General features: G+C 46.7%; 2 protein-coding genes across 7 annotated transcripts in view; one reads left to right on the top strand and one right to left on the bottom strand.

Annotated features, from left to right (window-relative positions):
* Positions 1 to 4,241: 4,241 nt before the first annotated feature.
* On the bottom strand, positions 4,242 to 39,737 carry CSNK1A1 (casein kinase 1 alpha 1). Of its 4 annotated transcripts, none has more exons than XM_063349601.1 (11): positions 39,133 to 39,737; positions 38,215 to 38,321; positions 25,670 to 25,796; positions 23,775 to 23,873; positions 21,277 to 21,360; positions 17,791 to 17,930; positions 14,458 to 14,536; positions 13,392 to 13,466; positions 12,061 to 12,167; positions 11,001 to 11,149; positions 4,242 to 5,758 (listed from the first exon to the last, which is right to left on the bottom strand). In XM_063349601.1, exons 1-11 carry the CDS (start codon positions 39,253 to 39,255, stop codon positions 5,751 to 5,753), a joined length of 1,098 nt encoding a protein of 365 aa, XP_063205671.1. In that variant the 5' UTR covers positions 39,256 to 39,737; the 3' UTR covers positions 4,242 to 5,750. The 4 variants fall into 4 exon arrangements, with proteins under 4 accessions (XP_063205671.1, XP_063205673.1, XP_063205674.1 ...); XM_063349603.1 differs by having other exon boundaries at positions 11,037 to 11,149; XM_063349604.1 differs by lacking the exon at positions 21,277 to 21,360 and having other exon boundaries at positions 39,133 to 39,736.
* A 19,714-nt stretch (positions 39,738 to 59,451) lies between these two features.
* ARHGEF37 (Rho guanine nucleotide exchange factor 37) overlaps positions 59,452 to 64,891 on the top strand; it is a 13,786-nt gene continuing 8,346 nt past the window's right edge. The window contains exons 1-5 of one of the 3 annotated variants that reach the window (XM_063349198.1): positions 59,452 to 59,473; positions 62,200 to 62,417; positions 62,831 to 62,954; positions 63,355 to 63,502; positions 64,367 to 64,566. In XM_063349198.1, the coding sequence (XP_063205268.1) occupies positions 62,214 to 62,417; positions 62,831 to 62,954; positions 63,355 to 63,502; positions 64,367 to 64,566 (676 nt within the window). In that variant the 5' untranslated portion in view covers positions 59,452 to 59,473; positions 62,200 to 62,213. Of the gene's footprint in view, positions 59,474 to 59,541; positions 59,647 to 59,848; positions 60,126 to 62,199; positions 62,418 to 62,830; positions 62,955 to 63,354; positions 63,503 to 64,366; positions 64,567 to 64,891 lie in introns of those variants that run through there. The other 2 variants (XM_063349196.1, XM_063349197.1) reach the window with 2 other exon arrangements.

Genomic DNA, 64,891 nt, shown 5'->3' with positions numbered 1-64,891 from the left:
AAGCTCAGCACAAGTCAGAGCTGTGCCGGGGGGAAGCCTTCAGCACACAAGAATTCATCTATTTGCTGCCTAAGTAATTTTTCTCAGCTCAAAGGACTTGCACCAGTTTCCAGCTTTACCTCTCTGCTCCTCCCCACTGCCTGACTGTGCCTGCCCTACGCCGAGGCAGGCAAACGCTTCCTTGCTCCTCTGCCTGACCTGGGCAAAGCCCTACCTACAAGGTGGAACCAGATGAGGAGCAGGCAAGTCCTATCAGCAGAGGCCAGCCACCTTAGTCCAGCTGCAGCCTGGCAATGAGAAACTGCTGTTGAACACCAGACCCAGCTGCAAGCCCCAAGCTGGTCCATCAGCCCACAGTACCTACATGGGGACAACAGGATTTGTGAAACATTAGTCCTTGTAGTCATATAGAGATGGGCTCAAGGATCTTTACAATTACCCACGCTGCCAAAAAGCAGAGTTACCAGTTGGTGTACAAAAACCACGAGAGAATTGTATGCGGCAGCAAGGGCGAGGCAGACAGGCATCAGGGTAAGCTATGCCAATGAGACCAGCCTTAAACCCTGGGGGCTCTCAGCTAAACACATCTGATGGTCTCATTTGGAAAAGTCCCACCGCACTGCTTTGGCATCGGCATGTGCCACAGCAACACATGAGGACTCATCCAGGGTGCGAGGAAGAGGAACAAATCTTGCCTTTCCCATGCCCCTGGTCTGATGGACCATGAGGTCCCACAAAGCACAGCTGAGTCATGGAAGTCCCATTGCCCCACCTCTGCAAGTTATCTGAACTGTGCCGAGTCAAGCACCTGCCCTGCGTATTTACAGGGCTGTTAATGATAAAGCCCAGATTTATCATCACATACAGGGGCTCGGTCTGCAACAAGGAAAGCTCAAAAGCCAGTCTACCCTGAATGACAGCATGTACACTCCTTCAAAGCCTTCCAGTGATCTCAAATTGCTTTCATTCGAAAAAAAAAGTTCAAAGTCCATCATTTGCAAAGCAGCTCAAGGCTCACTATTATTTCAAGGGTGGAGGAGAGCAGGCAGCAGCACGGGGAGCTGTCAGCCTGCTCTTTGGGACACACCAGTGCACAGAGCAGCTCCGAAAGAGCTTCTCCGCCAGCTACGCGTATTGATGCTATCCTTCAAACTCAGAGAGGGAAAGAAATGAAATTAAGACCAGCTGTGTTTACAAAAAAACAATCCACATTACCAACAGGAACAAAAGGCTCCCTGGGAGGGGAGGGAAAACAGAACAGTTAGGACTAAGTGGGCTCAGGTACTTCCAAAGGCAGCCCCAGACAACAAAATGCCAAGCTCTTCTCTGAAAAAAGGAGCGCCTTCCTCTGAAAAAGAGAGCTACAACACCTTTGTAGTCATTTTATGGACAAAAATACTTAAAAACCTCATCACTCGAGCCTGATGTGAGAATACTCCCCAGCTCCTCCCTGTTTCCAGCTATCTGAATTCAGCACTACCAACAGTCACGTCTAAGAACATCTCACACGATGCGAGAAGTAAAGTTAGCATCTTAAATATTTCACACCTTTAGTACTGAGCTTTGTAAAGCATCTGAGTGCACTGTGGTTCCTTTAAAAACAAGGACAAAGCCTTCCTTTAACACAGCACCTTTCCTTCATGGCTACCGACAGCACAGTCCTGGGTCGATTTTGAAAAGCTCCGTTAACATGGCTGACAACGACGAACGTCTTTGTGTCCTAGCACACCAGTAGATCGCAATTCTTTGCAAACAGACCTGGTACCACCCTCCCCCTTCCTGTTTAGCCCTGGATAACAAGGATTACATTAAAGAGCCATTTCCACATTAGAACATGCCATAAACGCAGTCCTTCCACTCGGGGCCAATTAGGAGGGTGGGCATTTCCTCTGCGTCGTCCCTCGCCTCATGTTTCCAGAGGCATTAGCACTCAGAGCAGACAGCTCTTCCTCCCAGCCCACTTTTCATCTGGAGCCTGCCATGCTCATGAACTTGCATTATGACATCAAGCTGATATGAAATCATGATGATTTCACTGCAATTATGTAAGGAGCAGATGGGCTGACGGAGCTGGCTAAGCAACAAATCTTCTAAATTGGAGAATGCTGTCAAGAGAAATTAAAGCCTTATGCAAAAAAACAGCCGACTCGGGATCACAGAAAAATTCCAGCTGGAAGGGACTGCAGGGAGGCATCTAGCCCAAGCTCCTGCTGGAAGCAGCGCAGCTATGACCCAGGCACCATCACCTCTGCTGCAGCCCACTTCCAAGAAAAGCACGGCACACAAAGCATGGACAAGTTCCTGCAAATTGTAAGCAACGCACCTGAAAAAGCCAACTGAGAGAACAGGCAGAACAATGCAACAGCAGAACAAGTCAACACAGAAGCTTGAAAAATATCCCCCGTGCAGATACAATTCAACAGAAATCAGCAAGAAAAATATCAGGCTGGCACACACCAGACTTGACACATCTACCAGAAACATACCTAAGCTTTCAGAGACTGAGTGTTTCAACACAGCCAGGGCTTGAATTCACCACTTATTACCAATGCCAACACCACACAGAACAGCAGGCCAGACAGTGAGAGCGATGTTACTAATGTAACTAATAACCAAAACCTAGAGCAGTCTGCCCTTTTTTCAGAGCCTTTATGGGAGAAAAGAAAAAGACTCAGTTGCTTGTAACAAATGGCTTAAATAGGTTACAAATAATGAACCAGTATGCTGCATATGAGCACTCCATGCTCCAAATTAAGGGAGCTTTTAAAAGATGGCCTTAGCACGCCTCTCAGAGTTGCTATAAGGAGGTTAATAAATTGCTTTGAAGTGCTGTAGCACAGCTTAGATGACTAAGAACCTGTTGTCACAGTCTAATGTCATTACCTGAATTCTAGCACTTACCAGGGAACTTGAGGTTGTAGTTCTTGCACTTTATGGCCCCTGTTATAACTACTTATAAAGGGCTGGGATTGCTTGCTTGCAGAAGTTTTTGACTTTTCATCAGGACAGTAGATAAGAGTAAGCCTCCCAACACAAAACCTATGCAGAGCTGCAACCACAAGTCAAGATCCACATAGTTTTTAATGTTTTCGGTTTTAAGTCTTTGTTACAAACCAAATAGATTATACAGCAAATGAGTGTTCAGTATCACAGCATCTCTTTAAGGAAGGTTGCCGTCTTGTTCATTGTTCAGCATGTCTGGTGCAGGCTGGTTTTCTGCAAAGCAGCATGACACAGCTGACTTTAAGCTCACACTTCTGTGCAGAAGTAAATTCTATTAACACACCATGTCTGAAAGACTACCTGGACTCCATGCTCCTCAGCAGGACAAGGCCTGCAGTTTTAAGAACTACAAACCAATGCATTTTGACACTCTAAGCGTATGAACTATTCTTGCTTACAGTGCTCATCAAGGGCAGTTTTGTTTCTAAACTTTGACAACCCTCCTCAAAGTCACAAGTAAATTTAATGGACAGAGGAAATAATTTCTTCTTCTGAAACCAAATTACTTCCTCCGACTTTCAAATACCTCATATCAAAGCAAGAAAAGCGGTGCCAAAACAATTCCAAGCAGCTACCCTGAAAACAGCTGCCAAGAAGGCATTTCATTGCATTCGTTGCTTCTTCCCCTTCTGCCAATGCATGTTGTCAGATGCATTACCTAGACAGTAAAAATCATATGTAAGGACATAACATAGTATTCTAGATACCAGTTCTTAGAAACATACCCGTTTTCCTATGAGGCATTGCTTGTAAAGCATCCTTATTCGGATAGGGCAATACTCAGAGCCTAGGAAAAACATCCTAGCCAGAAGAACGAGCTACATTTCTTCTTCCACCTTCCAGGTAACAGAGAGACCGCTCTGACTCAGAAGTTTCCAAATGTGCACCGATATCTCTGTGAAGCCCGGCAGACTTTTTGCCTCCCTGTACGCCCAGATTATCTCTACAAATGTTTATTAGCACACAATGTTCTCCAGCTAAAGTTTAACATCTTCTCAGAGCAGATCCTCCTCGTAAAGGGAGTATGCATAGTGACCGCGCAAGAGCGCGGCCTTGATCCAGATTACCACTCCGTGATGACAGAGAGTGCACAGTGTAAGTATTAAGATCTTGAAGAAATGGTTTTCAAAATGAAAGACCTTTTCAAACAGTAAAAATATGAACAGTGAGCAGGAACTCTGCTACATGCATAGAAACTGTCTAAAAAGCTAACATACAAACAACATTTACACAATAGGCATCTGGCAGCATTTTCAGACATTTTTTTAATTTATTCTGACATGCTATAAAGGAATAAATTACACTGTTAAAGAATTACCAGCAATAAAAGTATTTCTTTCTTTCAGCTGGGCTAGAATAGGAGTGAGAAGGAAGACAGCCTGGGGCAGTAACCAATGTGAACTCTGCATGGTGCGAGGCTGTCCCCTAGAACAAGAGTAAATCTGGTCATATCCACTTCACAAGAACTTGAAAGAAAATGCCTTGGTTTAAAACCATCCAAATACTCCATTCAAATTTCTCTCAAAACTAGCAATCGCAAGTCAGTCCAGCCGATGCATGACATGGCAACGCTCGGAAGCTGCCAGTACCGGGTCTGCAAAAGATGCCATTTTGTTTTTAAAAAATCCAATCTTAGTATAGAGGGCTGGTCTCAAACAACAAGTTATAAAAATGCAAGACTGCCCCTTCCCCCTCAAGGAAAAAATACAAAATTTATTTAAAAACAAAATGAGGCAGAGTTACAACACTAAATCTAAAATGATTTAGAAAGAAATATGACTTCTTTTGCTTAACAAATGGCCTTAAAACTTGCTTTAAAAACAGGGTGATGTAGATTTAAACTGAATTAACAAGGCAAATAAAAAAAATCTCATTTCCTTACAGAAACAGTTTTTAGCTTTTAATGAACTTGTAAACAAAAAAGCTCCCGCTTCAAAATAAAAACAAAATAAAAGATCATATAGATGTTTACAGTGATTACATTTATCTAAGCAACTTACATACAGGTTCAGTTGTAAGATGTTAACTAAATTTTGTGACAAATATGCTGTTTTTCCTTTTATACCAAGAACATTATAGAGTTAATGCAGAGTCCTAAAGATTATCTAGTAGTCGCTAAGTTTCTCTTAAGTCTTCACTTTAGATGCTGTTATTTCTAGCACAGGTAAGCAGGCAGAGTCTTTCATACGCTTAAAAACTGGAATCTTTGGTTACTACCATGTCAGCTGGCTTGGTATGTTGCACATAGAAGCCAACAACTTTAAGAATGTTTTAAGTGTACAACTTTCAAAACCCAGGGAGGAATAACCAGAAAAGAGTGCACAATTGTGAGCATTTACAATTATCACAACTGTTGCCGAAGACTGTTCATGCCATTCTTCCAAAACAATGAGATCTCATAAGCAGTGTAGTTCAAAGTAAAAAGGTAACAAAAATTGGCATATGCACAATTTTCTCCACTTGTGTGTCAACCATTAGGTAACTTTTCCACTTGAAAAAAATGCAATAGAAAACTGGACACCATGTTTCACTATCTCAGTAATATTCACAATTACAGCTGCTACAACTCAAAGTGCAGCATCATTGACACTGCCCAGAGCCAGTTTATACTGATATTAAGTTCTTTACACCAAGTAAATGGTTGCCCACAGCCACTGGCAAGTGTACGTATGAACTAAAATTTCTAGGATTTGGGGAGTGACAAGTCCTGCTCCGATCTGCTCTGCTTTGTCCCATCCTCGCCATGCTCAGAAACCTGCAAGATAAACACAAGGGCAACTTACTGATACAGGATGAAAATGAGAAACAGCCTTCACAGTAGGAGAATTAAGTAGCAGTTATGGTCATTCAAAGGGGAAAATGCTGCTCCGTCTCAGAACTGCACACTTCCTAGGGTCCATTTCCAAAGCTAACCAGCATTTGCCACCACACTTTAGCTCAAACACACACCTCTCACTCATACCTACTGCTGCGCTGGAAAACAGGCCTATGCACCAGCTGGATGCTGCATTCCTTAAATAGGAATTCAGATCAACAGTTTGAAAACAAGATGTGTTATTGCCACTAGGAAGCAGGATGTAATTTCATAGGATTGTTTTCTACTTGTCTGCAATGTCTCATGTTTATATCCTTGAATGTCAAACTGTCATCTGACTGCAGTGGTGCTCTTCAGAGACGCAGTACAGCAGTGTCACACAGACAGAAGAGGAACAGGAATAACTTACCTTACAGTAACTGGTGTTCACTACGTGCTCACACGTACAATGCTCTGGGCAACCAGAACAGAAGCAAGAACCTTTGACAGTAACTAGGAACCCAGCATACCTTCTGTCCTTGGAAGGACAAGGGAAACCACATGTGACAGGGGAGGTGGGGAGTCAGGGACAATTCTTTTAAAGTTCTGGACTCCAAATGACACGTTCAAGACATTATGGAAAAGGGAGAGTAAAGGAATACATACAGAGATCTCAAAGAACCAGTTACTGCAAGCTAAGCCAGTCTTCATGTGACTGCTTGTATACTCACTCCTGGTGACTCAGGTAGTAGCACTGTGCTTTAAAGAGGTAACAGGAGTCTCAACCAAAGACTACTTTGCCAAGCAAGTTTCCGTTCTGGATGACCTCCAAACAGTATGGTATTCTGTTGATGCATGAATTCATCTGAGCAACAGCTGCGTTTTTGCAACAGAAACCTCTTCAGAGTGAAATACAGACAAAGCTGACCTCAGCTATAGCTTGTGCTGTCATCCAGAGAGAAGCAAGTGCAAACAAGTCTTAAACACAGCCTGACATACAATCAAAAATGTATCTGGATAGTACCCAGAAGACAGCTTTAACTCTTCCAAAACAGGCTACAGGTAAGAAGATTCACTAGCTTTGTTTGAACCCAATCTTAATGCACTGAAGGACAATTCTCTTTATCCAGCACTAGCCATTCTAAAAAACCAAATCCTGCCCCAGAACTAAGACAGTCTTTCCCACTTGAGCGCAAGTTCTCACAGAAACCCCAGTGAATCCTTAGTTCCACTGGCACAAAATTGTTTGTAACCCTTACTTGATGCATACAACCAAAAGTTACGCTGTTTTTCCATTTAGCATGTGCAGCAGTGGACATTGATTCATTAGTTGAACCACTTTCTCCACCAAAGCAGCCCAAACTAAGTCAACAAAGGAGGAGTGTGCTCCCAGTGCGGAAAGAAACAGATCAACCCATTGCTTTAGAAGCCCGGATGTTTCAAATGAAAATGGGATCCTGAACCTGAGGACAAAGGACATGCTAACAAATTATATGCTGCTATTTGTTAGAATACCTCAAATCCAAGGTATTATGGGCAAGAGAATGCCCAACTCTACAGAGAACAATAGGGAACTGGATTCAATCCACAAATCCCTTTCAAGCCCTGTTAAGACTACACAGAAGTGTTCCCAACCATAGCTGTCAAATGAGATGTTGAGACATTCATGTAGCACACAAGACTTTGGCAGTATGAAGAACATGCTGAGGAGTTTTTGCTGGCATTTCTCTAACACATCTTCACTATATACAGGGCCAGCTCAAATCTGCACATTCATCACTCCTTGCCCCTCCAGGGTGTAACCCAAAACTTTGATAATCTCTATGCTACGTGAGGGATACTCAAATTGCTTTATTACTACTATAGCTGCAGATCTGATCAATGGGGGAAAAGTAACTGTACAGTCAAACTCTAAGAAACTCCTCTACTTGAGAAGTGTTCAAAGTTTTTCCTCTATGAAGTAGCTGCAGAGACAAGCAGTGAAAAGCATTTAGCTGTCAATTGGCTAAATCTCAAGTAGTGAACTAATAGCCTGTTCTGAGAAATGCTGCCACAACTACAGGTGTCTGGTGAATGCTAATGGGATTGCTGACAGGCTCACAAAACTTGACACTGAAGTGAATTAAAAACCATCTCTCACAAATGGAACGGATAGATTTTATCCTGGAGACTGACTGCATGAGTCAGTTTTATGACTGAGGGAAGCTGACTGTAAGCATTGTTACAAATCACACCTGAACAACTGCTGCACTGTCAAGAGATCGAGAGCTAAACTTCCCAGAGTCAGCAGAGAAGCTCTGTCTGTTGAAACCGTTCATCTCTCCCAAGTTCAAAACCAGCTGATCTTGTTACAAAAGACACTGCACAGGGTTCCAGAGAGGGACAGGAAAAAAAAGTAAATGAGAAAAAGAGACCATTGACAGAACAGGCTATCCTGGAATCAAACACAATATTCAGCCTGAATAACCTATAGGACTCAGTGAGATAGTTTAATATGGATCCGAGTTAAAGCAGCCAGGAATATCTATAAATAAGCACACTGTCCAAATAATCTGAGTCATGTTAAGTCTCTGGACATTATTTGAAAGAATTGAGACTTCACACACCCCCTGCCCCACTCCCAAGAGGCACATCTTCAATAGTACTTGCACTTTATACAGTATACTGTAAGATTTTAACCAATAAGTGCACCTGAAAATCGCTATTTGCAGTACTCTCATTAAACTGGATATTGTTACCAGACTGGTACCATTTGATGCCATGAAGCCTTTCAAGCCACTTCAGCACAGGCTTTGCTACAGCAACTACACAAGAATTTAACTGAACGCTGAAAAAAAATAAACCAGGTATTTCATTGATCTTCAACGCGACAGCAACATATAAGCCATAGAACCTCCTGCTTGAGCTTTCCTGGTTCAGAAAATCTTCATTTTAACAGGCAATATTTCTCATAAAAAGGCATGTATTATTTTAGAAATCTGGAATCTTTGCTGTGATGAAGAGACTAAGCTATTTTAGCAAGCTGGGGAAGTCTTCAGATGTTTGACAAGCACTACTTTAATGCTGTGCTGACATTACAGCTTGATCAATCCAAAGGTCACAAGTCTTTTCTTCATGATGCAGGGAGGAAAGCAGGCAGTCATTCCCCTAGAAGGCTGTTACTCTGTGCAAGAGCCAATGAAAGTCTGCTAGAAAAACAGCAACTTTTCCACAGCTATAGTGATGCGCCTCGTTACTAGAGGACGGTGCGACGAGGAAGGTCATCAAGAAGCAGAAATGGTCTATAAGGTTTAACTGCAAGACAGCCTCCCTGTTACTCATGCTTGTCAGTCAGCCACAGCTTTGCATTCTGCCACTAAATCATCACTAGAAAGCAGAGGCATATAATTGTTATGACGACCTTTTCTTCACTTAATGGTATATAGCACTTGGTCAGAGACCACCTAAGCCAGGAGTGGCACATTAAACCTACTTCACCAGCAGAACAATATTTCAAGTGCATACAACTTGATTTTCAGGGCAGTGTTGTTTACAGATCATCAGCTGTTGCATGGTCTTTGCTTTAAACACGAACCATTGTGAAGAATCCACATTTTTGCTCAAGTTATTTCCTCCTGCTCTAACAGCCAACCTCTCCACACCCTGACAATGGGCTGGATTCAGTAATGAGTTCTGAACTCCAATCAGAGCTTCTGTATTTCAGGAAGCAATCCGAGCCTGGGTGCATAATCACTGAGTCTGCTACATACTGGTGTTACAGCTGAAGGAACTGGTTTACAGCTTTCAGTGTTGTAACACCCATTGGCTCCAGCCAAACAAGTTGGACTCTCTGTGCCACAAATAATCTGACATTTAATGGCATCCTATGGAAACTGTTTTTCTTCAAGAAACCGTTTCAGATTGAGTCTTGGAAAGACTAGCAGGTATTTTACTTCACCCAGAGAAATGAAGTGTTATATTTTTAGATCACTATTTTGACTAAAGCCACCTGGTTATGTTTGCATGCTGCCACAATACGTGAAAAACAATGTTTTGGTAAGTTTACTGTAAACACTTCTGCATTTCTTTGACTTCCAAGTCTGCCATGTTAACTTAATATATAATTTTATACATATAAAAATGATAGTCAAGACAAGAATGTACTGAAGAGTAGCAAGCAGCAGTAATACCTCAATAGGCTACCTCAATAGCAGTAACTTAAATCAGGTTCTCTGCTCTCACTGGAACAACCTCATTAGCTTCAACTTTATCCACAGCTCATCTTGGAGAACCAGTTTTATTACAAGACTGGCTGTAATAGTCACCAGCTGTAGCAGTTTCATTCCAGCAACTTACCAGACTAACACTGGCAGATTTACATCACAATTTTTAAAAAACTTCATGAATGCGTTAAAAAAATTGTATTTGCCTTTTCAGAGCGCAGTTTTCAGTTTTTACACAATTACATCTTGAACATTTCACAACATTTCCCTTTGAAACCATAACCTAGAAACATTAAAAATAGTGAAGAAACCTGAAGCCCCACCCCCGAGCATCTACATACTTCAGAAAATTGTGACTTGGCAGTCCACGGCAGTTCAGGGTTACTCTTGAGATTTAGGCAAGACATTTTGAGTTCACTGGTCCTTTAACTCTGGACCAAATGTCTCAATGTAAACCTACTGCAGGAAGCCAGATCATTCACCATTTTCTGTTTCCAATGTTTGAGGCATACAGAAGCAAACCCACAGCACTATACCAGCTGGAACAGAGTAGAACCCAAAGTCTCTAGATCCTTGCCTAGTTAATGAGAATTATCCCTTAAGAAGTGTTAGGTCTAGGATTTTGGATTGTATTATATATTTATACATATATAAATATATGTATCATATATGTATATATATAAATAAAAATAAATAAAAATGTCACATTCCCAACACCAAGTCAGTTTCTTGTTTTTGGAAAGTGGTTAATGCGGGAGCAAAAGATGCAGTGGTTAAAATGACCCAACATCCCCAGAAGAAATGACATGAAGAACAAGGACATTTTGGTATAAAGTTAGTAGTCAAATTCTCCAAGGACGTCTCTTTTTTTTTGCTTTTTAAATTAACAGCCAAATGTATTTTTTAAACCACCTCCTTGATCTAACACTTAAATTGCTGACATTGTCCAAATTAGTGTAATTTTTTTTTCCTGTAACGTCACTTGGTTCTTGGCTACTAACCTTTCATGTTACTCTTGGATTTGTCAGTTTGCTTGCCTGTGGGGGTTTGGGCCTGCTGCCCCTGCCCACTGGAAGAGGCTGCCTGCTGTGCTGCTTTCTGCTTTAACATTGTCCAGTCGAATGTGTAGTCATATTGGTGGTTCAAGGTCCTAGAAAAGAGTAAAATACTTTACTGTAACAGATCATAACTTCCTTATTGCTAATACCAAGCTTTTGCTGAAAACCCAGAACTAGAGGTCTTTTTCTAAGCTGCTTTGGAGATTACGAATGGTATATAAATGCCAAGTATTAGTAACTTAAAGGGATTCTTGAAACAAGCCCAAATACGATCAAGCAGTGTTTTCTTCACTGGTTACACGAAAGTCTGCATTTGTAGAAGAAGCAGCACTTGTCACAACCTGGCTTATCCATTTGTCTGCACTGAGGTTTCTCAGTTGTTTTGTTGGGGTTTTTTTGTTTGGTTTTTTTTGTTTTGTTGTTTGTTTTTAATTTATATAGTTTTAAGTAGACACTGCAGTATTGTAGTAATATCTAGTAAAAGTCACTTTGGTTTCCAGAAACCTGCAGGGAGACTCTTGAGAGATCAGTCCCAGCTCTTCTTTTGACAGATGCTGTTCACTCCACAAGGCCGAGTTTATGTTCTGGTTTCTCTAACAAGCTCAACATAACATCACTATTCCCCTCCACTGAAATCCATCTCCTGGGCACCACTGCTAGTCCCATCACCAATCTCCAACATAAAAAGCTTCAAATGCTTCTACTGAGCGGTCAATTTCTTAAGCTATTTGCAAGAGAACTTGAAGCATGGGCTCAGCCCTCTAGCATTAGTGGTTAGATCACACCATTCAAAAAGAGAATCTTTTCCCTCATGTTTAGTGTTGAAGAATATTTTTCAGGTCCTTTAAACAGCTTGTCAAACTCTGAAATGGAAAGAAAGTCCCAGAACTCCTCCCTACACCACACACATATGAAGCAGCTTTCTGCAGTGCAAGTCCTACAGAGCAGTTACCAACTGGTAAAGCACAGACAAATTTCTGTACTTTTCCACTTTGAGACTGACCTGAAAAGAATACGGAATAATTGCCTCAGATACATGTAATCTGGTGCCTCTTCAAAGCGCAGGCCACGACAGTAGTTCAGATACATGGCAAATTCTGCAGGGAATCCCTGTAAATCAACAGTGTTAATCAAGCCATGGCTTGCAGCAAAAAGCTTCTAACAACCCTACAAAAAGCTGTATTTCTGTCTACTACAGCAGAGAAAAACTGGCTGATGATTCATGTATGTAAATTCCACTTTGCCTCTAGTTATTCATTTATTCTGTATTTCAGAAAGTGGATTTGATCAGCAAGTTACCAGGTACACACTCCTTCCCCAGAATTGTTAGCTGATGCATGTTTTGCAGTTGCAAGTCCTCTGCTACCAAAACCTTCAATACGCAACATAAAGCAGTTCATTCATCCTAATTAAACCTAGTTCTTATTAACTAGGTCTCTGGAATAAGTAGTAATTGTCTCTTAAAAAATTCCACTCACGTTTCCTTGATAATCTACCTGAGCATACTAGAGGCAAGGTCAGTTACCAGTTAAGTGTGAAGACTTAAACCATGAAGATTTCTTTCAGACTCCCTGCTTCACATATTTATACATTTAACACTATATTAAAGCCTACGTGTAAATAGCATACAGCATAGTGCTGTACAAGAAAGAAAACATGGGGTGTAACAGTTCAGTAGCTTGGAAGATGTTGTCAGACTGTAAGGGTATATAAATGTGCGTGACTAGGAAGTGCAATCCCTGCTGCTGCTGTTTCACATGCAAAAACTACCACATGTTCTCAAGGACCTTTGTTAACAAGTACATGGCTGCCACAGTTCAAAAGAAATCTTAAGACCCAAAGGATAGCATCGGAGAACATCATTCTGTGTCATGGCTTCAAAGATCACTTGACATCCAATTCCACTACAGCCTCTATCTGAAATACGGATGACAATCTGAACAATCCTGAAGAGGCAGAAACAAGTATATATGGGCAAGCTATACAGCTCTACCTTAGTTTTATTTATCCAAGAGGGCACATGTAGAACTTTCACTGTAGCAGTTGAAGAAATGAACAAGCCTCACTTAAGAGAGCTGGAGAGCTTGCACAGCCAACAGTTCCCAAAAAACTAGGATGGTGGTGGCACAAACTACACCAAGAAACAGGAGCAAATGCCTGCCCAGTTACACACACAGTCGTGTTGGGTGGCCAAACAGAAGGCACCCATGACTGCCAGAGAAGTATTATGCAGCAGCAAATGCCATGTGAGACTATCTAATATATTGGCTCTAGTTTTAAAAAACAAGAAAAGAACTTCCATTTCACAGTATGACATCATTTGGAAACTCTTACCTTACACAAAACCTCAACAGGAGTGGACATTTTCTTTTCACTAATCTTTTCATACTTTTGCTTCTTTGTTGCAGCCTGTGGAACATGTAGGTCATAATATAAGAGATATTGTGCAACACTGGATTAACAAGGACAGTAGCAAAAAAAATGACAAAAATCCTTTGGTCAACCATAAGTATTTTATGTGAAATCTCCAAGTCCCACACACTTATTGCAAACAGAATGAAGGTCAATCTGGTATTAAGATTTGGACACAGTTTAATACCATTTGTTGCAGTCTAATGCTTCCATCACATGGCACAGCTCATGTAGTTCTAGCTGCTGCTTTTGTCCATTAAACAGACCAGACTTGCTTTCCATTTGCCAAAGTTCTATTAATTCCCACTCAGTACCCCATTCAAGGGCTGCCTGCGTGTTTCAGTAAGCAGCCATTACATTCATTTGCAGCTGAAGAGTTCTAGTGTTTCACAAGCTGCTTGTCTTTTTAGAAAACTTGCAGCTGCAATATCATTTGAGTTACACAATTCTCACGTGGAGGAAGAAAAACCATTAAAACATGAGAACAAATCACTGAAGTCTATATAACAGAAATATTTGCCATACTTGTACTTGGCTACCATACATGATAACACTTGCAAGTCTGTTGCAGCTAATAATTATTCAGTCATACCATAAACTGGACTGAAAATACCACTAAAGCTGAACTTGCTAGGCAAGAGATTATTTCCATGCTCTCTACAGCAATTCAAAAAGCCACTAAATGTTATTTTCTACTTCCCAGAGAGGGCCTCATCCTACAACAGGACAATAATAATTTGCAAAGATGATGTAAGCTATTGTTTAGCATAATTTTTAAGACAGTCAAACAATACACATTTTGCCTGCTGCACAAGAAGCAGAAAGAACTTTTCTTCTACATTCTATAAATATCATTGGCTCGGGAAAAGCCGCTTTGTGTAACTGAAGCTAACCATTATATACAACCACCTAATCCAGACCTGCAGGCAGAGCATGATACCCAAAAATAAGAAAAGGAAGGGTGGGGGGGGAAGGCAACATAACCTACCTTTAACCCTTGCCAAGGCAGACTGGTTCTGTTAAAGTACATCAATACATATCCTAGAGACTCCATGTCATCCCGACGACTGGATAAAGAGTAAGAACACAATGAATTACAAACTTTGGGATTTCGTACTTTATTTCAAGTAGCACAAGCATTCCAAAATTTTAAAAAAAAAGAATAATTAAGGCATAAAACCTAAGCTTTGTTGCAAAGGACGGTCTCTTTCTAATACAGCTAAGACATCTAGGTTTTCAGGATTCCACTGGCAGACATGTAACAAGTCTTCACAAGCAGGAAGCTGATCCTATTCATTTTTCAAGCAAGGAATAGTCAGTAGGTATTTTTGTGGTAAGTTTCCATCTGCAGTTACATTAGAATAATTTGGGAAACAAAAACTTTGGAAAATAAAAAAGGAAACATTAATAACCTGGATAGAAACTAAAGCTTTACCTGCAGGAACCATGGAATGCATTGTGAAAGAGGTACATGACATCAGCCTTAACTTCATTAAGGAAGATATTTCCCTGAACCTTGCCTCAGTCTGGGACCAATACCGAACATCTTGCCCCAAAAGGGCTAACTCCTTTCTTTCCTCACTTCTGTCAAAAAAACCCAAATTGCCTCCATGGTTTTTAAAAGACATGCAATATTTAGAGAGGTGCATGCATCAGAGGTGCCTCTGCCTTCTTCTGAAGAAGCCTGTTTGAAGGCAGCCAGAGAACTCCAAAGTTAACTATCCATAGACTTCACTGAGAATTTGCACTCAAGCTCTCACGCAAAGGGCTTAAAATGTTTTCTGTACTACATATGCTCCAGACCCACACTTTAGCCACACAAACACTATCATACTTTGCAACACAGCTTTCATGATTACTAAGGCTAGTACAGTTCCCTGAAGTGGAAAAAAACGCTCCATGATTTTATTCCTCTTGGCAAAGTTGCCTCTTCCCAGCTGTGGTAGAATCAGATTTTTTTTCCTCTGACTGCCCCTCTGCAGCTGACATCTATTTAACACGAGACAGAACAATGCAAGTTATTTTTCTCCTCCCAGCTCCCTTATCAAGAGAGCCCGACAGGTATTACCGCTGCTTTGCCACCCAGGCAGATCTGCAAGAGAAGTATTTAAATGGTGGCAAGAAAGACTACACACATACTACCCCAACAAGGGAGTAGAAGGCTAAGAGCAGTACTGCAAAGAGGATTGTACATATGGGTGAGGGTAAAACAACTCCCTTTAAGTGAGAACAATCTGTAAGAATCTGGCCAGAGCTACCTCCAGATCTTGGTACCACAGGAAAGAAGTTGTAGGTGATGTTTATGTTACAGCCAACCCAAAATAACCACTAATATTCACCACAATGGCCTGTTTGTCACTCCCTCAACTCATGTTAAAGCCCTCTGACACTTTGGGGAACCAGTTCAGGGATCTATCCCAGAAGAAAATCAGCTTGGCTCCCTAAATCACTTCACCACAAAGACAGAAAAGCAGTTGCTGTGCTGAGGGGTCAGGGAAGACTGGTTCACTCTTGACAGCAGCTAGCTCCAAAGTCATCTCAGCTCTAACATGAAACCACAGCCAAAGACAAAGGGATGAAAAATGAGACTAAGACCACAAACTCCAGCCTGCAAAACTTGCTAATTCTATTAAAATTACAGATTTCAATCATCAAGAGGATTCAGTGAATGGTATGGGGCCATGACATAAAATTATATTCTCTGAGAAGGCAGTGGTAAATTCAGAAGCAATAAAGGGATTAATAGTTTCCATCCCCCATCCATTTTGTTGTTTTAATGTTTAATTTCATTATTTTTGTAGTAGGAAACATTTGGTTCTGTAAATCTGTAATGGATATATTACATTTTAACATATACTGATGAAAGCAATTTTCAGGATTTGGAAAACATGACAATACTCTCCACTACTAAAACAAGGAATGGATAACATTGCAAACAGCTCCTTGAGAACAGCTGTCACTACACATAGGAAAACCTGTTCTGTAACAGTTAAAATACAGCACTAACAGTTGAAATATTCTGCCAGCAGCTTCAGGACTGATTTCTCTCGATTACAGGAATATATTACTTGTTTGCCTCACTGTTGGCTTGACCTAGGCAGTTGAATAGCTTTTAGCATGCACCAAGCTACATTATTATATTAGAATTCCCAGTACCAGCAGATACAGTACAAGACCACCGACTAAATTCAAAATCAGTAGTCCTTTGCAGTTCCCTCCCTGGACTGTGAGGTGTTAGCACAGCTATTCCCTTACAAGAACGGCTTAGGTTCTATGAGATGTACTTACTTCAGAAATGGCACCTGTCATTTACCCTACTTGACCCACATGTCAAGTAGGCTTAAATAATGACACTGACAGACATTAAAATACACTTAAGGAACCTTAAGGAAATTAAAGCTAAGAGAAAACATGGAGCATGTGAAAGAAAAATATTTGTAAGTTACATGTTCTGTTGAAATTGACCACTAGAAATTCTGTCATTCCCACCTTGATTAAATTGAAGGTCAGAAGCATAAACATTCATGGAAGTTTTAACTTTAAGTGACCTCAGCATCATGTGGTAAAGCCACATTACACTTACACATTACAACATCTAGGCATATAGGCAAAGAGACACATCACTTCATATCTCGTGAGTACCTAACACACACTTCCAAACAACTTAAAGTGTTATCTCCACTGGACCACTGCTAAGGTACTATAGTAGCAATATGCTTTTGATCCAGATGTCAAAAATGTGTTTATATGTTCAAACATATATAAATATACACACACACAGACAAAATTATGGTTCTGTATACCAGAAACTAAAATACAGTGGGAGTGTAGAAGATGATCTTCAAGTCTTGCTTGCAGGAAAAAAGGATAAACAGTAGTTTACTAACTTGAAGGGGGAGTGAAAAAACAGGACACAGACCCCAGCTTTAGAATACCCTCTCCGGCTAAAGAATTATATCTCAAGCCAGTCAGCAGTGGCACCAACACGTAACAACACAATCAGGAAAGTGCACCATTTTATTTGTGAAGATCCTCTAACAGATCCACATGACAGCATAGCTTATCCTTTAAAAAAACCAAAACAGTATACACAGAACATCCACTTCATGCCTGCAAGACTTAGACTCTCTTTAAGAAGCAAATTAAGTGCTTGCATTCCCCCCCCGACTCATCCAACTCTTGCATAGGCAGACAAAAGAAAAGCACTTGCAAAGGGATATATGCACTTACTCATATAAAATTAGTTCAGACACTTCAGAAGCGTACAACTAAGATCATCTTGCAGCCTCCAAAAGCACAGCAGTAATTTCCTTGAACTCACCTCTGCTCAATGCCAAGATGTGCATTGATACTGGCATATCGAGCTGTGCCAGTGAGATTTTTGTCTTCTCTGTATGGTATATGTTGCCTTGTCCTGTTGTCCCGGTACTTTTTGGCCAAACCAAAGTCAATAAGGAATAACTTAAAGAAAAATGAAAACAGATTACATTGCTATACAATGCAAAGAATCCCCAATCTCTTTCTCTAGGCATTAGCTACGTTTTAAGACAACCACACAATGTAACAGCCTACAGTTAAAAGGAAGCAAAGTAACAGTGCAGAGTCGCAACTAGCTTTAACTAGCCACTTCAAAAACTTAATAGTGAATTAGTTCAAGCCTTTTCTCAATCCAGTGGACTAGATTAGACTGTGCTACTCAGCATCCGTAGCTTAGTTCTACAACTATTTTATGTTACTATTGCAGTTTGTATCACATTAGCTCAATAGCTACAGTGCACAATTTAGAAAGGAAACTAGTATGTGCGGGAGCACACTTCACAAAAACCCACTCACACTAGAGCAGTTTACACATACAGATAGTTAATGGCAGCTCAGCAGCTTAATGCAAATGATGCACATCCTGTAATCTTCTCTATGTCTCATAAAGAACACTGGCCATTCTGCAGAGCATGAGGCCAAAACCTTCAACAGCAAACAAGACATCTTGCTTTCAATCATATGTTCATTTTAAGACTACCAGAACACTATCACAGCAGCATGACACGCTTGCTGACGATATTAATACAGCCAGGAAGCTACAGACTCATACACGGAATCCAATTTAGGTTTCTAATAACCAAGCTTGACCAATGATATGGTATTTAGCAACAACTGAGTGCGTGCAATTAGTGTGCTAACAGCCAGCCTATCTACAAAGGTTAATACAGACTGTACCTTCTTGTGACAAGATTTCAGGACTAGGCAAAAAAAACTGAGGCAGAAGTACATAAGGAACATTGCAAATTCTAGCAATCAGTCTTCAAGGTACAAATCATCAGGCTGACCTCCTGACTCAAGCTATAGGATCACTGACTACAACCCCTACGGATTAATGAATACTGCAAAAGTAACTTGAGTGGGGAAGGAGATGACGGAAAGAACACATAAGGTTCAAGAAATTCTCAGTAAAAACCTATTCAGTAAAGGTGACTCCAGAACAGAAGATGCAGCTTTAAAAGCAAACAAGTACTGGAGACTGATATGCAGGTATACCTGCATCCAAGACTGAAACAAAGGGTCACTCTGGCACACTGGAAGTGCTGTGAATTATAAACTGACAATTGACACAGAAGTATCAAAGATGCTGAAAGACTGGAAGTTTCTGAATTGCACAGTAGGGAAGTTTTAGAATTCTAAAGATTTTCTAACTATTATGTAGTCTAGACAGGAAAAAGCAAAACGAAAAACCCCTTAAGCTATTGATGTTGGAATAGAAAACCTTGAGTTGAAGTCTTGCCATGATTTATATGCAACCACAGAGCACAGCAGTTCTACGTTTGCTGTCCTAGGGAAAGTCACCCTGAAAGTCCAGAATGCTTTGAACAAGGGGAGGTAAATCCAAAGCCTGTATGTCAGCTACACTGGTCAGACAGTTCAGGAAAGTGGGGGTCTTGTCTTTGTTGCACCCACCACAGCTACCACTAGAGGTAGTTATTCACATATGAGCATGGACATGTTCTTCAGCTACCAGGAAATAAGGATTTTTATACTAAACTCCTAAAGCAGACAGTACAAAGCTTCTATGCGATTACTATACTGCAAATGCAACTTTCCTAGAAGCAAAGCTTGCACTCAAATGCAATCCCTTATTTTCTGATTAAAGCTCTCTGATCTGATGACAGCCTCTGATGTATAGTTTGCAACAGCTACTTTTGCAGGGCCTTTGCCCATTGTTTTAAGCAAAATACTATGCCTTGAGAAGGATGGAAAACCAAACACTATACACATCAGGCAGGAATATTTTCACTGCGCATTTAGTTACTAGCACTTTAAACAATTCAAAGTTTTCATATGCTTTCTGTAATCCTGGGGATCTTGCCGTTAATTAATGGTATGAAGGGACAAAGTCACAGTTCATGGATCAAAGCAGTTAACACTGGGAGTGTGCCTCTAATACATAAATAGCTAGCATCTAGCTCTGTTTAGCATCAACTTGGTAAGGCTACTTTCTTCGAAAGACTTCTAAAAGTAAATGATGCTCTGCCTCTTCCACAGCTGCTACAAGCTTTTGATATTAGATTTGAACAAGGCAACTCTGCACTCCCTCAAGAGCTACGGGTAGAACCTCTTAAAAAAAAAAATCAATTCCACAACACAGACCCATTTTACACTAGTCAAGTACCTGGATGTTATTTTACAGCACTGATTTCTCCAGGGAAGCTTATTCTGATCGCTCGTTTAAGCTCATTCAGTATTTCCTATTCTAGACCATTAGAAGGCAAAGGAGTACGCCCATCATGCAAGGAGTTAAGCTGGAAGACACAGACTGATTTGGATGAGCACAGAACGTACTAACGCCAGCCAGCAGGAACACAGACGTATTCCCACAGATAACCTCATACCACCTTAATTCTGTTTGTTGCACAATCAGCAGGAAACTGGAGAAGTAGGGCAAGATTTTTGCCAAGAGCAACTAGAGAAGCAGATCAAAGCCTCTGCCTCAACTGATAAGAAAGTTTTAGGAGACAAGAGAAGCCTGTCAGCTTGCGTACAGCAGCTAGCTGCCTGGGATTTAATACATGAAGACTATCATAGAAAGCTACGGACTGATTCTATGGCCAAACTCCTGAGCTGATTCATATTCAGCAATTTCCAGCTGTCCTGCTATGAACTGGCATATGTCTTCATTTCCCTCCAATTCATCTCCTCTTTAAGAGTCAGGAGGACTACATTTAACACTGCAAGATAAGCTCATGCTTCTCCGAGACACAGCTTGTCAGGAGTAATTTCATTTTGTAAGCACAATAGATGAAAATATTTGAGTCCTCATTACATATTTGGAAAGATTTTTGAACAAAAACCATTAGGCAAGGAATCTGGCTGAAGCGATAACAGAACTTCTCCCCGTGTATTCAAAGACACCGTAGGAACCCTACAGGAAGGCAAGCAGACAGCCCTATGCCGAAACCCTCTTATTTCACTGGGGAGGCATGTCTATCCTTCAACACATTCAACAGATAGCCTTTGAGTTTTACAGGACTAAAGTAAAACCTGCTTCTGCATCTGAAATCAAGCACGTACATTTACCCCTTTTTAATATCCAGTTTAGAAATAATTCCACAATTTAAACAAGCGCCACAGGGAAACATCTTAGTAATGTTACATGTTTGCCAAGTATGTCTGAATAATGCCAACATAAGAGGTGCTTTTGCAAGGTCTACATTCTCCAGAAAAAAAAAAAAAAAACAAAACAAAACCAAAACAAAACCGAAACAAAAATAAAGCACATGAATTTGGGGTTGAGGTTGGAATAGGAGACAGTTCAGACCTGGTTTAATCCTGAGAAAGATGGGTCCTGAGAAGTACTAACAGTCATGCTTCTTTTCCTCTTCCCCACTGGAGATTCTAAACACTGAACAAACAATAGAGGGTGGCAGTGCATCAAACAGTATTGCTTACATTGCAACAATGGCCGGCGCAGACAGGCAACACCGAGGCGTTCAAGAAAGAACAGGGTAGCCAAATGCCATCCTTCTTCCACCAAGCACTGTAGTTTTCAAAAAACTATGTATGATCATTTTTTTTTATTTTTTTTTTTTTTAAGGAGAAAATTTGAAAGACGTGACAAGGTAAATTTCAACTGTGAGCCGCTCCAAAATGGCACTGCCTTGACCAGGGATAGCAATGGTGACATTTGGCTCTATTAAAAAAGGAAATTGAAGTTTTGCTTACAAAAGCATCCTTTGGTTCCACAAACTGCCCTTCCCCCAAAAGACATTTAGAAAAAGTAAATCTTCAGTAAGGAAGAGGTAGAAGGCATTTAGTCACCTTAAAGTTTACTTTCATAAGCATGCAGGGCTTATTTCTAGCAGAGCTGAAAATTCGTCTTTTAAGGTGGGAGCAAAATTTCTCCCAATGACCAAATTAAAATTTGAAAAAAATCAGTTTAGTTTTAATATAACTGACAGGAAGCTACTGGAACAAGATTACCATGCTATTCTAGTCTTTGTGGCTGATTTTCTTTAAACTGTGTATAGTCATCTCTAGAAAACCCCAAAACTACCCTTAGTTACAAAAAGAAACAAAGTAAATACTGTATGGTGGCAAGTGTTCCCTAGACAAAGCACTTTGTTCCAAACTGAAGCAATCCATTCCTCATTTTGCTTATGTAAACTTATTGATTCGTACTTCTGCAAAGAACTACCTCCCTAACCTCTAAAACCCTGCAACAGTAACGAAGCCCATACCCACAGACAGTGTTTACCACTATAATATTGTGTGGCTCCCTAACTAGTCCATTAATGGGGAAAAAATATATTGGTTTACAGGGAATTTTTTCATTTCAGATGATGCAAGTCTAATGTGTTTCTCCACTGAAGTACAGCAGCATTTTCTAGGCCATTAATCCACATCAAGATGAAAGAGTGCAGCAATGCTAACCTAGCATGACTGCGCAAAAGTCTAGAAAAATGGCCCAAAAAGAACAATTGGAAATCAGAAACTAAAACTAGGGAAAAAATAATAATTGAAGTGTTCAAGTTTACTCTAAGTCATGCCAGAAAATTAAGGAGCCTAACTGCTCAACACAGCAGAGAAAAAAACAGAGCTCTACAGAGTGAAAGTATGAAACTTGGGAACAAGCAAAGTTTAACAGCAACAGGATTACATAAAGACTGCCTTTCAGCTGGACTTACAAGCTTTTCCAACAATGGTTGGATCTAAACATTCAGTGCACTGCACCTCTTCAGACAAGAGCTGTTATCTCATGTTAATCAAGCTTCCCCCTTCTAACATTCATGGCCCTGAAGTTGGCATTCATACAGGCAAACAAAGGTAAACATTTTAAATGCTAGCAGTACCTACAGAGATGAGACATTCTCTGATGGCATACAGAGAAGATAAGTGGGAATCTTGCTTCCAATAAATAGCTTGATCACGTACATTTGTCCTGAAGTTAATTTCTATTAAGTAGCATGCTTAATGCATTGCCAATGCTGCCTGTCTGCCCGAGCTCGACATACAAATTGCAGGATTAAGCATATTTCACTCAAGAGAGCTAAAAATAAAACCCGGTTTTCTTCTATATAAGGTTTTCAACGGGAAACATGCACTTCTGACTACGTTTACCCATCCAAACAAGTGCAACCACCTCAGCCCACCCTCCCTCCCCCCTGCTTTTTTTTCCCCCCAAAGTAAATTGAGAGCAGCTTTTTGTTGTACAACATATTCAGGTACTCTACAACTTAACAGTTTTCCATGAACATATTGGCATAGTTTCATTTATTTATAAAGGCAATTGATCTACATGTTGGCTATTAGTTGTATCCACAATTCTGATGGCTGAAGAGTTCTCTTTACCAGTCTGTCACTGGTAGATTTAATGCCCTGATGACTGGTAGGTCAGGTGCTCCCTCGTTGGCACGGATTCTTTTCATCCCAGGAAGTCAGCCCCAAAGCCAAAGATAAGATTTGACTTTATCATTGAGGAAAAAAAATGCTATTACAACAGTTATCTCTATAATGAAACTCCATCATCGAGAAAAGTAGCTAAGTATTCTCTAGGCTTAGTTTATAATCTTGTTGCAAGCCTAGAAATCATCTTGGTATCAAGTGCCTCTCCCAAGGTGGGTCAGAGATCCACATGCGTATGCCACTGCATTTAGAAATGGACATTAAGAAATCCAAGTTCTCTCGAAGAATCATGGTTTAGTATCCAAAACGTCAGTTTTAAAAGGTTTTAAAAGGGTTTTAAAAGGTTGTGCAGCTTGAACCAAGTAACATAACCCATTCCCTTTGGATCTTTTAAACAAAGAGCATTAGACTAACCTTATTACAGTGACGCCCAATACCCATTAGGAAGTTATCTGGTTTAATGTCTCTGTGTATAAAATTCTTTGTGTGCACATATTCAATTCTACTGATCATCTGTAAAAAAAACACAGCAACAACAAATCAGGTAATATTTCAGTGAGAACAATACAATTCACTTAAACTTTCAATGAAAGTATGAATTTTTAGTGTTACCTTCCTCTGCAACTTCAGTTTCTATATTTGCTTAATAAAAGCCAAGCGGGTTTGGTTTTTTTTTAATGCTGTTCAAATAAATTTATCTTTCTTGTACATTAAAATCCCATTACCTTGGTCAGTAAGCAGAAGATTAAATACCTGAAACTATTTCCCAAACATTCACGTGCATGTTCTAGAGAGCAATTTCTTTTTCTTACTTCAAACAAAGGTCTTCTATACCTACCACAAGACAATTTTAAAGTTCATTCCCTCCCCCGTCCCAGTTACTCATTCATCTGGTTATTCATTCATCATCAAGCGTCACTTTTCCAGGTAACAGTTTTCAGGGAGCAAGTAACAACTTGATTGTGGCCCATACTGTCATATCTAGGCTACCATGATCCAGGAATCATAGGCAGCAGTAAACACACAGAGAAACTCCTGACACATCTGTATCATCATATACAGTCACACAATTTCCTGTGCGTGAGATCACAGTACATGCATTGATGTGGTACAGCTTTCCAGCTACTAAAACACTCTTCACACAGTCTTCAGTGAGTTGAATTGTTACAATATCATGCCCTTGACAGCTGTTCTACTGGACTATGCCCTAGAAGCCTGTTCCATGCACTGATATCATACATCCCATCTATGTTTCCCGGATGAGAACTAATTAGTGTTTACCATCCAAAAGAATACTGCACAAAAACCATACAAATTCCCTGGAGATGCTCTAACACCCAGGCTCCAGATAACTGAGCAGGCAAATGGCTCTCTAAAGCAAGCACACCACTCAAGGCAGCTGAGAACAGGGACAGCTGACCTTGTCTCCATACAAACACTGTGAGCTTCCTTGGCCAAGAGCCTGGGATTCTACAAGCATCTGGCTAAGTGACAACTTGATACTAACATCAATTACGTAATATTAGATGAAGTTTAAACTACCATTGAAAATTCAACTCAAGAAATCCCTACTGCCTTTCAAACAGCAGAAGACAGCAGAATCAAGCCATCTATTAAATAGCAAGAAATAAACATGGCCAGCCATTTCAAGTGCTGTACTCTCATGACCAAGTTAAAAATCTCAATGCTAGAAAAAGACTAAGCCTCATGCCTTAAGTAACAGACCTCAGTTTTAGAGGCCTTGATTAAGTTTGAGGTAGAATGGCATCTCCTCTAACAGTTTTAAGAACTGTCTTTAAGCACCACAACCACCAAAATCATATTTATTAGCTGATGGTCTGGTACTAGAAGTTACAGGAGGTTGGGAGTGCATAGTACCATTCAATAAGAACAGACCCACAGACTTGCACGTTGCCCACCTGTCAGCACTGCGGGCCAACATGTAACAGGTTTCCATTGAATCAGATCAGCCATAACTAGAGACTGCTCCAGACCTTCTAATACCACCCCCATGGCTGGTATCAGGAGTTAATCCACCCATGTTAGTCCCAACACTTTAAAAAAGTTGCAATTGTTAGATCTGCAGCATCAAGGAGTTGGTATCTGTGCTGCCCTCCCACTACAGGCCTACATTCACTTTGCATGCCATAGCACACAGAAGCCACCATTACTTCGTTCCTATATAGGTCAAGTGTTCACTTGGCTATATACAACACTGCATAACACATTATTTAACCCACTTAAAGAGAACCACATCGCACAAAATGCTTTAGGGTTTTTAACTTCATCACAGTAAGATTTGTACGTACCTGGTCTGCTAACATAAGTACTGTTTTCATCGTAAACCTGCGAGAACAGAAGTTGAATAGGTCTTCAAGACTGGGACCAAGAAGATCCATAACTAGAACATTGTAGTCCTTTTCTTGACCATACCACCTGCAACAAAGGAAATTACTCAGCATTAGCAGGAATCCTGATGCAGCCCAGGACACCATTAGCCCTCTTGGCTGCAAGGGCACATAGCTGGCTGATGTTCAATTTGAAAGCTTGGGCTAGTAGTGTCTTATTTTTCCTAGAAACAAAGTCTGAGGACAAAACAGAATACACAAGTTGTCAAGTGTGTGTGCACACAATTAATTTTCCCTTAAGAGGAAACACTACTACACTTTAGCAGCAACTGAAATACCAAACGCCAAAATCAAAATGCAATTAAATCAGAAGCCATTACATGTTAATATACTGAGGTGTACGTATAAAGTCTGAATTGAAATTCATCTGCAGAACACCTTACACTCCTGTCATTGTTTCCTGTGTTATTTAACTTCATAGAATATCTTTAAATGCTTTAGGCTTTGTTTTCAGCTATGACCAAAGCAGCTCACAGTTAACTCAGACTACCTCTTCATCCAAGTTTAACAAATGGCAATCAAGTTCTACTGTCCTATTAAGTAGAAGATAAAGGCTTTTCACCAGGTTTTCAACATCTTCAATGGAGAAACACTTAAGTGTCTTAAAAGCAAAAATACACATGTAGCAATATATCAATTGCAGCCAGACTTGTGATAACCACCTTTAAGTATCTGATACATCAATTTGGGGCAAAAGTGCACACCAATGCTGTGAGAACAAGCAGAAGGCCTCACATGCATACTTCTCCTTCCAATCCATGTCTAGCATTTCTATCACAATATTGCTTTATGTTATCTTCAACTGTATTTCACCACTTAAGCTGCCTGAGAAGACCTGGAGTCACACCCTTCACTTCCGCAAGTCTCAGTGGTGAATTTCAGGACCTGAATATTCTTCTCTATAGTCCTTCTACACATTCCAGATAGCTATAGTTAAGTGAGAGGTGCATGTGAAAAACTGTTTATGAAGCTGTACTGAGTACTAGTACATCATCGTAAAGATTCAACACCATATCGATCAGAAGGCTACATTTTGCCTTTGCTAGGCACCTAGTCTTTATGACAAAGGCCTAGTACCAGCAGTCAATGGACAAGGCACTAACCAGCCACCTCCTGGAGGAGTCTTGAAGTTTCCAAGAACAGTGATGCAGGGAAGATACACCAAGAACATATCACATAAGAGCAAGCAGATAAAAAAAAGAATTAAAATGAATCAATATTCAACTCAAACACAGTAGTAGCTGGTGCTTAAATATCTGTATAGACATTTTACTTCCACTTTAGGCAATGAATCCAGGAGACTAATGCATAGCTGTCTGGAAAATAGTTGCTGGCTGATAAAGCTGGCAATTTCCTTGGTACTCACAGGATTCCCAGCTTAGCAAGGGTAGTAAAGTAAAATGTTTACAAAACCACAGAGAAAAGATTCTATATTTGGATTTCTTTCAGGAACTACTGGCCTGTACCTTCCCACTTTCAGGATTCTAGTAGAAACCATGGACTTCATAATGCACTGTTATAAACTTGAAAAAAGTTATATATGAGCTGTGGATCATACTCATTGTTTTATAGGTCAGTCTAGGACCTTTATTCATTCCCTACATGAAAAGGGGATGTAGAAAATGTGTATTTTGAAAGCAGTCATTCAAATGAAATGTCAACAAAAGTTTTCCTCCAATGTGATAATGGCCATACCAATACTGTAAGTACTATTTAGCAGTTTTTGCCTTCTAAAAATCAATTGAATGTACTATGATGTACAAAAACCCCCAAACTTACAAGTGACTCCATTACAAAAGCATGCTGATAATGTTATTTGATAGAGTCTGTAATTTATGAAAAGGTTAATATTCACACTGCAACCTGACACTAAGCCATGAAACATATGCATTTTGAGAAGACCTGCCCAGCTAGGCCCTTTTAAGGACTGATCAGAAGCTAGTTTCAACTGCAAGAGCAACCAAGAAGAGTATTTAAAAAATGCAAAAGTTCTCAAGCAACTACAAACCAGCTTCAGTTCAAGAATTACCGACTATGCCTGCAAATCTATTTCTTGGTTTCTATCAAAGTCACGAACACAAACGGCTGAGTAGTTTTGACAAGGCTCTATCAACAACTCCATAGGTCACAGTTGAAAACGAAACATTATGGTCATCTAGAGCAATGAAAACTGGACCAAATGACCTGTCTAGTTATTGCCATATGAAATTTAGGTTTGTTGTGAAAAAGTCTAAAGAATAATGAGCTGAATTGAAACATTCTAAGGAGTAAATCAAGAACTAGATAAAATATGATTTTCTTCAAGAAACTGAAGTCCAATTCAGATGCTGAATGTAATTGTTCAGTACAGTAATGAATCAGTGCCCAAGAGACTGCAGTATATGGGAAAAGGATCAAAGATCAGTCTTCAACTGAGCTAAGAAAATTTAGTTACAGCATCACAGAAAGTGAAGCTGATGAAAAGAAAACCTGCCCTGGGAGCTACATTTTAAAAAGCATTTGGTTCCTCTATAGGGATCTCTCTGCTTAGTAAGTGCAGTAATTCAGGTTGATTGCACAACCTCCATTTGGCCTACTTCTGCATGCGCACAAGAAAATTTTCATCTCCTGACCATTTTGCACTAGTGGGAAGCAGAACCATCTGCAAGACAAGATAGGACTTCTTAGCATTTTATTTTCATGTTTACCTGCCTGTAATTCCTCACAGAAGACTGCCACATCTATTCATTTCACTACTGGCACCTAAACCTTCTGCTAGGTTATTGGAGTAACTTGTCCTTTATTTACTATGCTAACACTGCAAGTAAGTTTTCATTTCCCTTGGAACATTTCCAGGGAAAATGGGATTAAGTAGTAAGGCCACATCGTGTCCATTCAAAGTCCAGTAGCTGCTACTACTGGCAGCTCTGAGTAAAAACGTTAGAAGTCTTGGCTCTTCTTAGGAACCTTGGATATTACAATACATAAGAGCTTGGCAAGTACTCCTTGCTCCCACATTTGCATAATCAACATAAAATGGCTTATAAGCACACATTTTGGATAAGCACAGATTCAGAACACTTTGGCATGCAAGTATTAACACTACTTGACTAAAGTGCAAAACAATATGGCAACAAACTGAGTACAATTTTTAAAGAAAACCCCACTAGCATCTCAAAGAGAAATCTTCAGAAGTTCTAATACTGCATCAGCAATGAAACTTGGACTGAACTACAATACAAGGAAGCCCTCGGCAACTCTGAGATGACACTAGCATCTCAGAACACATCTATTCCACATGTCTGTTAGAGCTCCATGGACTTTTTTTTTTTTCAAAAGCACACCTGGAAGTACAGTCTCTCATACTCTCCTGTTGAGACAGCAACAGCATTAATGCATTTTAAGCAGGGAGAGGTTTGGAAGGTAGTGGAAAGTGGGAGCAAGAGATTTAAATACCTGACGATTCACTTTGGGTGGGTAATGACTCTGCATATTGCTACACAAAACGTATTATTTCAAAAGGAAAAGCTAAATTAATAGACTAGAAGGACTCACTGTTTCTCCAATTCAATCCCACAGTGCTGTATGTCCCATTACAAGGTACTTCCTAAATAAAGAATTTTGGTTCTATAGCACAGGTCTATTTATACCTCCTTATGCCAAAAAACCACACAAAGTATGGAACATTATCAGCCTTCACAAAGAACAACAGTAGATGGATCTTACTGAACACTACACAAAACATTAACAGGACAGCATTATTACTAAGAACTAAGTTTTATCCTTGAACAGGCAGGGTAATACTGTAACATCTGATACAGCTATTAAGAACCCTAGTCCATATTCGAGCTGTAAGGCGTGCCCAAGCTCATGCATGCACAAAAATGCTTCGTCATTCTCCCTTGCCTCATCTGCTTAAAGCTACAGACCAAATTGCTACAGATCAGTTAGAATACAGTAAACATCCTTTAGAAGCCTTCCATTTAAGAGCGATTAAAGATTGAACAGTGACCTCAGCTGACTTCAGTGACTTGTCTAATTTGAAAGATCAAGACTCACCAACCACATCAGCAAGTTTCCAAGTCATGGTTTATCAGCCTGATATTTTGCTTGTGTTTATACAAACAGCTAACTTTTTTTAATATCTTTAATTTCAATATTTGTAGCCCTATGCTGAACAACTAACTCACATGACAGTGGTTTGAAACTCTCCAGTTTCCAAATCCCATACAGTAAAGTGGGTATGATGCCAGATCACATGACAAGGAATGTTTACTTGAACTCATGTGGGGTGTGTTTGGTTTTTTTGTTTGTTTGTTTTTAAATTCCCTTGACTAACCTTGAGACAAGCAAGTGAAGTGCTGATGCACATCCAGCACTTAATAGCAAACACTGTAGTCAAGTCTACCCAAGCTTAAAATCTTTTTCTGTTTTCAGAGCTGCATCTCTCAAAAATTGTATGATGTCTATTTCAGCAGCCACATATTTCACAAATAAGGTCAGTGACAAAAGAAATGTTTGAGAAAGTGTTTGTTAATACTTTGTTTCATTTGTGTTTTGTGTGTTTTGTTTTTTTAACTGAGAAAACATTTCATTGGCTTATTATAATGTTCTCTCCACATCTAGTGTACCTTCCTATGAAAGGGTCAAATTGCAGTAGGTCAACAGAATTCAGGCACAGCCCATGAAATTACAGGCCCAGTTTCAGGCTACTGTACCACTTACACAACTTCAGTAGATAACCAGAAGTTTCATCCGACACATCGGCACTTGTAACAACAACCAAGGTAACAAAGCCAGCACAATTATCAAAGCTGTGTGAGCTGGTCACACGATGAATGAAAGAAAAGACTTCAGAAGCTTCACATGAAAAAAAAAATATCTCAAATTCAGATCAAGATGAACTAAGCTACTGCATAACTCTACAGCTGTTAAACACTGGTAACAAAACTCCAAATCCCATGCACTCTGAAACCATGAAGGCATTAAAGGCATTGTCAGCATTAGCATAACGGCACGCCATTTTGACTACAGCATATTATATCCAAAACCAGAACATCAGCTCAGTGTCACAAAAAAGTGTTCCTACTGCCAGAGCAACTAGAACAAGACTATTTTGTTCCAGCACAATAAAAGCTCTCCTCAATCAACACCTGCTCTGCCAGGTAACCAATCCTCCACTAAAGGCTTCCGTCAATTTGATCACTGATTATTCCAGTGGAGGCTGTGGCGATCTGGAATTACAAACAGAACTGCAGAAGGTCAAGCTTTTGTGAGACAAAAAAAATATCTCCTGGTGTCTCACCGCAAGGAAGTACAATGCTTCTGTGACAAGACTGGAATAGTTAAACTCAAGACTTTATAGACTTCCAGAAAGTCTTTGCAGTCACATTTGAAAAAAAAAAAAAAGGCTGATTTAGACTTCTTTAATATTACATAAGCTTTTGCCACCTTCACAAGTCAGTATGACTCTATATGACTACTCCGTCTAGTCCTACGCAATTAAGTTTCCCAGCACTTGGGCTTTCAAACACCAAGTGGAAGAGTTCACGCGACATAAATGGAGATTGACAGAAGAACTAAAGTGGATTAAAAAAGCTATTAAAACAAAAAGTGTACAGTGAACAAAAGCTGGAAAGAATTTACTACTGGAATTACCTGAGATCACCTTATTAGTAAGTTTGACAAGTCAGCAGGCACATGAGGGTGAATATGCAAGTCTGGAAGGCCTCATGAACACAAAGGATTCAGACATCCTACAGAAAACCAAATGACACTGAACTGATGAACACTCTGGAACTGTATTCCATTTCTGCAAGCACTAAGTCATTTATACAAAAGTCTCTGAACTAGGCATTAGTCAGATGATGTGACTGAAGAGCAAACACAGCCCTCCCTATAATCATATAGCTCTAATATCAGGCATCACTGAAAAATAATAAGTAAGCCTAACCAGTAAAAATACAGGTATTCTACATAGAAACTGTGAAGCAATCTGTATCAATGCTTAAGGTGCTGACGTGCAAGCCCTGTCACCAACATTCAGGAAAGGAAATCCAAATCAGAACAGTGACAGAAAAGAGACTTCAAGAAAGATGGGAAGATGGTGACCCCTGTAATCACGTATTCAAACAGCTCAGCAAGGCAGCCACAGAGTTATGCGACTATTCTTTATAGATGCAGGAGGACTGTAATAGGGAAAAGGTTATTAATAAAAAAAAAATCAGGGAAGAGTAAATGGGAGCTGACTGCTTACGGGTACAAACATTTATCTTTAGGCACAGAAGCGCGCTTGCTCTGACAGAATCATGAGCACTGCTGTGACAGCCTAGAAAGTTTTAACGCTGCACCTGACTGATTCACAGAAAGAATAGCTAGTTGTCCAAAACAGGTGCTGATTTGGACCAAAGTGATCCCATCTGGTCCCATATTCTAGACCTCTCAGGACAGACAATTAACTATTAATAATGTTTCAGACAAATCAGGAAGTATATTCTGCCTGTAAAAAGATACCAATCTGAGCCCTAACAAATACTGAAGCAACATGTGTAAGAAGTAATCTATCATCATAAGATTTGTGTCTAAAATGCCACATATTTTTTATTTCCAGCTTATTCCCCCGAAGCTGGAAAAGCAATTCTTAACTGTTAGCCAGCTAGGAGTAATATAAATGAACTCAACATAATATGGCATGACTGAAATACCGAAGTGGAATATTTAGCAGATGTCATCTAACATTAGTTGCTATGGCGAGTATGAATTAGGCCACCCAAGTACTAAATAAAGAAGCAGCAATGAACACCCTACACTATGAAGTTAGATAGACTCTATAAATAAAATTCTGTATCATTTTTTTGCACAGTTATGAGAGAAATATGAATACATGAAGTGTGCCAGTGCAACTCATCTCCTAAGCAATCAGGTCATTTCATCTGCCTGGTGTAGTGTTGCATACATACTTCCACGTAGTTGACTTGCTGTTTTGCTAGCTGTTTAATGAAGTACATTAACACCTGGCAGGAAGCGAGGAGAACATAAGTTTTTTCCATGAAAGTCAGAAGGCAAGCCATTAATCGGCAGTAGGTGTAGGAAACATTGCTGAGGAAAAGAGTGTTTCAGTAGCACCTCCGCTGATCACCTGTTCCAAATAAGAGCAACCCTGAACAAAACTGCATACTTTCACAGCTGTTTCTGCAAAGGCTGAGCTAACACAAGGAGGAAAAAAGGAAAAAAAAAAAACAAAATCAAAAAGGGAAAACTTTTTGTTTTCAAACTGTGGTCTCTCTCAGATGCTTTTAAAGAGTCTGCAAAGACCAATTAAGACAGAAGTTCAGATTGTTATTAAACAAAATCTGTTTCATGTTTTAAGACATTCATTCTCGCCATCGAAAAATTTTAGGTATTAATTTAGAAGACTAGTTTCAATTTTACCTTGAGCTACCAGAATAAGAGGCTTCCTCTTATCTACTACAGTGGTTCTGCCCTTCAGCATGCAGCCTTAAGTAATAACAGATTAATCCATAGGAGACTATGCTAGAACCTTCCTCCTCACTACTTGCAGACCTAGATGAAACTATGTCTTACCAACGGAGAGACAACAGAGAACTTTTCAGACTTTATCTGACTACTATTCTGGGTTTGTTTTGGTGTGTTTTTTTATATTGGGGGAATCATTAGGGGCATTATTTTTTGTTTGTGGGTTTGGTGGGTATTTTTCTGGTAGTGTTTTTGGTGGCTTTTTTTTATGATACAGGAAATTGTTAGGACTGAGAGAGGTGTATTTACAGATTTTTAAGCACTGCTTAAAGAGATCAAAATTTGAAGTGCTCAAGGAAAAATCATTTGTGAGAACCCTAAAATTACCAAACTTGACCACGTTTTTCCATTACATGTCTTATTTAGTGTGGATGAATACAGGCAGAATCTGTTACTAACAGATTAACCAACAACACAGCAGTAAGAACAGAAGAATAAAAATTGTAGATGCCTTTACAGATATTATTTTTTTTACCACAATCTTTAAAATATACATCACTATTTAGAAGATTGTGTAGTGATACATGGGTGGCAATACTGAATTTCTCAACATCAAACTATTTTGCAAGAACCTACTGCATTGAAAAGTTCAGAACTGTAAGGATTTACTTGCTCAGCTTGCAAGCATTGCAAAAAAATTGCTATGTCAGTAGCTTTTGTTTTTTAAACTTACAAATGACTAAACCTAAATATCACATTGATAAGCCTCACACACTGTGCAGTATCTCTTTGGCCTTGCCCACAGAAGAATACAGGCACTATCTTTTTCACATTCACTAGGCTCCTCTTCCTGCTCTTAAGTGCAACACTTCTAATACATTACCAATAGCCCTGCTGGTCCCAGCACAGCTGTTTTACATTTGAAACTGGTAACACAAGTTATCCCATGGTATTGTCAGGAGAGACATTTAAAGCCCACTTTTCTTTCAAAAGTACATCTGGAAGTACCTAAAGGTAGTCTTCATAAAGGCTACAAGCAATAGTTGACAAACACCATAAATGGCAAAAATCAAGAGTGGCTATCACAGACAATTCAAACAATTGTTTTTGTCAAGAGTGCTTTAACATAGTTACACTATGAACAAAACAACATACAAAAAAGTTAAAAATCACCAAACACATTTTGCTGCATTCCTCCAAACCAGAACGAAGAATTTGGGAATAAACATAGGTAGTCCAAACTAATAGGATCAGTGCCCAGTTAACAAGATTACAGCTAAAAATGCTTTGCCACTGAAAAAGAGAGGGGAAAAAGAAAAAGACAGCTGATGGCTGAGAACAATGGGAATAAACCCAGCAGAATACTGCAGACTTTGCATTGTGTCCTAAAGGCAGATCAGATTGTTACAATGTTAAGCTTGGTTCAAGAGCCTTTTGTGAAAAATGAAGGTAATAATTAACAAAAATTCATGCATCAAGAATATACCACAACTTAAAAGTCTGTAGAGCATTTATATAAGGTTTTGTGAAACTCCAGAGACAAGTTCAGAAACTTTGCTACTCTTTCGGGCAACAACAACAGGCAGCGAAGTCAAAGATTTGCAAGTCTAAAAGGGTTTAGAATATTTAGAGAACAACATTCCAATCTAGGTTTTTGCTAGTTTATGTGAAAACAACATGTTTTGTTACAGTGGGAGTACCAAGGCCCCTTATTCGCCCTCCACAACAAGTGAGGGCTCACCGTTGACCCCACAGAAACAGTACTAACAATCTTTTAAGTCCCAAACTGAGATTTTGCTCATTAGCTTTCTTGCAATCAGCCAGAAAGGCCATCAAATAAACCATAAAAAAATTGCTTGGTTCTAGATAATTTAAGTGACACTCCAGATATGCCATCTTATAATTACTAAGTCTGCAATCACATCTAAAGGGACAAATTCAGTTTTAAGAACAGGTGCCCAAAATGAATGAGCAATTCATACCTCACCTATTATTTCAGCTTTGTGAGTCAAAAGAACCACAGCAGACCACTTCAGTAAGGCAAAGCCACATAACATAATTTCTAGTAAGTTGATCTTGGCCACTGTGTTACTCAAGTAAATGAAAAGTAGAGAACAAGTCTCTCATTCTTAAATGAGGAATGCAAGATTATGCACCTCTGTTTCCCAGATGCGTAGCACTGAGATAAAAATGCTGCTAAACCCAGCTTATACAGCACAGCAATTGGAAAAGCTTAGAATGATTCTTTAATCTTTCTATCAAATGTTCTGTTTATGCTGTTGTTGTTTAAAGGTGTCACATTACAGAAATTTTAACAAATGTATTGATAGATTTTCCTTCAACTTGATTCATCCTTCTACATACACTGAGCCAAGAACAGCTTATTCTGACTTGACAGCATACCATTATAAAACAATGGCAGAACACGTATCATCAATTACACATGCAAAGTGACCTAAGTACAAAGTCATACATTCTCTCAGCTTAGCTGCTGTCATAAACGCACATCAGAAAACCTTGAGTTGTCTGAAACAACATGCACAGTAATTTCACTTCGGCCCTAGTCTTCGTAATCACCCGTTCAAAGTCACATCTTTGCTAAGCACCTCAGAGATACATCTCGTTTGGTAGGTCAAGTCTTCCCCTCTTAGACTCAGAATACCATGGGTTCTGCTTCTACTAAACACATCACATTTTAACCTTTGTTGCAAGAACTGTGCTGGGCACCCTGCTCAGCTCCCTCAAAGAAGATTAAAGAAACATAAAAGTACTACTTTAGATTTCTTAAAGCATCACCAGATGTCATAGAGCAAGAAGACAACTAGTAACAGAAGCTTAGTCAAAGAACCTGTCAAGCAGCATCTGGTACATACAAAGAGATTTAAAATTAATGCTGCTTCTGAATACAAAAAAGGTATTTCCAAAAAATTTCGGAAAGCCACTTTTCTAGAAAAATACCAGAGATTAACACTGTAAGAACCTGAAAGTAAAAAACTTTAAGACTGCCATTATCAAACAGATCACACATTTTTAGCACAATGAGTTTATGAATCAATTTGAGTTGAGTATTGTCTCAGTTGTCCATTCTTATTCAGATTCTTGTAACCTTTATTATTTTGGGGGTGGAGAGAGGAGGACGTGTGTTAAAGAAAGGCTGCAGTTCCCCTGTGGTGGTGAGACTTCTAAACCACAGTCACTGGTTATACAGAAAACAAAGTCAGATATTAAAATGTCAAATACAGATGAAAGAAAACCTAAAGATGACTGCTGTTAACTGAAGCTAGAAGCAAGTTTCTCAACATGTAAGGTGACTTACAGTATTTCAGCTTTAAATAAAATGCTTTCACTGGGCATTTTAACCAAATCCAAGAATTTAAGTAGCAGCTCACTTCTGTTACATGGAAAAGTTGAAAAATTCGCAGCTTAGGCCTCCTTAGAGCACCAAACATTCATTTACTTAAAAAAAAAATAAATAGTTTAATGCCTGCTTTTCCAGTTTTGTGATGGAACACCTCATATCCACTTGCTTTGGCTGTTTTCCCAGTTATCCTTGTTTTAGCATGTAAGTATACTGCAATAGCTTTCCAAAATGCAATTTCTGTTCTTTCTGTTGTGAAATAAAGGCACCCATTTGAAGAAAAGAAGGAAACTGTAGTCTAAAATAAACTAAATCTGCTTTCACATAAGCAACTCTTTTTAAACTGCAAGTATTCTGCTTAATTCAGGTAGTTTTATTCTGTTCCTGCAAAAGGCTGGAGTGAATGAGGACAGATGGCCAAGACGACACTGCCTCCTCCACTATATAGCTCCAACTTACATTGAGAACTACAGCCAGTTGTGTTTGGAGGGGGGAAAGCGGATGAGGGGAGCTACTAACCTCAGAAATGCAGACTTGTTTTAGGTTTTGTTAAAATTAATACATGATCTAGAATATATCACCACTATGACCTTACAATAGGCCCTACAGGCCATTACTGATACAGGTGCACATACAGCAAAGTCTGGGAAGGGTTAACAAATTAAATGGAACCCAGAGTTTGACCCAATATCTAAATAGAAATTGTTTCTGCAACTCAAGGAAAAACTCCTTTATGCCATAGCGCAAACATAAGAAATACTAACTTTAAAAACAATTATTAATGAAGTCTAAGAAAAAGAGTAACTTTTTGTACAAAGACTTTCTGAAGAAAACTGAAGTTTCATTTAATCTATTCTGATGCATAGATTCAGTAGTTGGGAACTAACCCAGCATAACACATCAATAATCTCAAGAGAAATAACCCCTCCTAGTCTGCCGCAAGAGTGATTTTCTTCCAGATCAGGAAATCATTAAACACTATTGAAAGTTTCGGACAGAATATGAAACAAGGAAGCCACATAATGAGCAACTGGCAGGGAATAATCTTGGCACTTTAACTGTACGTAAATCCTAGTGACGCATCTGTTGCGGGTAACAGAAAGGGGCTGCCATTTCATTCCTGGTTGAGGTTCTCTGCAGTCTCAAGCCTTGCAGCACATAACTATGAAAGGAAAAGATACATGCCTGAGCACGTCCCTTGTCCCAACACGAGAAGGGGGAGGGTTAATCACGTCCATCCGCCATTTTCTAAGCGGAGGAGGAAGACATGTTGGAACAAAAAAAAAAAAGCAACAAAAGAAAGCAGCCATTTCCAGTATCGGCTCCAAACTCTCAACCTCATCAAGAACACTGGCTCTCACTGAAACAGCCTCACACTTTGTTCGAATCACGACAAGAATTTCTCACAGTTCAGGAACTGTTGAAGATCTCACTTTCAATGCACAGCAGGTAAGGACAAGAACAGACAGCGGGCCAGTGGAGAGGCTACCCAACTAGCTGTAGATGTTGGAAGGGCGCATTTTCCCCCAAAAGCCCAATCCCTCCCAGATAAACCTCTTTTTAGTGGTAGTGTCCTGCTTTACACTAACATTACAGAAAAGTCACTGTAATGGCATACGTGAACCATTCCTACCGTATATGTGGGATGCCAACTCCTCCCTGCAGAATCTTGTATAGTTTGCTTTCATACAGCAGCTGGGGATGTCTAGCCTTCTGAGACTCCAACTTTACAGCAACTTCCTACAGTGAGAGGGAACAAGGAGTCAGAGCAGAGCGTCCACCAAGCATAGCCTTGCCACTGAGGTTTAAGGGGCACAGCACTTCAATATCCCCCACACCCCTGCTGCAAATACTTTGAGGTATAAATTTTTTTTAAGCTCTCGGTGCTCAAAGTCCTGCATTTTGTGGCGTCTTCAAATAAAATCCATATCGTGATGATTTGTACATAAATATCCGTTCCAGGACAAGAAATTGAGCTGGAGATGTAAAATCTTCAGATCCATGTAAGTGAGGAAGAACATACGTGGGTGTTTCTTCTTTACAGCTCAGAGCCGCGAGTGGGAGGAAGAAAAAAAAAAAAAACACACCAAGAAAAAAAAGAGCTGAAGAAACAGGGAATCTTCTTTGTTTCTATTACTGTTGATGAAAACGAGACACAGTGTTCCCCAGCTAAGAGAGAGGGGGGGATAAATGACTGGTGGCAGAGGGGCGACTCCGGCCGCTCATAAAAGACAAAGTACGTTTTCCCACAATGGTGGCCTCCTCTCCCCAGCATTGCTGGGTGGGGAGAGACCACGGCCCTACTGTCAGAAGGGGCAGTGCCACCCCCTCTCAGGCGGGGAAAGCCGCTCAGCCCCAAGTCAAGCACCTTCACCCCCCGCCCCGCGGCTCAGCCACCCTGGCCAGATAGGGCCGTCCGGGGCCTCGAAGGCGGTGATAGCGGGGGCAAGAAGAGCAAAAACAGGCTTCAAAGTCAGCCTTAGGAGGGTTATGGCTGGTCTCCGGTTCCCCCCCGAGGTGCGGAAGGTGAGGGAGTGCGAGCCGCCCTTACCTCCCCGTTGGTGATGTTGATCGCCAAATAGATGTCCCCGAAGGAGCCCGACCCGATCTTCCGCACCAGCTTGTATTTGCCTCCGACAATGAACTCGGCCTTGGAGCCGCTGCTACTCGCCATGGCGAGGGGCGGCTGAGGGGCCCTCCCAGCGCTGAGGGGCTCGGGGGGTGAAAGAGGGCTCTACCGCCGCCCCAGAGGAAGGGGAAGGGGCAGGGGAGGGAGAAGAGGGGAGGGGAGGGGGGGGCAGAACAAGGAAGGCTGGTCCCGGCCGCTCAGCTCCAACCGGGCCCCTCCGGCGGGCGCCCCCCTCCGCGGCTCTGTCCCGCTCCCCGGCCGGGCGGCGCTCGGCGCTCGCCGCCCTCCAGAAAGACGCGAGGCAGCTGCCGAGGTGTTGCGAGGGCAAGGGAAGGGGAGAAGGGGGAGGGGAAGGGAAACGCGAAGCCCGCTGGCTCCGCCGGGTCCCGGCCGCCGCCGGCCCCTCACTCGGCCGCCGCCGCCATCTTGTCTCTCAACCGCTGCTACCGCGGACACAAAATGCCCCCAGCCTGCAGCCGCCGCTTCTTCACCGCGCGGGGCACGCTGGGAGCGGGGCGGGGCGGTGGCCGCGCACGCGCCGGGCGAACAGCGCCTCCTTGCCGCAGCACGCCTGCGCGCAGGGCGGGGCGAGGGCAGTGATAGGCCCGCTGCGCATGCGCGCGCACCGCCCGCCCTCACAGCCAATGAGCGGCGTCCCTCCTCACCCGCCCCCGCCCCGGGGGCGAGGCGCCGGCTAGTTGCGCGCATGCGCACTGCTCGGAGCCGAGCCCGGGCGGAAGACGGAGGAGAGACGCATACGTGCCCTCACCCGCTTCTTAAAGGGGCAGGCGCCTCCACCCCGCTTCGGCTGGGTCTGGGAGCAGGCGGGCTCCAAGGCTGCGAGGCCCCGCCTGAGGCTCCCGCAAGCCCCTGCGTCCCTCAGGCGGCGCGGAGCTCCTTGCCTGCCTGGGCAGCCGGGCGTGCGGCCTGGCTGGCTGCAAGCTGGCCACTGGTGTCGGGTTGGTCACCGCCATGACGCACGCCTCGCCTCTCTGATGTGGGGTTGCAGCTGAGCTGCTGGCGCCGTTTCAAGGTTCTTATCAAAGCCCAAACCCCGATCTGCGTGTCTGTTAATGGTCTGGTTTCATGTATAGATGAACTGACAGCAACCTGTCTCCTGCCCTCCTGCCGCCATGGCCCTGGGGCATCCACAGCCTGGCGGGTCGTGGGGCCGAGCTGAGGGGCCACCGGCGCCTTCCCCGCTCCTGTGCGTGCATCAACATCTGCTTCATTACCTTTCCCTGCTCGGTGTATCCCTCCGGCCTTCGGCCTCGGCCTGCGGGGATGGCAGCACACAGCACTACAGATCCTGGACCAGCCTCGTGCGTGTCTGCCGGGAGTTCTGCAATCCAGGTCGGGTTCAAGAGGAGCCCATAGAATCATCATAGACTCATAGAATGGTTTGGGTTGGAAGGGACCTTAAAGATCACCTAGTTCCAACCCCCTGCCATGGGCAGGGACACCTCCCACCAGACCAGGCTGCTCCAAGCCCCATCCAGCCTGGCCTTGAACACCTCCAGGGATGGGGCAGCCACAGCTTCCCTGGGCAACCCAGGCCAGTGTCTCACCACCCTCACAGTAAAGAATTTCTCCTAATATCTAATCAAAATCTTCTCTCTTTCAGTTTAAAACAGTTACCCCTCATCCTACCATGACACTCCCTGATAAAGAGTCCCTCCCTAGCTTTCCTGTAGCCCTTTTATGGTCTCCCCGGAGCCTTCTCTTCTCCAGGCTGAGCAACCCCAACTCCCTCAGCCCTCACAGCAGAGGGGCTCCATCCCTACGATCATCTCCGTGGCCTCCTCTGGCCCCGTTCCAACAGGTCCATGTCCTTCTGCTGTTGGTGGCCCCAGAGCTGGAGGCAGCCCTGCAGGGGAGTCTCACGAGAATGGAGCACAGGGGCAGAATCCCCTCCCTTGCCCTGCTGGCCATGCTGCTTTTGATGCAGCCCAGGATGCGGTTGGGTTTCTGGGCTGCGAGCACACATGGCCAGGTCATGTTGAGCTTCTCATCCACCAGGACCCCCAAGTCCTTCTCCTCAGGGCTGCTCTCCATCCATTCCCTGCCCAACCTGCATTTGTGCTTGGGATTGCCTTGACAGTGTGGCCCTGTGGCTCCCTTGCAAGGACCATGCTGCAGGCAGAGCCACCCGGCATGGCCACAGCTCTTGGCCCGCAGCCCCCACTTTCACGTGGCCGTTACACCCGGCTCCTCTCCTTCCCCAGATTACTTTGACCCAGCAGCTCATGCTCCAGGAGTTGTTTCTTGCAGTCTGTCAAAACCGAGCTCTCCTCCGTTGCCCCCTCGCTCAGCGCTGTGAGTTTTTCCTTTGCAGGAACACAAAACTGTGAATTCCCAGTGACTCATCATCACTCCCTGTCAGAGCAGCGTCTTCTGCTGTGCAAGCCTACATTTGGGAAATGATTCAGTCTGCAGGAGAAAGAAAGCTCCTGCAGTAATGTAGCTCATGTATGTAGAAGGAAAGACTACTCAGGGTCTCTACTTTTAAGGGGGTCAGTCAGAGAAACTGCTTTCCAGCTTGCCTGGTGCACCCAAAGCCATGAGGATAATAAAAAGTTCGATTTTAAGACTAGTCTATGCACAGATTTTTTGTAATAGTTAACTACTATTTTGGAAAAAAGTGAGATTAAAAGATCCAGATTAGGACACTGCTATATCGGTGGGAAGTTTTTCGTATAAAGGTAGAGGAGTCCTCTTAACAGAACAGCATCCACACTGTGAGAGAGGCTTTTATTGCACTCACCATGTTGCTTTCTAGCTTGGTAAAGGCACGGTGGTACAAACACTTTCTATCTGCACAAGTGCAAAAAAGTCCTGGCTTGTGTCCATCTGGCTGTTAGGCAGCGAGGGAAGTCAGTGATTTGCCTGTGTTTCTTCCTGCGGTGGACTCCGTCAGCTCCATAGTGAGGCACCAGGAGGAATGAAGAAGGAAGACGAGCAGCCAGCAACGCTCTGAACTGCAAATATCAGCTCCAAGTTCCCCTTGTGTTTCAGGGAGCTTAGATCCAAGGTTTTACTACAGGTCTTGCCGCACCTCTAGTAAAAATAAAATGCAAAGGATTCAATATCAGCCCAGATCGTGCCAGATGCACCAGAATGAAAACGATGCTCCGAGAGCGAGCTAGCCTCCAACTCATTCCCACCTCGGTTCTCTCAAGGAGCATTTGTGCAAGCAAGAATATCTGCACTCTTGTCACTCAAAAGCAATGTGGGTCTTGTGCGGAGGAGCTCAGATACATCACACGCTACTTAAGGGGGCTGGAGTTTCAAGGGCAAATGAGGTATCTTTAAACATCACACTCATTTCTAAATGCAGAGCCCCTGTGTCCTCAGTTGCCCTCACGTTGCTGTTAATGGTGATTTGCAGACAGCTTAGGACTGATGTGCACTTAGCAGCCTTTGGGGTTTGGTTGTTTGTAATGGTTGCTCTGGATGGGATTTGAGCAGTTTGGAAGCGTTTGGCTTGAGTCACGTATCCTTGGAGGAGCTGGAAAAACAGGTCTGCAGCTCCTGGCCAGTAAATAGACAGCGCCTGGGTATGCAGGAGAGCAGGATCTCCTGGGCTATGCAATGCTGCCACCTCCTGCCTGCCAGGGGACATCTCTGTGTCCAGGGGACACTGCCGGTGTCTGGGGCCAGGGGACATCACACAGGACAGGGACTGGTCCAACCATGCCTGGTGCAAACGCACCCAGGCACGCATCTTCCCCAGAATGTCTGCAGTGCTGACCAGTAGTCAGCATTAGGTATTTTTTTGTCTTGGTCATTTTTAACATGCATTCACTAATGGGTCCTACAGCAGGGATGGGAATGGGAGAATTCAAAGGAGGATCAGTCTAGGCAATGTGGGAAGGGCTGCCGGACAGGAAAGGGATGGCAGAAGTCAGCCAGCATAAACCAGGCTAAAACCGGGACACACAAGAGGTGGAAGACCTACCAGCACCGCTGCAGCTCTATCACCCCTGGCCGGGAGCAGTGAGGATACCTGTGAACACCCTCCTGCACTGGGACCAGGACTGTGGGGAACACCTCCGCCCCGTCTCCAGATCTGCAGCTCCAGACATCCTCATGTTTATCGGACAGGTGAAGGATGAGCTGGAGACCCCGTGTGCCAGCATCCCACTGTGTGTCACGCTGAGATGACCTCAACCTGTTTCCCGTTTCCTCACTCCCGTGGTCGCAGACCACATCTGTTTGTGGGCTGGGGACATCATGTTGGATCCTACCTTTCAGATTTACATCTCAGCCACTCCAGGGCTCTGTTCATATCTCCACAGGTAGCAAGGAGAGGTTGGTTTAGTTTCAGAGAAGAGGAAAGGTGCATGTCTGTTTCTGGGTAGGCAGAATTTAATGCAGTGAATGAACAGCACTACTCAGAGCGTGAGGTTGGAGGAGACATGTAGCTGCATGAATCCTAGGTGTCCAGAAGCTGATCAGATCTGGAGGTAGGTCTCACCTGGTGTGTTGTCCCCTCCTGTGTCAGGACAAAGTCCACCTCTGCAAGACATTTTGCTCTTTTTTATTTTGGCCCACAGATGTGTTCTGTCTTCATGGCATGGTGCAGGAAAATTCCCCTCCTAGCCCCTTGCAGAAAACCAGATCCTATGGCACGGCATTTGGGGTTTGCCTTGCTGAACAGTGGAGATACTGACAGTCTGAAAGCCATCGGGGCCTTGTAAAAATCCTGCCACCACCTCTGCCTTGGCGGTTGTGTCCTGAGTCTTTAGGAAAGCACAGAAGTTGGTAAAGACAAACACGAACAATATCAAGATCAGTACAAACATAAAACCCATGGAGATGCTGATTGGATTTAAAATTATATCAATTAAAAGCGCTGAAAATGTAAGTTGGGAGGGGAATTGTAGGCTGTGGTTTCACAGCAGCTGGCCTGATCTGACTCACTGGTGCTCATACAGGGTGGTCTCACTTCTGCGTCCTTCTCCCCTCCTACTCACCCCGCTCCCAGTGCTCAGCTCTGGCGGCTCCTCAGAACCTCTGTGGTCAGTTCAGCTCTCCAAGCCTACAGAAAATTGTCTAAATGGTTCCTCTTGGTGTTTTCTCTGGGTTAATGTTCTGCCAGACTAGTGACTTGAATGGCGCAAGGAGCTCCAGGAGACAGTGCAAGGGTTGTCCCCTGTTGGCAATGACATGCTGTCGGCCAAAACACCAGATGGGAGCGATCATTGGGAAAATTAAAGAAACATCCCCTGCTGCCTGGAAAGGCACTCTGCAGACACCCAGGAGAGAGCACGAGAATCGTTGAATTCACTGCTAACAGGGAGAACATCAGCCTCATCACCACCACCAAAGAGGATGGGGTGAGCTGGACAGCCAGAGCATCCGCAAGTTATTCTTTAGTTCCTGTTCATTATTATTTTTTGCTTCTTTCAGGGACACTGAGACAATGAAAGCATGTTTATGGCTGCATCACTTGGTAAAGTGAAAGGAATAAATCCCCTCTCTTCTCTTTCCAGAAGATAGGCCAGAAGTCCTGCTGCATGACCAAGCCTCCAGTGTGACTGGTCCTCCTTGATCCCCACATCCCTTATCCTTTATTTGTGCCTGCTTTGCAACTGAGCATCCCCAAACCTCTTAATTTGATCCCAGCAGAGAGGGGTGTTTTCAGTGTGATACACCAGCTGTTTGATGCAGCACTGATGGAGCAGCATCTTCTTTGCATGCTTGTGACCATGTCAGCAAACACGTGCTGCTGTGAAGTTGGAGCAGGAGGGAACTGCTCATCTTCCTGGGCAGCAGGGATGTCTCAGGCTCCTGAGGAGGGAGGAACAGTGAAATGACAAGCTAAGCAAAGTCATAATTGGAAAAGTCAAAGGCCATGCAGCGCCTCTGCTCCGGAGCAGTCAGCTCGCATTCAGGTCAAGTTATAATTTCAGAGCCTCTCTGGAGTGGAGCTGCCATCTCCCAGGGCTTTCCTCCTGCCGCTGTGGGTAGGACCTAGGAGCAGCAGGGATGCACGTCCTGAGCGCTTCTGCAATACGGACCGCAAAGGGCAAAGTTACATGTCACAGCAGAGCTAAGGTGACAGATCCCATCCACTGCCCAGCAGCAGAGTTCTGCTCTCCCAGCCAGCCGCCCCGGCAGCCCAGCCCCTCACTGACATGATGCACGTCCTAACCTGGCAGGAGACGATTCCCTTGTTTTGCCAGGCTAGTATTCTCATGGTTTAGGGAATAAAATTGTCTCATGCCAAGGTCCAACAAAGCTGGAGCTGATGCAAAGGAAAAAGAAGAGTGGGATCAGCAGAAGCCCAAGATCTTTAGAAATAAAGCTGCCATCTTCTGTCTTTTGACTCGTCCCTCCAGACACCTAGCATCAGCCCCTCTCCAGAGGGACACGTTCACCCTGTGAATTCTGTGTAGCCAAGATAAAGCAAGGTCCATATCTTCAACCCGAGGCCCAATCTGCTCTCTGAGGTGTTTATTGTCTCAGAGAGATGGAGAAACCAATGCAGTTTGTTTTGCCCCCAATTTTCCCTGGAAGTGGGCAAAACCCAGGTGTGGATGAACAAACTGAGACATCACTAATGGGTTTTGCTGGGTCCTGGGCAGACAAAGTCATCTCAGTATTTCTTTGCTCTTTGGCAGGAGGGGCAAGCCAGCTTCTGGCACGGCTGAGGGATTTGTGTTTTAAATTAGGTCTGGGTTGCAGGTTTGTAGACACAGCAGGTTCCTTGTCTGGGGACACCCGTTCTGCTCTAGCATCTCCTCGCGCTCCCCCTGCCCACGCTGTTACACCAGCAGCATGCCCTTCACACAGGGGTGTTTGCGCTCCCTCCTGAGCCCCTGGGCTTCGGCTCTGCTCTGACCTTAGCTGACTCTCCATCCAGCTATTTTTAGCAGGGCTTACGGCGTTTGGGAAAGTGGCTGGAGAGGAGCAGCTTGTGCCAGTAAGAACCAAACCAGGCTTGTGCTGGGACCCCACGTGAGGTAGCTCACCTTCGGATAGTCCTCTCTGTGTGCCTGAGGACACCTCACGGCGTGGCTTTGTCACCCATCTGGCCAAACCCAGCTCCCCCGCAGGTGCCTCCGGCAGAGTGGGGTGATGTGGAGCTCACCAGGGCATTGCAGTGGGGCGGGAGGGATCCGGTCTCTCCACATTCGTTGGGCAATGTCCTGCCTGACACCCACCCATGCCAAGGGCATCCACAGGCACCAAAGAGGTGCTGCTGGCCACCCCTGCCAGGGCCACTTGTCCCTGCCCTCCCTCTGCTCCCTCCCCTGCGCTGGCAGGGCCAGGCCGGGGGCTGCGGGGAGCCAGCCCAGGGAACTGGTCCAGGTTGAAAATAACTCTGTTTTTCCGGAGCAGTCTGACACCGGCTGCGTTTGCCAGGCTGGCTCTCAGCGCAAAGCTTCAATGCCAGTGCTGGCACAAGGCAAGAGCCACCATTATTTTTGGCAAGGGTGCCAGCTTTAACTGTTCGCACATAACCCTCAGAAAGTTGTCATCCCTCCTAATCTGGGTTTACAGCCAGCACGGGCGATGCCTTATTGCATCAGAAAAGATATGAGCAGCCATGCCATGTCTGACCTGGAGCCTGGGATTTCGTCTCCGGCGCTGCTGCAGGAGAAGGGCAGCAGAGCCAGGCAAGGCTGGGACGAGCCTTCCCCCCAAACCCTTGTATTTGACCACATCGTCTCTCCAGACAGACCCCATCATCCGCAGCCACGGCAGCGTGGATGTAGCATCATGCTTTGCTCGTCCTCCAGCAGGGAAAGGACACGGGGGCAACCTGGACCTGGGGCACGGCTCTGGCCGGCTGGGCAGAGACTGGAGCCGGGCTGGGACAGTGGGACAAATCTCATTCTCACAGTGCTTGAATTGAACCAAAAGTATCTGGGTCTGGGGAGAAGGTGTCCATGAAGTAATAGCACCATTTCCAAGCCTTGCAAGAAGTTACATGGGAAATTCTGCAGTCTGTGATGTTCTTGGCTGTTTGGAGTGAGGGTTTTTTTAAGTACTGCAGGAAAAGGGGGATTTTCAAGTAATTTAGATGATTCATAGGAAGTGCCACTATTGCACAGCTGAAGTTCTACCGATGAACTTGTTCCCTGGAAGGCTCTTTCCTGTAAAGTTTCTCTAGTGAACGTACTAGTGCCAAGCAGCAGCGTCTGCAGGCTGCTGGGATTGCCCCAGCTCTGCTGCAGAGCTTGGAATATCCACCCAGGCAAAAGGGTTCAGAGATGTGAGATCCCTAAAAGTTTCTTTCTTGGTGGAGCTGATCTGGTTTCCTTTGGGATACCTTGCCGTAACTCTCTGAAAGGCCACGAGATTTCCAAAAGCAGTTTCCTTCCCTAGCCCAGTGCCAAGAGGCTGCGCAGCTCCAGGAGTGTTTGTAGGCAGAAGGAGGAGCTGCAGCTCCTTTCCTTTGGCACAATCGCCAGGAACAATTTGCTGAAGGGGGGTGAAGCTGAGGTCCAGTCTTTCCAGTGATGTCAGACTTGAAATTGCTTTCGGTACTTCAGTGGATGCACTGGGAGGTGAGGCGAGAGATTCTGAATAAGTCACGGACCAAAAAAGATGTAAATGGTAGCGCAGCTGATTCACTGCACGTCAAGTGCTATGGTTAAGTCTTCAGCAGCAACTTCTCCAGTGCTTTTGAATTAATTACCCTGCTAGTGCAGTGTACTGGTATTTGGCATCCGAGGCACATTTCCTCTGTGAAACTGCTGAAATCAGTCGGGTTCAAATCACTGAGGCGAGCCTCGTCTAACGCAAAATAATTCAGCTTGTGGATGACAGCTGATACACCTGGGAGCAAATCTTCCCCCCGGGTATAATGTCTTGAACCATTTTAGGGAACACGGATTTTTATACATGCCACGTGCTGTGGTTTAGGATGCTAGGGAGGATAAGAGGAAGGAAAGCAGGCGGCGCAGAGGATCTGCTACAGCCGCAGAGCAAGAGCTTGGAGAGCGGGATGTGGCCAGCGCGGTCCTATCTGCCCAGCATGGCTTTGGCTGGGCTGGGTGGACACTGCTGCTCTCCGGTGGCAGGAGCCAGCTGGGCACAGTCCGTCCCAGCATGTTGGCCATCACCCTCTTCCTGGGGTGCTCTGGATCTCTTTACACATTGGGGGAGGAATGATAGGGAGCAGTGCGCAGAGGCTGTGTCCTCCTGTCTCCCAGCCCTCCCCCTGCAGCATGGATGCTCCCTCCGCCTCCCACCTCCTGAATCTTAAAATACTTAGAGGCTGCCGCTGGATGAGGATCAGCACTCGAGCAGATTGCAGACGAGGGACCCAATCAAGGGCTGCTGAGTCTGGTGATTTTATCACTAACAGCACATCATGCAGTGGCTTTTATCAGCACCTCCTCAGGGGTCATGGATGTAAATGTCCTGTGGAGTCAGGGCACCACAGTTCCTTCCATTTTTTTTACGAGCAAGTTGCTTCCTCCCAAGATTGGAAAGAAAAATATGTTTGAGAGCACCCCAGAGAGCCTGGAGAGGATGGTGCAGTGGAAAGGAGCCCCATGCCTCCAGGGGCTTGTTTGTAAATGTCTGTGTGATTTTCAAACATGATGTTTCCTAGGCCACCATCCTGATTTCTGCATCTGGAGGAGCTTCTCAGGATAATATCTCTGAGGGATGCCGAGTGCTGGCCCATCTCCTGGGTGGCATGCAAAAGGGCATGGCACTGGGACACTACTGGGCAAAGCGTTCCCTGGAACATTTCCCTGGAGGTGTTCAAGGCCAGGCTTGAGCAAAGGACGGGGCTTTGAGCAACCTGATCTAGCAGGAGGTGTCCCTGCCCAGGGCAGGGGGTTGGAACTAGATGATCTTTAAGGTCCCTTCCAACCTAACCCATTCTATGATTCTAAGAAAGTATCCCAGGATTTGGACTCAGCCTGGAGCACCTGATTCCAGACATATTGTGGCTGGAAACCTGAGGCTCCAGCCCCTTTGTGAGCGTGTCCTCCCAGGGGTAGGATCCACTTGTGTCTTGTCGCTTCCAACAGTCACCTACAGGCCTGAACATCTCTACTAATGGTGCAGCTTTTCGTGTCATTCAAAAGCTTATTCTTGTTCAGATCAAAAAAACATGGGCTGAGAGATGCTGTTTGATTATGCCTGGATTTTTTTCTCTCCCCTCCTCCAAAGATTATCACAAGCTCCGGTTCATTAACGTTTATGAAAAGCGCAGGGTGGAAAGTGCCAGATAAGGGGAAAGGCTCATCACGTGTTATTGTCACCACAGTACTGGAAATATCACTAACAAATCAATCAGACCCTTGATGCACAAGGCCCTGCTCCACATCTCCAGAGCAGCAGTTACGCCGTGCGGGTCCCACTTTATCTTCTGAGGAGCAGAGCGAGCTGATGAAAAGGGTGCAGGCTGTCCTGCTTTGATGCTTTTGAGAGCGAGCTCATTCAAGGGCGCCTTTATTGATGGGCCTTCGGCTAATTTTAGTAGAAATGAAGAGCAGCTCAGCAGGGGCCACGGTTTGCAAAAGCAGGTGTCTGTGTTAGGTGCTCCAGCCGACACGTGAGCAGCCACAGAAATGGCTCTGCCAGATCTCGCGGGTAGCCCTGAGCTCGCTGTCCCCAAGCTCCAAACGGGACGGGGACACGCCAGCTTCAGTCCCAGAGCTGGGTGGCAGCGAGACCCCATGGCGACAGCTTAACCAACTTTTGGCCACCATCTTTTCCGGCAGTAGTTACCTCCCTTCTGCTCTGCACCGAGGGCACAAGCTCTGTCTGCATCATCCTCTGCCGAGGGGGTGCAGGTGCTGGCTGGGACCAGTCCCCGAGCAGGAGGGCTCCTCCAACAGCCCGGGACCAGATTCAACTGCAGGGCGGCTTCATGGTGGGAACACAGCTCTGCTAATAGCCGCTCCATGCCTCGTCCTGTTGCCACTGAGTGAAAATGCAGGCATTTTTATTTATCATGGCACAAGGCTCCGGGTGCGGAGTTCTCATACCCACACTTCTTCCTGCAGCCTCTCCTTCAGGTTCGTGAGGCCACGTCTGTGCGGTGGTGACTGACGCCTGGCACAGGAATGTCACACAGCAAGGATGGCTCACCCTGATTACAGGTACTGCTCTCCTGGTCCGAAGCCCACTAGTACCTGGGGAGCAGATCGAAATCTTGTGTGACTCAGGCACAAGACTCGTCATCTCTCTCCTAAGTGAGGTGGTTTCCCTGCCGTGCCAAGGTCTCATGTGGTCCTGCCTCCAGTGGGACGCAGACCCCCAGACCTCCAGAGGAGGAGTACTTCCCCATGGCAAGCCCATGCTACCCGGGCTGATGGAGCCAGGCTCCGAGGACTGGCACCCAACCTGCTGTCTCAGACAGGCCATTTACATCACTCTAAGGCTTCTCAGAAAAATCCAGATGTGTGGGACCTGCCTCCCCTCTGCAGGGAGGGAGACAAGGAGAGCTCTGAGACCAGAGGGGAAGAAATGAGTGTTTGACATTCCCCCAAGGGTAGACGTGCTGCAGACATGGGGTGCAGGAGGTGACAGTGTTCCTTTCTCCTGTGTCCGCTGCTGGCTGAAAGGTGGCCAATGCATCCGGAGCATCCTTTGGATGCTGCAGCATGAACTGCAGCAGCAATACATTAAGTCAAAACAGGCACCGCGTCCTGTCTGGGAGCTCTCTGCCAGCCACTGCGCTGGATATCCCCAGCATCTCTGTGCTGCTGTACTGGGACGGTTTGTCATGGCAGGTTGGGATGGGAGCTACAAAAAGGATCATTCCCCGCAAAGTGTCCTGTTCACTTCCAGAGGGTCAGGTAGCTGCCAGCGTGATCCATGCTGCGACTGGTGTGTTCGGTCTCTGGAGCACAGGAAGGCCTGTCAGTCACCTTTTTGAAAAATTATCCTGAAAAAAAATGTTTCTAAAAATAGGAATTTCTCCTCGTTTCACCTCTGCTGGACCCTCTCCCAAACAACAGACGGACCAGAGTCAGATCTTCCCGTCAAAGCCAGTGGAGTCACATCTTCGTAACCAGCAGCTGGTACCCAGCTGCAGAGAACTGGTGCATTGCAGGGAACTCCGAGCACATGACAGCGTCTCTCTGCGTGCCCTTGCTGTGAGGTTTGTTTTATCACCCAGGAGAACTGGAGATGAAGTTCAGAAACGGACTGAATTCAGCAGGGCTGCCTGGGTATCACAGCAACTGCATCATATCGTCAGACCACGTGGCAGCAAGCAAACAGAAGACACTGGAGTCAGCTGCTGTGTCCAAATCACCAACTCCTGACACCTCTGAGCTGAATAAAGCACAAGCATTAAGTGGCACAGGGGAGACGTGCATGCAGACGTATGGGCTGGTGACAGAGGCAGGACTGAGTCCTAGCGAAAGGACTTTTTTAAAACGATTTTTTGTGATCGGAACATCTGTTGTGGTTTCCATGAATTCCCAGAGTCTTTTCCCCTCCTCGGTCTCAAGGACATCACCAGGCGGCTGTTGGCAGCAAAGTACTTGCTTTCATTGGGCTGTATGCTGCCTGAAAATCCAGAGGAGACCAGGCAGAGGGATGCTCCCTGTGGTGAGCCATTCCAAAAAGTTCTTCAAGAAAAGTAGTGAACTTCAGTTGATTATTATCACCTATTCTCCTAAACCCAAAGGGAATGGGAGCATCTCGTGGCGGCGCGGCTGGTCTGGCACACAGCAGAGGTCGGGCTGAGCTCCCCGTGTGGGGCAGCCTCCCTGCAGAACCTGCGGCTGGAACAACCTGCACTCCCCTTGGGCGGGGAAGTGGTGCGCCATGTTCCCGGGGAGCTGCCCAGGCTGTGGCTTCTTCTCAGAACAGCGGTTTGGCAAAACGTAAGAGCCGTGCGACAGCTCATCTAGGCCAATATCCTGGCTCCAGCTGTGGCCCGCAGCAGATGTTTACGAGGCACGGAGTAAGGGCACAGCAAGACTTCCTGAGAATAGTCCCCGAGCTCCCACCAGTCCTTCAGCCTTAAGGAAGAGATGGTGGTTCTTTGTATTTAATAACCCAAAGGATTTTTCTTCCATGAATTCATCCAGTTCCTGTTTAAGTGCTTTGCATCTGTCACATCCTGTGGCGAGGAGCTCCACGGTTTAACTATACATTGCACCAAGAACCACTTCCTTTTCCTTGTTTTAAACTTCCCTCCAGGTAGTTTCGTTTGGAGCTTGTACTCCTGTACTGGAAGAAATGGTGAGTAATTACCCCTCCACACCTTCACGTGCCTCCCAAGACGGTGCAGATCTGTATCACACCCCTCTCTGTCACCCCTTTTCCTGGCCATGGAGCCATTCCTCACACAGAGGCTGCTCCAGAGCTTGGGTCATTCCTGCTTCCCTTCTCTGAGCATCTTCCATATCCCTCTGGAGACAGAGGCAAAGGGGAGAGCCTCCTGAGTGTGGGCACATCACCGGCTTATGCAGTGTCAATGCTTCCTTTCTTCACCTCTGTTTCTTTCCTACTCACTTTTAACATCCAATTTTTGCTTTCTCTGCTCCAGACATTTTGGAAACACCATTTAGCACTACTTCCAAGATGTCCTTCCTGGGAGGAGACGCAGCAGTCAGAGACCATCACTGGGCTACCAACATTAGAGCTGGGTTTTGTGTGTTTGCTCTGCCTTTGCCTGAGTTTCTTTGGCTGCCTTACCGTCCCACCGCTCGGGGAGAGGGACCCGGCAGCTCCTCGCAGCCTGCCCTTGTCCGCTCTGCTCTGAAGAGCTCAGTGCTGTTGGCAAACGTGGTCACTTTGCTACCCCTGCCCTATTTCAGATCATTTCTGGACACACTCAATGGTTCCCCATGGGTAACATCCCTTCCCTGTGAAAACAGACCCTTTACTTCAGTCCTGTAACAACTGGTCTGACTAACAGGTCTTTCCTCTCTCTCTCCCATCCAGCCTTTGGTGGGAGGCCTGGCCGGACATCTTGCTAGATACCCCAGCAGACCACATGAGCCAGATTTGCTTCCCTGCATCCTTGCTGGACGGCCCCATGATCCCCCCTGGCCGAGAGGAGGACCCAAGGCTTGGCAGAGCGGTCTCTAACTGGCTGGTGGCTCTCCACCATCATGGCCTGGGGAGGAGACCTGCAGCTGGGGCGTAGGCTGATGAGTCAAGGCAGGTGGAAGAGCTGGAGCTGGCATCTCATCTACACGCATTAATAATGGAGACGTACTTCTGATGCTGCAGTCATCTTGTGGCTGGAGGGAAGGAGATGAAGTAATGGCTGCTGACGCACAGGGGAGCTCTGCTTTCAGCTGGAGCAACTAATGGGCACAGCACACCCAGCCAGGTGCTGCTGCTTTGGCAGGAAGCCCCACATTGCTGGGGCCGTGGTAACCCAAAAGGAGAGGGGGTCCTGAGCTGTACGGGACCCTGGAGCCTGGGCAGGTGGTGCACCTGGGGCTCCGGGCCATCATTTTATATTCCATGGCATTAGCTGCTGGGTTTTTTCCACAGCAAACTGCTCCCCAGTAAAACATCCTCCTTGCTAAGATGTGAGTAGAGGAGGACATGTGGGCAACACCGTGAGGTGGTCATAGAATCATAGAATGGTTTGGGTTTGAAGGGACCTTAAAGATCATCTTGTTCCAACCGCCCTGCCATGGGCAGGGACGCCTCCCACTAGACCAGGCTGCTCAAAGCCCCATCCAGTCTGGCCTTGAACACCTCCAGGGATGGGGCAGCCACAGCTTCTCTGGGCAACCTGTTCCAGTGTCCAGATGCACCACCCTGCAGCACCTCTGCTGTTGATGGGGCTCCAGGGACCCCCCTCCTTCCACCTCAGCCTCTTTTCTCCCCTTCTGGGTTTGGCCACATCTCTGTCTTCTCAGCCTTGGCATGTGGCAGCCCCACCAGCACTGTCCTGCCAGGGATCTGCAGTCAGACCTCCACGGATGCCAGGCAGCTGCCCACCCCCAGCTCTCCACAGCCCCCCGTGGAGATGCCTGGTTCTCGCTGCTTGGTTATTTATCTGCTCACAAAATAAAGGGGGAGGCCAGGCTTTAGGCTGCTCTCCTGAAAAGGCTCTTGGCCATGGGCTTCCCCGGCCCATTGCACAAAGCTCGGGGGCTGCCCACCCCTGCCCTCCTTCCTGGCAGTGCGTGGAGCTGGTGGCCTACTGCAAGGTGTCCTTACTATGCTGTGAGACACAGCACACCGGCTGAGGTTCCTGGGCTGGGTTTTCCTTCAGTAGTGAAACAAGCACACGATGATCCTTCTCAAGGGGGCAACTCTTACGCTTGCCTGTGGCGGAGACACAAGCCCTGTCAAGGCAGAGGCACTCCCAGTTGCGTCAGTGGAACAAGGGATGGAGAACTTGCACACAGACTGGCTTGGCAGCTTCAAAGGGCTGCTCTTGCCTCCTTCCCACCCTTCGTTTCTCTCTCAAGCAAGAGAAGTCAGCTCCTGCAACATCTCCTGCGCAGGCAGCAGCTCCTTCAGCGACTCCAGAATAACCACTCATGCAGGAATTTGCCTGGAGGAGAGGGTGCTGGTGGGACTGATCCCAGAGGAGAAGGTGAATCTCGAGGGGATGCACCTCTGCTTATCTTCTCGCGCCCTCACCTTGCACAGGAGAGCAACTGCACCCCGGGGGAGGGTACCAGCAGTGGGGTGCCTCGGTGCCCGGGTGCGTGGGTGGCCCAGGGCGACAGTGTGGTGTGCCGCTGGGAGGAGGCGGTGGTCACGTGGAGCTCCAGCTCTGCGGGTGGGTGGTTGTAACGACTTGGCAGGAGCAGAAACTGTACAAAGTCAGGCAGGGACAAGCTGTTGGTTTGATCGGTGGAAATGACTAATCGGCATAAACCACCAGAATTTTCTAAAGTCTTGTTACCTTTCTCATGTCTCATGGCCTCCTCACTTCAGGCAGATCGGTGGGATGGTGTGCCCATGCCCTGTGGGATGCTTTGGGCAAGGAGTGTTGTTGCTGGCACTGCCCCGTGATGGGATGTCAGTGGCCCCAGCTAGGGCTGGACTGGCCTGGAGACATTTGTCCTTCCTCCCAGAGCTACAAGGTGCTGCAGACACCCCCATCCCTCCCTGGCACCCCTCCCCAGATGCCCATGGACCATGCACACCTCTGCGTGCTGCTCAGCCGTGGCTTTCCAGGCCAGGGCAGGGCAGAGGCAGGGACTAAGTGCCTGTCCCGCTCATAGGTTTGGAGACACCAGCCCCGAGGAAGGGCCTGGAGTGTGCGTCCTTGATGGGCAGGGATGGGAGACTTTGCAGACCACAGCCCTTACGAAATAACCAGTTTGATAACTGGGGAATTGTGCTCTCCAGCAAACTGTTATCCTTCATCAGCAGAGATACCAGCAGAAAAAGAGTCACCAGCATCCCTGCATTAATGGGAGGAAGAAAAGAATTAATATCAGTACTGCTTGGTTTGTCAAGCAAGAGATGGCAGAGGGCTCCCAGCAGAGCACTGGTCCCCAGGGAGCAGGCATCGCTGTCTGGGCAGAAAGGCAGATGCCTCCGCTTTCAGTGCCTTCAAACCAGTGTCTGGCTTTCTCCTTGAGCTGTTCTCACCATCAACAGCTGACAACAGGAACATGGGCCAGATGGGTGAAAGGCCCAGAGTCACCAGCCCTAGGACAGGAATGGAGATCTCAGGGCTAGAAAAGCAATGCAAGGCAGCAGGGACTCGGTGGGGAGAGGAAAGGACCACAGAAGCTGGTGAACATGAAGCTTCAAGCACTAAAATGTGGTGCTGTAGCCTCAGAGAGGCCAAGAGGGGCTGAAGCCTCCCCCACGAAGGAGTTCTGCCTAGGGCCCATAAATAACCCTCTTAGAAATAAAAAGCTGACTCTTAATTTATTCCGCTTGGATCAAATTCTGTCTGCTTATTTTTAGGCTCTGCTCTGTCTCGTGGTGCAGGCATTGCCCCCCCAGCCATGGGGCCAGAGCCGGCAGCTCCATCCAGATCGCTGGAGCTAATACAACTTCTGCTTGCTCAGGAGCGGGCCCTCGGCACAGCCCCAGTGAAGTACGTGGACGGGATTGTCCCGAGCAGGGAAGCACAGCCCTCCTTCCCTCCCACGGAGGATTTAAACACAGGTTACGTTAGCTGGGGAGGGAAGAAGGAAGAGATAGGAATGACATCTATGTGGTTTTTCAGGACTTGCCCGTGCTGATGGCCAGCTCAGCAGAATGAAGACCTTTCATTTCATGGTCTTTTTCCTCCTTCACTTAGCTCCTTAGCTCAACTTTTTCTGCTTTGCACAACACACACAAGCAATGGTGTTGGAGGCAAAGTCCGCTTCCTAGACCTGCCACGTGGGAGGAAGTTTTGCGATTAGGATGCACCTGCAAACACATTCTTGAGCTGCTTTTTTTCCCCCCATGTTTTCATTTCCACCATGAATGGCCAATAGCGGCATGTGGTCACGAAGTCCTTTCAAGACGGGAAAGAAGTCCAAAGAACAGTAATAATGGAAAATATTAAATAGAGGAAATGTAACTTTCCTGTGCAAACCTGCTGCTCAGAGAGGAACCCCCGCCTGCTGTTGTCAGGCATAGCCCGAGCTGTGCTTTGCATGGCTGGAAGTTGTGTTTATTTTCTGAGCAAGCCCTCTCTAACTCAAAGCTTGTCTGGTGTGTTCCCAGAGAGCCCCCTGATGGCTTTAGCTTTCATCCAAATAGTCTGAGCTTTCAGGTTTTGAGTAGCTGGGAATATCCCTGTCGACAGCAAAGGACTTTCCAGGAGCCAGCAGAAGTTCGGGGTGAGATGTAGGGGGGCAATAACCACCTCCTTGGCCGAGATGGCATCTTCTCCCTGGTGGCTGCTGCACACACGCTGGGGAGCTGCGTGCTCCTGCCTGAGCTTGGCTCTTGCTGCAGAGACCTGGCAGCCTCCCACCCTGCAAACCTGCCTCTCGCTGATGCTTTTACCATGGTGCCTATTTTGAGCCAGAGCCCAGCACCATCAAGCAGGTGTTTCTCCAGCCTCTGGTCTGGGCCTGTGCGCATCACAAGGAGTGTCACGGGGGCACCTTGTCCCACCAGCACCTTGGGGTTGGTTTTTTTCTTAAATACTGCCCAAATAGAGGTAGCAAAGTGCTCCTGCCATGGCAGTGGGTATGAAGAGGGCCGGGTGGTGCCATGGAGGTGGCTCACCCTTGCTCTGCGAGAAGCATCCTGCAAAAACAGTTTTGCAATGAGGTTACACAAAGCTGGCTCTGTTGCTGGAGAAGGCAGTCCTGCCTCCCTGCCACCCTCCGCAGCAGCTGCGGGGTCCCACACACAGTCCCACACGCGGTCCCACACCCTGCCACTGCTTGCCAGGTTTCGTGTTGGCAGGGCGGAGTGCTGGCTGCCCACAAGGGTGCCGATGCCGAGAGTGCCAGGGGACAGCCCACCCCGCTGGGACCCTTTAGCTTGGCTTAACCTGAGCACAACACCTCACCCTGGGACACAGACATTGTGCTCAACCAGCCAGCGCCTATTTGCTTTTCCCTTGTAAGGGGAGCCAGGCCAGGGCAGCCAGCCCGCTCTCATGCCTCCCCAGGGAGCCCTGGAGTGGTGACAGCGCTGTGACACTGCTCCAGGTCCCCAAGCCACCCAGGTGGAGCCGCAGCAGCCCCAGCCCCATGGCTGGACGGGAGGAGTGTGGGGCACGGCATGGCACAGCAGGAAGGAAATGGCTTGCATGGGGGGAAGGAGGCATCAGCCGCTCCCCACAGGGCTCCCCAGAGAGGCCATCCTGCAAGGAACTTGCTGGGGCCAGGTTACACAGCGTCTGAAAAAACAGACTGGAATGGGAAATATGCCCAAGGCAACACCCATGGCGTGAGCCGGCCAGGGCGGAGCGGGTGGCCGGGGATGCCACCCTGCTGTGCTGGCTCCAGCGGGGCAAGGACGCCATCCGAGGCGGGAGTGCTGCCCTGCCAGGACTCCTCAGCAGCCGCAGGAGTGTGGTTCCTGCCCCGGTGTGATCAGCCACAAGATGCTGATGGGAGCAAAGCGGCGCTGACATCCCTCGAGGTGCCATGGCGTTGCTGGACGCAGCAGTAAGAGCACCTGCCCAAGGATGGAGCTGGAGAACTCCTGACATCGCTGCGATGCCAGCCCGAAGGCTGCCCAGACAGGTGTTCCGCTGCTTCAGAAAGCACCTGGGCAAGGACTGAATCCCTTGCTGCCACCTGCAAGGGAGGAAGGACAACATCTTGTCCCCAAGGCCACAGCCAGGTAAAGCCCTTGCTGCCTAGCCATGTGTGGGTCTCTCCTGTGGCCACATATCTCTCCCTAAGCCCGTACAGTGGGGGCCAGTCTGGGAACTGTTCTTGTGGGGTGGCTTTACCCTGGCCACCCACGCAGCCAGGGGACATCGCTGCATGTTGGCTTCTCCCCAAAACACCTGCCTGGGCATTAATGCTTCTGCTTCTTCTCAACCCTGGCTCCTCCTGCTGTGTTGCTGCCCAGCTTATTCACCCACAAACTCTCCTGTGCCCTGCAGCATCCCCCCAGCACAGGGACAAGGGAAGATGGTCTCATGCTCCTGGCTCAGGGCCCCCAGCACAGCCCCATGAGCTGTATCCAGCATCCCCACAGGCAGGATGGGGTGAAGGCAGGGAAGGCAGCAGGGCAGGCTGGCCTTCCTGGCACCAGCACTGTGTGGGAGCCAGTGGGGCAGATGTGTGCGGGCCCCCATGCTGCCCTGCCCAGCCCACATCAGCCCCCGCATGTCAGCAGAAATGGACCCAGAGGGAAGGACTACACTGGAGAGCTCGTCCTGGACCATCACTGCCTGTGACCTGTATGAGTCACTGAAAGACTCAGAGTCCTTTTTACTGTGCCACTTTTTGGACGCTGTGGGTCAGCCTGGAAAAACCCAGGTGCCACCGTCCCCTCCCTGTGGCCAGGCTGAGGACGAGTGCCCAGCTGCGGGAGCTGGCTGCAGACCGGCCTCTCTCTTCTCAATAGCTTGTTTATAAGGATGCAAACACCTCATAAGTGAAAAAACAACCTCATGCCAAATAGCCACTGGCTCGCAATGGCCCAAGCTGTGCAACCACTTCCTCGCTTATATATTTTCAATTCTGTTTGCTCAGAACCCTTTTCCGCTGCTGAGCAGCTGGCAAGCGATGGCAGAGCAGAGGGGCATGTGGCCGGGGGGATGCCTGCCTGTGGGATAATGTGGGGAGAAGCCTGTGTGTCCATGGATGGGCTGTAGGAGCACCAGGGCACCAAGCTAGTGCTGAGGCGGCAACGCGCTGGAGCCATAGCAAGGCCATAAAAAGACCCAGAGGACTTGCCTGTGTTTATCTCCAGCAGGAGCGAGCCGGTGAGTCTCCTGCTCTCCAGCCGGAGCTGCTGCCCGGCACAGGCCACCAGGACACCGGGGGCTGCCACACTGCTGGCTGCGCAGCACCAGGATTTCAGGATGGATAAGTGCAAAAGGTGGTGGCGGGGCGGGGGGAGCTGCGGCTGCGATGTCGGGCGCTAATACAGACCCAGGTACGGCGCTTGGCGCCCAGCTGCTTTTGCAGATGAGAGAGATGAGAGTATCCCCCCTCCTCCCCCCGCCATCGCCGCTGCGGCGACTCCCCCGGCTCGCTTTCCCCAAGCTCCTCTCCCGGCCGGGTTCGGCCGCCGGCGGAGGCGGTGAACACGGGCTACCAGCCCGCCTGGCCGCTTGCCAGCCTCCCCGCCGCCGTCGCCGCCGCCGCCGCCGGGCTTGCGCAGCGAGCGCCGCGCTGCTCGTCCCACCGCGGCCGGGCCCCGCGGCGGGCGGACGGCGGGCACCGTGCTCCGGTTACCGTCACCCGGCGCCGCGGGCTCACTCCGCGCCCTGGGCTCGGGCCCTCCTGCCCGCCCCGGCCGTGCCAGCCCGGCTGCGGCGCCGCGGGTTTATCATTAACTCCCCGCAGGCAGCGGGAGAGCGGCGGCCGCAGCCGGGCACGGCTCCCCGGCGCCAGCCCCGGCCTCCTCCGCAGGTAAGAGCCGGAGCAGCGGGTTTCGGGGCGTGGAGGTGACGGGGCGGCGGGGGGAGCAGGGAGATGGCAGGGCCGTGCCGGAGCCTGTCCCTCGGGGCGGAGGGTGGGAGCTGTGGGGCTGGAGCCGGGGTGCCAGGGGGGCCGCGGCATCCCCTGGGTGCGGGTCCCTGTGTGCTGGCTGGGGACGCTGCCTGGTCCCCGCTTTACAGGCAGGGATGCTCGGAGCCACCGAGGCGGCGGTGACATGTCAAAGGCGGGCAGCTGCCTGGGAGGAGAGCTGGGAAATGAAACCTGCTCTCGCTCTCTCCGTCTGGTCCAGCGCTGTCCGGAAATGCTTCTTTTTGGTTTTGCACAATTCCCTTGTTCCTCTGATGTTTCAGGCCGGGGGGTGGGGGAGGGAAAGAGGTTTCCCCAGCTTGGGGGCACCCCCAAAAGCAGCTGCGTGCTCTGGGGGATGCTAGTGCAAGGACCAGTGACACCCAGCACCTGCATGCCCCGGAGCTGCAGGACAGCTCTCCAGGGCTCAGCAGATGTCTCAGATCATGGCTTTCCACCTGCCTCCACTGCAGCCCTTCCTCTGAGTCAGAATTTTGCTGTGACCCCCAGGCAGAGGACGCTGGGCTTGTCCAACAGTCCTTGACGGGAATCCCTCTGCCTGGACACCTTGGAGGCACCCAAAGGGGCGCAGGAAAGCGTCCCCTACTCCCCATGTCCCAAAGTAGCCAATGCCATGCCACAGACAGGGGTGGCAGCCAAATCCGCAGAGGGCAGGGATGACAGCTGTCACGGTAACGTGCCCCTGTAAGGCAGGCAGAGGTCCCATACCTTGTCACAGGCATTTGCTTGCTGTGCCAAGCCCAGCTCTCCTCCAGCGCAGCAGTGGGCATGTGCCAAGGAGGGGATATTCACCCTGCCCGGCGCTCACAACTTCGTCACCCGCTTGTCAGCTGGACCCTTCCCCAGCGGAGGCGCGGGTTGTCCTGCCAGCCCCTCTCCCTGCTCCCACCGCGGGCGCCTGGGGCTGCAGCCTCTGAAGCGGGCGCCTGGCATGCTATGCTGCACTCCGGCTGACAGTCAGGCGTGGAGGTTGGCACTGGCTGGGCAGGCGGCAGAGGGCAGATGCAGAACTGTCCTCCCTGTGCCGCTGCTTGTGCCATCTTGCTTTTATCCTGCCGAGCCACCTCCGCCTTGCCTTCGCTCCTCGCCTCCTCCACAGCCCCCGTGAGCAGGCTGCCTGGCAGCATCCCTCCCCCCGGCTGGGATCTGGATCCAGCCGAGCTGTGCGCTGTGCTGGCGTGGGCTGTGCCCTGTCTCTCTCTCAAGGCCTCCTGCCTGCGACGGAGCACTATCTGCGATGATTTGGGAGGTGCTCCATCCTCCTCAGCATCAGTTAGAGCAGAGGGTGTTCCCTGAGAAGGAAATGACATGAATCAGCTCCAATTTTTCACACTCTCCACAGGCAGAGAGGAGAAGGGAACGGGTTGTGCTGGGCAGGGCACGGTCATTGCGCACCGGGGGCTGCGAGTGTCTCTGACAGAGGCGCCACCAGCTTCGCCCACTTCTCTCTCCCATCCCTGTGACTTTTAAACCAGCTCTCCCTGTCACAGAAACATCTCTTGTTCAAGCGCTACAAGAACACCCTTTGTACTTTGAATAGACTCTTGAACGCAAGGCAACGCGCCGGGCGCTGACAGCCAAGGCAGGGAGGGCCACAGGCAAACCCCGCTCTGCTTTCAGGGACCAGCCCCTGCGCGGTCCCGGTGCGGGGTGAGTGCTGACCTGCCTGCGGCTGGGGCTCCCCTTGCCTGCACCCTGGCCCTGCGCGCAGCCATTGGGCACATGTACGTGGCAAGTCCCTGCCTGCCACACGTGGGTGTCTGCCCTCCACTGTCAGCCTGCTCCTGGCTTGCGGTGCTTTATGGTTTTGTGGTTCTGGAGTGTCATCCACACCTTGCTTGTAAATGCAGATGGGTTGAGTGTCCCTGGGGATGTGTCCCTGGCACAGGAGAGGGAGCACGGGCCCCGGGGCTGCCCTTGCCACAGCCTGTCCCTAACCCCCTGCCACCACCTGCAGAGTGTCACACCAAGATGGCGAGCACCCACGGGACAGAGCCCGATGCTGAGGATGCAGCCGAGACTGAAGAGGCCATCTACGAGGAGGTGATGCCCTGCGACAGGATGGAGCTGAGCCAGCGGCTGGCCGTGGAGGAGCTCATCACCACTGAGGCCAGCTATGTCCACAACATCCAGCTCTGTGTGTCAGACATCCGGGCACACCTCCAGAAGAAGCAGGTGAGAGGGGGCATGTCCCCCCGCCCCAGGCCTAGGGACCATAGGGTGAATCTGTTGAGATCTGCAAGATGCCCAAATCACTGCAGGGAGGTCACCTTCCACTCTCCTGGGCTTCCCTCAATCAGCCAAGGTCTTGGGTTGGTTGGACATTGGGTCTGACCCAGTACAGCTGTCCTACAGCTGTAACCCTGATTCTGTAACGTGAAAAGGCCTCGTTGCCCTGCTTGGGAGCACAGCCGGGTCTCAGCATCCCCAATGCCTCCTGAAACAGAGCATCGCTCCAGCTCCTCGGATGTCGCGTGGGGCAGCTGGAAGGACACAAGTGCTCAGAAGGGTGTGAGTGCCTGCAGAACACAGGGTCCTCCTCTGTCTGATGTATTTGGCTTATCCTGGGGCATCTTTGTTCCCTTCAGCTACCTGAACTTGACCTGGAAGGACTCTTCTCTAACACCGATGACATCCTCCACATCTCCAGACGGTTTCTGAAGGGTCTGGAGGCCACAGCCACTCAAGAGCAGGAACAGCTGCTCTGCATCAGTAAGTGGTGCAGTGCTGAGAACTGACCCATGCCCACCCATGCCTTTGCTGGTGCTGGCAGTGCCACCGCACAGTGCTGTGCCCCGGTGCAGCCCCCAGCCCACCTGCCCTGACACCTCCTGCACCTCGGCTCCGGGGAGTGCTGCTGCCGGTGCATTGCCATCCACAGGCAGCCACCCACGTGGACCCCACAGGGACAAGGCAGACCTGCCCAGCCTGCAGAAAGTGATGAGGGGGCAGCATCAGGCTCAGCTTAGCAGATGTGCCCGGGGTGCAGAGCACTGCCCTGGAACGTTTGGCTCTGCCAGCTTCACCCTTCAGCAGGCTGGGGAGAAACCTCTGCCTTTCTCTGAGGCCATAGGAAAGGACCATCCTTGCCAGCCTCACTCTCCTTCCCCAGGCGCCCTATTCCAGGAGTTCAAGGAGGAGATGGAGACTGTCTACAAGATCTACTGTGCCAGCTACGAGCATGCCCTCCTGCTGGTGGAGAGCTACCGCAAGGACCCCAGGCTGCAGGAGGAGATCTTGGAGACCCTGAATGCAACAGTGTAGGTACCTGCTGCTGAGCCCACCACCTCCCTCTCCCTGTTTTACCTTTTGGCCTTGCCCTTCTTCTCTCTGGACAAGCTATGCATGGATACATGCCACCATGCTGAGTCTAGTATGACGGCCATCACCTTTGTGGCATTGCCTGGTGTAGTCCCTAACAGCCTGTCCTGCATCCTTGAGGCCATTTGTCAAAGGGGCACTACAGGTTGGTGGTCTTTTATGGTGGACCCCAAAACAAGGGTTGGGGTGGCACCCGCAGCTGCCACCAGCTCCACAACCGCCATTGAGGGCACATGTTCCCCAGCCTGACCAGAGAGACGGGTTGGCCCCGAGGGACCTGCCAAACCCTTCCTGAACTACAGGGGGGGTCACACTGTCGGAGCCAGGAGTAGCAGGAGCAGCAGTGGAGCAGTTGCTGAGATTTGCTGCTCTCTTTCAGGGCACAGGCTGCGTGACTCCCAAAGGGGAGTCCTGCCTGCAGCCTGCCTGCGCTTTGCCCACACCCTCCCTCCCCATTCCCCCCGGAGCAAGCGCTGATCCGGTGCCTCCCAGCCAGACAAGCGCAGCACTGTTCAGGGAGGCAGGGCACCCGCCCGGGGCTGGCACTGCCTTCGGGGATGGCGGGGACAGTGTCCCCCTGCCAGCGGTCCCGGGGGGGTGGCCCCACAGCTGGCAGGGAGCAGGGGTTCACAGCCAGAAATCCCCCATGGCTGCAGGGCAGAGCTTGCCTGCATCTCCAAGGGAACAAAGCTCCCCTGAAGCTGGAAAGGGGCTGCTTTCTCCCCAAGATGCTCACGGCAAAGCCGGGAGGAGCAGCAGGGCAGCCCTCCACGCTGACCTTGAGCGATTCCCCTCTCCATCAGGCCTCACACAGGCGCGTCGGACCTCAGCTTCTTCCTGGTGATGCCGGTGCAGAGGGTCACCAAATACCCGCTGCTGCTGGGGAAGATCCTGGAGAACACCCCCACCAGTGCCAACGCTTACCCGGCCCTGCAGGCAGCCGTCCGCGCCATGGCCCAGGTCAACGCCAACATCAACGAGTACAAACGGCGCAGAGAAGTAGGTGAGCGGGCAGGGGCCACGGTGCAGGCACGGGGCACGGCATCTGGGAAGCCCCAGCCCAACCCCAGTCGTCTCCCCTTGGTGTTGCACTAATTCCTGCTTAAATCAGTTCAAAGCTCTCCTACCCTCCACCTGTCCCACCTGGTGGGGCCACAGACTCATGCCGGCAGCTCCTGGCACTGCTCTGGTCCTGCAAATGCCACTCCGGGCAAGACCTGAAGGCTGCGGAAGCAGGGTGGCATGGGCGGGGGGGGAGGCAGGGGGGAGTGCGGGTTGCTGAGCACAAAACCAGTCTGTCTGCATTCCTGGAGCTGGGGAATGGGGAG

Source organism: Chroicocephalus ridibundus, chromosome 11 (genome assembly GCF_963924245.1).
Source record: "Chroicocephalus ridibundus chromosome 11, bChrRid1.1, whole genome shotgun sequence".
In the NCBI taxonomy this organism is placed as follows: domain Eukaryota; kingdom Metazoa; phylum Chordata; class Aves; order Charadriiformes; family Laridae; genus Chroicocephalus; species Chroicocephalus ridibundus.
This window is presented reverse-complemented; position numbering and strand designations above follow the sequence as displayed.

Bases quoted from the DNA above. Each gene is read 5' to 3' on its own strand.
- CSNK1A1 (XM_063349601.1), bottom strand. From the start codon at position 39,255: ATGGCGAGTAGCAGCGGCTCCAAGGCCGAGTTCATTGTCGGAGGCAAA. The intron at 38,322-39,132 runs GTAAGGGCGGCT...CTCTCACTGTAG, and splicing joins TCAACATCACCAACGGGGAG to GAAGTTGCTGTAAAGTTGGA. The intron at 21,361-23,774 runs GTTAGTCTAATG...TTGTTTGTTCAG, and splicing joins TTGGGCGTCACTGTAATAAG to TGTTTAGAATCTCCAGTGGG.